This window comes from Capsicum annuum, chromosome 10, assembly GCF_002878395.1.
Source record: "Capsicum annuum cultivar UCD-10X-F1 chromosome 10, UCD10Xv1.1, whole genome shotgun sequence".
Lineage (NCBI taxonomy): Eukaryota > Viridiplantae > Streptophyta > Magnoliopsida > Solanales > Solanaceae > Capsicum > Capsicum annuum.
Window position 1 is genome coordinate 124,741,232 of NC_061120.1, and position 72,089 is coordinate 124,813,320.

At 32.7% G+C, this 72,089-nt stretch overlaps 1 pseudogene; it reads right to left on the bottom strand.

Moving 5' to 3' along the window:
- Positions 1 to 39,001: 39,001 nt before the first annotated feature.
- On the bottom strand, positions 39,002 to 39,934 carry LOC107844290 (annotated as a pseudogene).
- Positions 39,935 to 72,089: the final 32,155 nt, after the last annotated feature.

Consider the following 72,089-nt stretch of genomic DNA (forward strand, 5'->3'; position numbering starts at 1 on the left):
CCATTGCTTAAGCTTACTAGTTGGAATTTGGTGGGTGAAAACCCCAAATATCTAAATGGGTTTGATGGGTAAAAGCCCAACACTTTAGAAACCCTTTATCATTCTCAAAATAGGGATGAATATAAATATTAGGTAACCCATAACATCCTCAAAAGAGGGTTATAGGGGGCAAAGCAATGCTGGACAATTGAGCCTATGGTTTTGACCTTTTACAATCTTATAAATAAGTGTATTATGAGTGTAAATCATGTCAAGAGCATCATCCTAGAAATAGGGATGCTTGATTGAGGTCTTGGGTGATTATGAATATCTGTACTCTAGTTAGGTGCTCAAAAGAGCCAACGAGTAAAATCATTGTGGTTTTGTTGAAAGATTGACCCCAATGAACTTTTTCCTAGCCTATCCTTTAGTTAACAACTAAATTTTATGATGAACTAACATCAACCCATATGCATTACCTCTACGTAGACATAATCCCAAGATTTCCCTCAAATCTTGAATTCTATGTAAAAATTTTATTCACCAAGTACTTGTTAAAGTAGGTTGTGAAGAATCCCAAGAAAATCCCCCCATTTTATTTCACATGTTGTTTTTATTAGAATTTTGGGTAATCTCTTAGTAATTTGAGCATCTATAGTGTTTGAAGTCTATAGTTCATACCTCGAGATTGGACCCCAATTTAAATTGGGTTACTTGACAATAACTGCCACACCCCTAGTTATGCGAGTGAGTTGACCGCTATCAAAATAGCATCGTTGCTGGGGAAAAAGAGAAAAGTGAGAAAACCAAGAAAAAAGCAAAGGTAGGAAAAATAGTAAAGTAATAGAAGTGGCCCAATAAGTGATGCATAAAAAGAGTATGATGTAGAAGTTGAAAGAGTGTGTAGCCTTATTTTACCAAATAATATTCCACCCCAACCCTAAACGTACATAACAAGCTCAAAAAGACCTTTGTGAATTCCAACCAAGTGGGGTCATTGTAGTGGTGATTGAAAATAAGGGAAAGCCTTTGACATGGTTCTTGTTAACATGGAAAATTTCTTGAGAGAGTGAGTGGTTGCACTTAAAATTTCTTGGTGCGGGATTGGTTGCTAAGAGTGTAAATTTCTCCTTCTTATGAGGAGGCATGTGAACTAGTTGAGGTGGGTGATTTTCCCATCTTCCACACAATGAGACAAGTGGAAGTATAGAATGATTGTAGTCAACATGTGAGTCATTTTTAGAGTGTTAGTAATTGTTACATAGTTGCTCCTCGAAGTCTATTCCATCCTTCACTATTCCATTTGATGATGAGGAGAGTTTTTAAAATCTTATTTACATATGTGTAAAAAAAAACTTTTTGCGGTAGCAATCTAGTTTGAGTCTTCATGATCATTGAGTGATATAAAGAGGACATACATATCAAAATTGTCTCATAGTAAGTGGTAGTGTTTCTTGAGGACAAGCAAGATCTTAAGTTTAGGGTGTTAATGAGTGGTGAATTTACCACTTATTACACTCATAATTCATGCACATTTCATGAGATGAGATTGATGAAAGTATGACATGTTTATATTTCTTTCCATTCGTGAATAAGATTATGATGATTATATGCTTCATGAAATATCCCCAACTGTTATGGTATAAATCATTGATGCTGGTTATGTATTCAAGAAGCAATATGTCTTGTCGGTTTCCGTCTATCGAGTCCTAGGGGTACATGTACCCGAAAAATATAGTTGTGTGCCTATAACCAAGTCAGTCTCGAGATAATCTCAGTCATGTAATGAACAGTAGAGCACAGTCAATGACTGAACAGTAAGAAAAATCAGTAATCTCAGCATTCAATTTAACCGAGCTCAGTACTCAGTTCAGTTCAGTGCAAGTATTCAGTATTTAGTCTAATTAAGCTCAGTATTCAGTTCAGATTCTAATAAAGGTTAGTAAGTTACAGAACTCAGTCATATTCATACAGGAAGTAGAATTCAGAAGTATTCCGTCAGATACAGAACCAAGAAAACTCAGTCAAATCGGTCAAATGAGATAATCAGTAACAAGATTTGGCTTAGTCTAGTTCGGCTAAGAATCAGTTCAGAGTCTTTTAGTTGGGAGTAGGACTCAGCACCGAGTGAGCTTGAGGATGGAAACTCACCTACTAGTAGAGGATGTGATTCTTAGCAGCAATCCTTGCACTCCAAAACTATGTAGCTAGCGTAGGTTGAGACATTATACCTGATAGTTGAGGGTAGATGAGGTGGGTTGACCTGTTAGATGAGGGGTCCACTATTCTCGTTTGAGGACCTCATTGATAAGGGTCATGTAAAGTTGTCTTTACCCATGGCACGATAGTAACACCCTTCCAACTGGGGTTACAGGTTGGACCCCAAAGGAAGCTAAGGGGTATGTCAGTTAGATGACTACTTCCCACAATTGCAGTTTTAGGATCAGTCTCAATCTTCAGGAAAGAACTCAGTTCAGTGCTATAGAAGTCAAGGCTGATAGATGCAGGCCATCAAGTATGATTATTTGTAAATTTAGAGATCCACTGCTAGATAGGCCGATCTCAAATTTAGTTAATCAAGTATGATTATTTATAAATTTAGAGATCCGTTGCTAGATAGGCCGATCTCAGATTCAGTTAATCAAGTATTATCATATGTAAATTCGGAGATCCGCTGCTAGAGATGCTGATCTCAAATCTAGTTAACTAAGTATCATTACCAGTAGATTTGAAGATAACCTGTTAGAAAGGGTTGATATCAGTTTCAGTAACTTTAGATGCTCATAATCTTAATATGTTTAGAAATTCTAGATTTATAGAATATTCAGTATCAGTTATCAGAGTTAGTCCTAGTACGTTCAGTAATAGTATACGCAGTATGTTCAGTAGTTACAGATTCTCTATATATGCTAATCCAGCTCTTGCATATCATTTAATTAAGTTATGTTCATGCATAAGCCATTGCATTCAGCCTTACCCCATTTGTATACTCAGTACATTCAAATGTACTGACGCATTTGCACTATGGTGTATTTGTTTTATTTTATACTATAGGTTCAGAGGCACGAGATCCAGAGTATCATAGCAGATCATTTCCAGTCAGCAGTAGTAGACATAGCAGTGAGTCCTAATCATTCAAGGATGTTCATTATTTCTTTATTACATTCAATTTCAGCTTATTTTAGCAGATGGAGTAAGTTGGGGATATTTCCCATCAACTCTACAGTTCAGACAGTTAGATGCTTTTCTGATAGTCGTATAAGTATTCAGTTTGCAGAAGTATGTATTTTATATATTTTTAACCTTATGGCAAGTTTCCACCAGTTTTTCGCATGTATTTTATTATATTATGCAGTGATCTAGTATCCATACAAAGAGAAAGTCTCAATCCCTAAACAAAACACCAAACCCGCTCATACTTGATCGGTAAGATAGATGTCGTATGCCTAGCCAACTTATGAAATTGAGCCTTATACTCTACCAAAATCATGGATCCCTTCTATAATCTCTAGAATTAGTCTCTCAAATAATCTCTAAGGCTGCGAGGCATATACTTATCCTAGAAAGCCTCGGAGAACTGAGTTTATGTCAAAGAGGGAGATCCAGCTAGCCTGGAATCAAGATAACCTCTCCACCAATGTCGAATTACCAAATCCAACTAAAAGTTAGTGTAATACATACCAAGAGTTTTAACTAGGCCCAAATTACAGAGCTTATCTTTACAAGCAACCAAGAACTCATATGCATAATCACCCGGTGCCTCTAGAAAACCTCCGCGAAGTCAACCTCAAGAATATACCTAGCAAATTTTGCTTCTTAATAGACATACCAAGATGAGGGACTATCAACTGAGAACCTACCAGTGCTGGAGAAATCTCACTCTAGGAGCCGCATAAGCCCCTACCTTAGTACTACTCTGATCCATAGAATATACACCATCAAATGGTATACCACCAACTAATCCTAAGAGTTTATCCAATACATCTCTAATCAATAACCAAGAAATAAACCCCAATGGAGCTTGGTATGTCCCGTGGCCCACCACAGGCTGGGGTAGAGGAATCTCTCCTTATCCTATCTCTGACTGTTGCTAGATCTCTCGGTTGTCCTCGACCTCTAGGTTATCTATGTACTATTGTAGGATCCCTAGTCACGAACTCGTGGTCCTTATCTCCTGTAGCAGTAGCATGTATCCTAGCCATTTACGAAAGATTAAAACCAAATAAATCTTAGAAACTAACTCAGACTCTTACCACAAAATGAGTGAAGGAAGTAAAGATCTCTTATGAATGTCCTATAGCCTCCTAAAGATAGAAATGAACGTCATCATTTTGGTCTGTGGGACTCTACTAGACACTTGCTCTTGTACCAATAAGATTAGTGAACATAGCCCTAATATCAATTTGTTATGACCCAATTTATGAGTCATGATGGAACCTATTTTATCCCACCAGTAGGTAAGCTAAACTACAATATATAGTCATAAACAATGGGATAATTTGGTGGAAAATGGCATTAATGGTGGAAAATTTCAAGTAAAGGAATTACGAGCCACAAATAATAAGATAATAATATAATGAAAGAGAAATAACAACATCCCATGACCTAGTAATATCGATACAAGAGACTCTAATACATAAGAATACAAGTACTATCAAGTCAATAAACAATAGTCCTGAAAATGAAAAGACTAGAAAACACAGAAAAAGGAGAATGGGTCAACTACAGCTTCGAGATCTCACCCTATCTCTAAAATCAAACTAGCAAAAATCTTAGCATCATCAGCAATAGCTAGTACTCGAATCTTCACCAAAAACTACAGAAGTATAGTATGAGTACCAAAGCCATGGGTACTCAATAGGCATCATTGGCAGACTAAGCTATATCATAATATAAACATAATAACATGCAAGTTAAATAAGCAAAGTCAAGGAAAAAGGTCAAACCTGGAATAATGCTCCAAATGCTGAAAAAAAACAACCGTAATAATAATGATAAAAAAATCAAAACTATCTCTATATAATTGAACCCCATAAGTCAGAAGGTGCGAAGAAAGTAAATAACCCAATATGGACCCCCATAAGCCCGGAGGGTGAAATCAAGGAGAAATAATAATTAAAATTATACAAATTAACCATATCTACAAATTATAATCATGGAATCTCCATATCATGAAACATCAGACTCAAACCATTTCCATAACCATTATAATCACCAACTCATTACCGGACTTGAACAAAAACTTATATCATTATTTTTTGGACTTGAAGTTGAACTCATATCATCATTTGCCGAATTTAAACTAGTCTTAAGATCATAAATTACCGGACTCAAATTGGAACTAATATCATCTCCCAAGTACCTTACTAGAATAAAGTATCATGAATCTAAATCTCCTTGGTCTCAACAATATAATTAAAATAATGTGTAAGGCCTATAGGTCCTACAAAGAATTAGTAGCAATATTGTCCTAAGGTGGGCCAGAGGACCAACTCCTATCCCCAAAATCCATTTTAAGGAAAATTCTACCTCAAACTATGCTAAGGTATCAAATTTTACTACTAGATATTAAATAAGCCACAATTTAGTCCTAAGATAGTAAATCTCACTAAAGAATGAGTAATCAAATCAATTATGCCTAATTATGATTCCTTAATCGGCTAAAAGATCAAAATAGTACTAAATATACCTCCAAGACCTAGGACCCATCCTAAAACTATCATAATAACATATTCATACTATAATTAAGCTCAATCTAGGAGAAAGGTAAACCTAGCCTATCTGAACGCTGAACAAACTCAGTGAAATCTGCTAAATCAATGATTTCCCCTTCCAAGAAGCTTACACACGATGCCATATCATCAAAGGCAATTTACTCATAAATACGAGGAAAACAGTAACCATATTGCATTTTTGTGCTTTGGGTTCAAAATCACATAAAAATTTCATATAGGACCCCCTTGTAAAATCGCACTTTCAAAACCATCAACACATCTCTCTATGCTCAAGGAATATTTACCCTCAAGAATGGGTAAATTTTGAGCTCAAATTATACCTCAATCTTCTCAACAAGAATATAGGGATTTTGATAATAAATTGAAGAACTAACCAAGAATTTAACAGAAACTTACCAAAATTTTTATGAAAAAATGATTAATCTGAGCTCACAATTACCCCATAATCTCTTAATACTTATTCTCTTAATTTCCCACTCTCTAGGGTTTTAACTCCTGAGACTTATGAGAAAAATGGGAGAAAATTAGGTAAGAGGGGCATTTAATGGGCTACCAGGTGCCGCTTAAGTGGCCACTTGACCGCTTAAGCGGTCATTGCTAAAGCGGTTAAGTGTCGCTTACGCGGTACCCGGTGAGCCTGCCTTTTTGCTAAAGTGGAAAAGTAGCCACTTAAGTGGCCTCCACTTTAGCGGACTAGGCTCTTCTTTAGAGAACCGAGCTGGAAATCTTGGTCACTTAAGTCACCAGCTGGCTTCTTAAGTGTCCTCCACCAAGAGAACCCAAGTACCGTTTTAGCGGATGCACCAGTTGAGCAGTGCATCAGCTGGGACTTAGAAAATTCTAAGTCTCCACCGACCCATTGATATTCATCCAAAATTCCCATAATGCAAATGAACTATGTTACCCTATCTAATTCGACATACTAAATTTAGTGGTGCACTCAAAACTTTTATGCGGGGCCATTTTTCTGAAATATAGGCCCCACACTTAGGGGCTATTTTTATTAATTTTTGGCCAATAGCTCAAAATGAGTTTGAAAGCCTCGAGACCCAACCCAAAGGTTCCCTTAGCCTAAAATTGATGTTCCAAAGTTGATAGAACTATCAGAATAAGCATACGTGGTAATTTACCTAAAAAAATTTCTTGATATCCATTCTTATCAATGAAGACTTCAAAATAGAGAATTGACTTTGAAAAATAAATGAACTGCCCAGTAACTAAACTGTCAGCTCCAACAAGTTATAAATGACTTGGGGTAGCTACAAGAAAGCTCTAAATGGTTAAAATACATGTAAATATAGAAAATAACTTGGAGGGTCATTACAAAAGTACAACCTAAAGTAGTCAACCTAACCTCCAACCTTTGATCCTAACTAAGTAGGAAGCTAATGCAAGAATAGTCAGGGTCCCTAATCATAATTTGTAACCATGACATAACCATACATAATGTAATTTACCATATAAAGAAAAGGGGACCATATTCATACCTCCAACCTCAATACCATTCCATGATCAACCTTCTATGAACTAACCAATAATAACAATAATAAAGTAACTAACTAGTCTAGACAAACAGTATCTAATCGGGGCCCCATAAATTCAAAAGGTTCAACCAACACTCAAATATAAAGAAATCCTAGACTATACCTATAAAACCCTCATAAGGCTAATAGATATAAGCACTAAATAATATACTAGGATAGATAATTCATATGAATGAATGAATGTAAAGTAAATCTATTGTTCTATATCTAATCCAAATGTCATAACATACCCTGAGTATGGACCTCCTCCATCTCAACAGCTCCCAAAAGTTGGACCTATAGTGACCCCAATTCCCCGGAATGATGGCTCACAAACCAAGAGGCCCCTAGGGTATTTGGAAATATTTGATACACTAACCTAGTCCTAATCCAGGATTTCCAATAATCACCATAATTAATCCACTTTATCCAGTACCAAAGAGATGTGGACTCAAACTATGGATAAAAGAGTGTAAGTCTGTAAATCCATTACCCAAGGTTAGCTCTGGGACTAAATCAATAAAATATAGTAGAAAGGTTGGAATCTCTCATGGTTGAAGTGAAAAATAGTGGTAAAAGAGTGAATAAATCATGGACTAGAATCTATCTCGATCTAATTTCCAAATCTTCATCTTTAGTTTCGACAGATCATAAATTAGTAAGTACGCTGGTACGATCCCCTTTATAAATGACTCTATTTTACAAGTGAAGATTTGGAATTAATCCATTTTTATAAAGCAGTAGTAAAATCATGATTTTGGTTGGAATCATACTAATAAGTGAGCATGAATGTACCATAATCTATCCATGCCATCACCAGAATCTAAACAACACAATAACAATTGCTTGAGCATCCATATACTAGAGTCATGCACCTTTCTAAGGGTGAAATACACACATGGAGTCCAACTAATATCATAACCACGGCCTCGGGACCAACAGTATATGACCAATTTAATGATAATACTATAATTTGAGAAATTATGATAATCCACTAAGTTAAGTAGTAAACTTTATACTAAAGGATATTTAGCATAAACTATGATTAACATAATTATATCCAAGGGTGATATAATTCTATGGCCATAATAAGTGTTTCGTCTTAAGGGTCGGTTTACCTTTCTTTCCTAAATGCTCCTAAATTAGGCTAAGTCTTTGTATCCTACCCATAATCATATCTTATCATCCTCACCTAGAAAGTAATATGTATCATAAACTATCTCATGAAGAAAAGTAGAGCAAGATTTACCTCGATGCCGAACAGCAAGTCGTGAGTCATCCATAAATTGCTTGCCTTTACTACATGCTACCAAAATACTACCATGCTATGAAAATAGTAATATACACGTCATTAAGATTAAAATGAGACTCATAGTGCTATATAAAGGGTTGGATCATAATTTGGGTCAAGAACAAGCCCGCAGGGCCCACAAATAGAATCCAAATTTGAATTTGTCACAAGGTCCCTCAAAGGATAAGGAATATGTTCTCAAAAGTTTAGCACAAATGGTGCATAAATTGGAGGCCCAAATCAAACCCTAAGGTCTAAGGAGTTAAAGACCTAATTTCTATGAATTTACAATGAAATGGGATGGAAATTGATGGGGAAAATAATGGGAAATAACCAAGTGTGTTAGACTAACTTACCTTAGCTTAAATAGATTATTCTCCACTCTTTCCCTCTCTTCGAGCTCACAAAATGATGGAAAATAGAGGAGAAAAAAATGGAAAATTATATGAAGAAAAGGGATTTAACAATCTCAGGTACTGCTTAAGAGATTGTCGTTAAAGCAGTTCCTTGACCACTAAAGTGGTAGGGTATTGGGCCAGGGGCATCACTAAAGCGGTGCCTTGGCTGCTAAAGCATTGTTTGCTAAGATGGGCACTGATTGCTTAAGTGTTCCTTGGATAAATAGCTAAGAATGCTAAAGAGATACTAATGTTGATAAAGCGACTACCACTTAAGAGGTTGCACCAGCAACCTGAGGCATCAGATTTTCTAAGTCCAAATTAGGCTCTGAACAAATGCTCCGGATTTATTCGGAACCTCATGTACGTAAACAAACTATACTACTATACTAAATTTAATATTTTAGACTTAATGGAACTATCAAAACTTTCATCTGAGATTGTTTAGACTAAATAGGAGTTCTATATCTGTAATGCCCTGAGTCTGTACCTCGGACGCTATACGGTGCTCATAATCCTGAAAGACCACAAGATAACCCATGACTGATACCTTCTACAATAACTGAATAATAATATGGTAAATATGCGAAAAATAGGTGAAAAGCTAGCCATAAGGTTCAATACTATAAATAATACTAAATATGGTATCACAATACCAAAACTGAACATCAATACTAAAAACTGAACAACTGTCTGAAAAATCCTCTACACTATCTGAACTGTGGAGTTGATGGGACAAGTTCCCAACTAACTCTGACTACTGAAAATGAACTGAAATACTGAAATAAATAATCACATCCTCAAACTATGAGGATCCACCACTAACTCTGTATGCTGAGAATCTGAACTACTAAGGGTGTTTGGGAGCCCGTGTATCTGAACCTATGATATAAGACATCATAGTGCAAAAAAAAGCATCCATCAGTACTTTGAATGTACCGGTATGCTTAGTGAGGTAGGTTGAAATACATGGATTCATATGTATGAGCAATAATAACTGGATATCATGAGTATGATTGAATGAGAGTAAATGGATGAATATGTAAACTATGCTGATATTGTAATAACACTGAATACTGGATTACTGGTAACTGAATGACTGTATCTGACAGTCTTGATTTTATGGAACTATACTGAGTCCCTTACTGAGTTGAGTGACTATGTCTGACAGTTTTGAATCTGCAGAATTGAACTGAGTTCCATACTGAGATAGAATCTAAAACCGAGACTTAGGAAGTAATCATCTAACCGACATGCCCCTTCTCTAACTGATTTGGGGTATAACCTATAACCCTAGTTGGAGAGGTTTTAATACCATGCCACGGGTAAGGACAAGTGCTGAGTCACCCTCATCTGGTAGGTGCTCTGAATAAGAATGCTGGTACCCTCAAATAAAGGGTAGATCACCTCATCAACCCTCAATTGGCAGATTAATGTCCCAACCTATGTTGGCTACGTATTTTTGGAATGCAAGAACTACTTCTAAGGATTTCACCCTCTACTGGAAGGTGAGTCCCTATTGTTGGGTTCACTTGATGCTGAATCCTACTCCCAACTGAATAGACACTGGACTAAATTCTAAAATGTACTAGGCTAGACTGAACTGTTACTGATCGCACTATATAACTGAACTGAACTGATTTTACTGAACAGAACTGGACTGATTTTGAGTTCACTGAGTTTCCCTAAATTCTGTAGCTGACTGAATTCTACTAATCGTGACATGACTAATACTGCTCTATGACTGACCATGGCTCTATACAAGCAGCTAAATTGTTGGGTATTAAATACCCAGGGGACTCGATAGCATAAACTTAAAAGACATGGCATAATCTTGAGACATGGTAACTACTACTTACTCATCATTCATTCATTTGGTCATTCAAGCACGGGAAAAGTCATCGTTTCCACCCCAAACTATACAAGAAAAGTCGAAGCCACACCTAAACTATACTACTGACCTATTATACACCTAAACTATACAAAAGTGAAACTTTTTACACCCTGGAAAGCATTATACCACTTGCACGTGGTGTGGTTTGCACACGCACCTACCACATCAGTCCCACGTCAGCATGATACGAAAAAAATAATAAATTTATTATTTTCATAAATTTTTCTTTTTTTTTTTAATTTAAATTCTTTTTCTTTCTTCTTCAATATCTAAAACCTCTATTGTTAAGATTTTAATTTTTTTTCTTTTTCTTCAATATCCAATACCTCCATTGTTATGAGCTCAAATTTCTTTTTCTTCAATGTCCAATTATAATTTCCCTCACTAAAGGTAGTGAAATTATGCAATTTCAATTGTTCTCATTATTTTTTTCTTTTTAATTTAAATTCTTTTTCCTTCTTCTTCAATATACAAAACCTCCATTGTTATCCAAAACCTCCATTGTTATGAGTTCAATTTTTTTTTCTTCAATATCCAAAACATCCATTGTTATGAGCTCAAATTTCTTTTTCTTCAATGTCCAATTATAACTTCACTACCTTCAGTGCCACACAATGCAAAACCTCACTACCTCAATAGTACTATAATTTCCCCCAAAACAAAAATCGTCAAAACACCAACAACAACCTCAATCCTCAAACAACAACAATAATGGACAGTGTTGATTAATTTTACAAGTCTCATCAAAAAAAATTTTGATCAACTTTTTTTCTAATTTCAATGATTTTCAACAAGATGAATAAAGAATTTTGAAAGTACAAGTATCACCAAATTGAATTGAACTTCTTCTCCCATGAACAAATTAATTTAGAAGTACATCAACAAGATGAATTGAATTTAGAAAGCAATATTTCAACTGCATCCGGTGAACCTTCTTCTCACTTCAACATGCTGATTCAACTTCTCTTTTTCTCTATAAAAACTACTATGGAAAAATCATTTTCGTCAAAAAAAAAAAGAAGCAGTGGTTGTGAATTGAAAAAAATGAAGAAGAAAGAAGATTGAGAGAGAAATAGAAAAAAAATAAAAATGGGATTGAAGGAGAGAGCATCTGTGTGGGGCTGGGCGCTGGGGTGGGGGTTTTAAAGAATAATTTTGTCTTTAGAAGCACTTTTTTATTTTTAATTTAATTTTATTTCCACGTCAGATCTAGGGTGTAAATAGTTTCATTTTTGTATAGTTTAAGTGTGTAATAGGTCACTAGTATAGTTTAGGTGTGGCTTTGACTTTTCTTGTATAGTTTGGGGTGAAAACGATGCCTTTTTCCTTCAAGCACACTTCCATGACATGAACTTGCATGCTTGCTAACATGATATAATTTCAATATTCCACTCACATGGACAATTCATCAAAAACTTTTGGGGCATAATACATGCACATACTACTAAAACAACATGTAGGCATTGTGATTCAATTCCAATTACACAATTCCAAGAGTTTCAGCATGAATTCACATGATTAAGCACACATCAATTAAATCTACATGAATCTTGTAATACATCATAAAATAGAAACCCAATTAAGTAATAATCATGAATACACTTTAATTTGAATCATGGAAATCATGAAATCACTCTACATGAGCTTTAAAAGAGTTTCTTGGACTCCAAGGGTGGAAGAAACCCTTGGATGAACACTTCACATACCTTAGTTGTTAAATTTTGGAATATTAACTGTGGAATCTTGAACCTTGAACTTGAATTTAATTCACATATGTTTTTGTTCTTTAGCAATTTATGAAAGAATGATTATATTTTAATAAAAGAGGGCTAAATTTCGTGTTATGGGGGCTGAAGGGCGTAGGAAAAAGACTTAATTAAAGCCTGAGGATGCGGCCTTTTTAATGACTGTAAACTGAACCATCGATGTGCAGGCCGATACACCGCGTCATTGGCATCGATGCGATAGCCAATGTGCCGCGTTAGGTCTGCGTCGATTCACTAGAATTAGACGCTGGGAGCTGGTGAAAACATTTATCAATGTAATAGTCGATGCGACGTATCAAGATCGTGTTGATTCACTGGTATAGAATTCGAAAGGTGCTTCAAACGAAGTTCGAAAAATCCAAAACTTGCCCGGGAACACCTATTGACATTCCTAATCCTGAATTAACTCAAATATCAACATTTAATAGACGTAAAAGTTGCAAAGTAAGATTACCAATTTTTGAAGTCTAAAATAACACTAAGTCTAAATACTTAGCTATAATTTTCTAAGTCTGGGACCCCTTAACAAGCTTAAAGGACTGAATTAAGCTAAGAATTTTTGCAGGGTCTTATAACATCTATAGTTTCATTTTTATAGAATCCACCTAATAGCCCAAAATGAGTTCGGATATCTTGAGACTTGAACCAAGGGTTCTCCTAGCCTAAAATCAATGTTCTGGAGATGATGGCACTTTCAAAATTCTTATTTGAGGTTGTTTAATAGGAGTTTTGGTCCGTTACCAATTCCTTGAAAGCTCCAAAATAGGAAAATGAGTCAAAAACCTAAACAAATTGTTCGATAACCAAATCAGTAGTTTCGGCAAGTCAAAAATTACCCGTAGTAGCTGTAGGAAGGCTTAAAATTCCAGAAATGTATGTAAATCAAAAAATAACCTAAAGGGTCATTACATTGCCTAATATAATGAGAACTAAAAGAGGAATAATAAAATAACACAAGGACTAAAAATATTATTTTCCTTTGGAAATAAGAACAAATACTTTCAGAAAGTGTAAAAAGCAACATTGATAGTAGAAACTTTACTCCCTCAAATTCATTAACTTTACGAGGCACTATTTCTATATTAGTTTAGTTTGGAAGGAGACATATTTCTATATTAGAAATGATTTCACTTTAAACTTCTCACCAACCTTAATTTCATATAATATCAAGATATATTTCAGATTATAAATTGCAAAAGTTTTTAAAAATTTTCTTAATCTCTATATCTGATCAAACAGGTAAATTACTAGTAAGTACTTATCTAACAAATCAAGTTGTTAATAGTATGCTATACTACTTCCTCTTTTTATTTTTCCGTGTTTATTATACTAAAAATAGTTATCTAACCTTATTTGTATAGTTTGGAAAATCAATAGAGAATATATTATTTTATGTTTATTTTACCATTAACATCTACATGACTTATGATTAAAAGGATTGATATAATAAAATAGTCCTTTTTTATTATTTAAAATAATTTTGATTTAAACTTCTTGTTAAACTTAATGGTATACAATAGCATGATATGTTTAAGATCATAAACTATCTTGTGTGTCAACTACAAAGTAAAATATGGATAATTAAAGATGAACGAAAGAGTACTACTTTTAAGTAGTTTTACTTACTTGATGAAGTACTTAGAGATGGATCCGAAAAGAATGCACCTGAAAAATCCCCAAATGCTGGTGCGTTACACGAAAATAGACATATCTGTTGAAAAATAGTTTACACAGCGGAAGCACACCAAAATCGTACTGCTTACATGAATTATCGACAACAAACATAAATACATAGTTTACACAAGGTGTGCTTAAAATTAATCATTAAATACCTCCTGAAGCGTGAGAAGATATCTTGAAGCAAGTTCATCTCCGAATCTGTGATCTTCTATAGTGATCCCAAATTCTTAGTCGAACTCTCCTAATATTTTGGTGGGCAAGTACTGAATAGAAATCTGAATTTTTAGGCTAGGAAATCCTATTTATAGAGATACTCTCTCTGTTAAAAGAGGAAAGAAAAATACATGTTTGTTTGTACTTGAACAAGAAAAGGCGGTGACTTCTCTTTTTTTTCATAAAAAATAAAATTCTAAATTCAAGTTTAATATGAGCATTGTCGGAACCAGGGAATTAATTACTGAGGCTTCCTATTTTGTAAATAATTTAAAATACTAATTTGAATTATTCTTGCCATAAGAAATTACAAATCATTCCACTAAAAATTTGTAATTGCACTCCTTTATTTTTTTTTGGAAATTTCCTATTAAACACTTATGTAATTTCCAATGTTAAGATTACAGATACTAATTAATAAATTAAATTACTAACAAATTTAATATAATGATTAATTTTCTTAAGAGCAACACCTAACTTATTTCATAAGTCGGATTCATAAATCCATCCACCAGTCGGGTTTACACATATAAGCTTCTCATAAAAGGTGTATCATTAATAATCTCTATGTTGAAACTTATTATTTCAACAATATATATTATTATCATCCAATCTACTAGGAATATTGATCTATCTCAGAATCTCACTTTTTAATAAATCAAAATAATAATAATATATACAGATCATATTAGTTATATCAAGATTAAGAATATAAATAAATTTAATAGTTTAGAGAATATATTTTATCAGTCAGTCTAAAACAACTATCTCTACTCAATCTTGTTCAAAACATACAAAATGCACTGGTACGAGATGTTAGAACTAAACATTCTCATAATCAAGATAAATTATATTTAATCACATGCTACAATTATTCAGATGGTTTGACCAAATTCTCTTTTACGATTGTGAACTATAACTTTAACTTATAAGAATCGAGGATTTAATCTTCTGTGTATAAGTGTAAATTCTATACACCAAATCATCTACTATATAAGTTGAGGACATATATATGATAATGATCTATTTAATGTAAGATTTTATTGAATTCAATACATAAATAAATAAACAATCGTTCAATAAACAATATCATATCAAAACATATGATTTATAGTATATCCTAACAATCTCCCAATTAGACTCATAATCATGCACCCATAACTCAAACACCCAATTCCTCTACATGCCTATCAAAAGGCTTTTGTAAAAGAGTCTGCCAAGTTGTTTTCTAATGTAATCTTTGCAACCACCACATCTCCTCTCTGTACTATGTCTTAAATAAAATGATATTTATGCTCAATGTGTTTTGTGTTCTTATGGATCTATGGTTTCTTTAATAGTATAATTTCACCATTATTGTCATAATAAATTATAAGTGGTGATCCTATCGCAGGAATAACCACCAAGTCTATGAGAAAGTTTTTGAGCCATACTTCCTCGGAGGCTACTATATACTCAACTTAGTTTGCTTGATGCTCCTCCAAACAATGGTTTCACCTTCCAAAGTAAACACATTTTTAGAGGTCTACTTTTTAGAGTCCTTGTCAAACTGAAAATCTGAGTCTATGTATCAATAGGCACCAACTTATTCAAATAGTAAACTAGAATGTAATCCCTAGTCCTTTTTAGGTATTTTATTATATTCTTAACTATTGTCTAGTATGCTCTTTCAAGGTTAGACTAAAATCTGCTAACCATGCCTATGGTAAAACAAATAGCAGGTCTAGTGCACAACATCGCATAGATGAGGTTTCCCATAAATGATGCATAAGGAACTTTCTTCATGTTTTGTATCTCCTCATGTGCCTTAGGAGATCCGTAGAAAGAAAAAATCTATGTCTAAAAGGATGAAATTCTTTCTTGGAATCATGAATGATGAACCTAGTAAAAACTATATCAATACAAAGAGCTTGAGATAAGCTTAACATCCTTTTCCTGTGATCACATAGAACTTTGATCCCAATAATATGAGCAGCTTCTCCAAATCTTTCATATCAGAATTACTGGATAACCATTCCTTAACTAAATTTAGCGAGCGCACATTATTTCTTATGAGTAAGATATCACTACATGCAACACTAGAAACACTACTTTGACTCTGTTCCACTTTTTGTACACAAAAGACTCATGACATTGCTCAGAACTAAAAGTATTTTCACATTGTCAAAACAAGTGTTCCATGCCCTAGAATTTTGCTTTAACCCATTAATGGATCTCATAAACTTGCACAACATATTCTCTTTTCCTTTTTTTAATAAAATTATCTAGTTGCAACATAAAAATGCACTTATCAAGACTTTTATTAATGAAAGTTGTATTGACCTCCATTTTCCAAATCACATAATCATAATGAGCAGCAATGGAAAAGAAAATTCTAATAGACTTAAGCATGGCTACAAGCAAAAAGGTTTTCATATAATAAACCCTTTCTTTTTTAGTAAACCCTTTTGCAACAAGCCTAGCTTTGTAAGTTTGCAGTTTTCTATCTACTCCTCTCTTTTTCTTATAGATCTACTTACACTTAATGGTTTGAATCCCTCTGCAAGTGGTTCTACAAGATTCCAAACTTTATTGGAGTACAAGGACTCCATTTCTAATTTCACAGAAATAGTTTATTTGTCAGCATCTTTATCATGTAGTGTTTCATCGTAATTCATGGGCTTGGTATTCAACTCAACAAGAATTTGCTCAAAAGACTCTCCTAATAGTACATACTGAGATATTTTTCTTATATCTCTCCTACTATGATGAGGTACTTCAGTTGTAAGGGTCGATATAGAGCTAACTTATAGCACCCCACAAACTCCTAGATAAGTTTCTATCCATTCATAATATATTTAAAGGCCCAAAAGCAATTATTTTAAATTATAGATAAGTGTCATGATCATTCACCTAGTGTGTAAAGTGCTTTCTAGGTGAATTATGGTCATAGGAAGCATTTAGAGCAAAGTTAAGTTAAGCACATTTATTATCGATTGAGTTTTAGTATTAAATCCTACAAGGATTAACTTTAAACAAGTATAACTTATAGAATATATAAATTTTTGGATATCAATACCAACTAAATTAAAGGTATTTGAATTCTCTTTCCAATGCATCTGATTTAACCTTAATCATATATTGGAGTAGAAAGTTATGCTCATTTTATTTGAGGGTGTCTGTCTGCTAAAGATTGATGACCTGAGTTGACGACCCATCAACTAGTGGACGAGCCATTAACTAAAGTTGTCAACCTTAAATAGTATTACTCAAAATTATCTAAATATTGATGACATGAGTTGATGAGCCATCAATGGGTTGATGAGCCATCAATCAAGCCGTCAGACAAGAAGTTTTGGTAAATTGTTTTAGTTTTCTTAGGGATATTTTTGTCCTTTTCTTACCTCCAAACCCTTACCCATGACTTAAAACACTCTTGAAAATATTATTTACTCATCATTCATCAATTTTTAATCATTATTTCTCCTCTCCACTCTCAAGAGAAATAAAATTATGATTTTTTCTCAAAGTTCAACTTCCAAGGCTCCAAACTTAAGGTTTTTTTTTCAAGATAAATATAAGCTCAGGTATGTGGGGTTTGAATAAGAATTTTATTTCATCCTTTTACCCAAAAACTCAGTTTTCATATGAATTTATGGATTTAATGAATAGGGTTCATCTCCACTTTACATGATTTTGAAACTATGATGCTCTCTTATGAATTAAACAATAATGATTATAAAAACTCATGGCTTACTCATATTTTTACTTGTATGGTAGATCTCGTGAAGGAAACTTTAGTATTTTGGCATGAAAATTCCATCAGTTGGTAAATGTGTATAATTTAGCATAATTCATCCAGTCTACAAGAAGTTCAAGCCTACTAGTTTAAATTACAGACTACTACAACATGATTACAATCTCAGTTTTGATCTTAGATCTCAAACATGATATAAAATTCACATATTTACATATGAACATGATTTAGAAACAAAGTCATGATTTATTTTCAGACTTATAAATTTACATTCTTATTTATGGTAAATTGTATATATTATGAGCACTAGTATATTTTAGGAGTAGTATTTAGCGCTGAGGAAATGCGGGTTTAGCGTACCCAAATTTTCAAACTACATTCCATCTTAGGTTAAAGGGGTACTCTTTAGTTGAGAGGGTCTCCCTTTGAAGGAAGTCCTCCTTAACTGAGAGTGTTTTTCCTCTCAAGATTGAATTCACTCTAAGTAAGGTTCTTTACCCTGGCAAGGTATAGAACTGATGTCATCCAAAACTATATCTTCTTAGAATTATAAAGTGGTTGAAGTCATAATATAGTAACCCAAATAGGTTGGGATCGATCCATAGGAAATAGGTCAAAACTATCTCTCAAACTTACTGAAATAGTTGGGTAGTGCAGAAAATAAATGGAGGGATTTGCTATAATCAATAAATAGTGACAAAACTTAAATGATTTTGGTTGTAAACAATCTTAAATGAACACTAGGATTATGTTTCCCCTGGCTTCTAAAGCTATAGGTTTATCATGATCCGTTGAACTAACTCAATATCTTGCATGCAGAATTTGATAAGTTCTATATCACCAACCATCTTGTGAACACCTTTATTGAATTTCACTCTTTACCTTTTGAGTCTTAGAGTGTAGCTTTACTAACCCTTATCCTAGATCCCAGATTAACTATTACCTTTTGAGTGTCAAGTTAATTAGATGAAATGGCAGAATTATAAGGTGGAGGCTAATCTCAAATTATTATTGTGATCCTCTTTTCCTAATCTCTATCTCTTTTTTGAAGTAAGTAGTGAATACAGGTGGGTTATTGACATTGGCCACTGCTAATAAAACTATTAAACTAAAGGTGATCACAATATATGTAAGAATGTTAGTTTGGAACAACACTATACTTCCCCTACTTTGTTAATCCGCCAAGGTTCCCACAACCCTAGCTAAGGAATTTAGCTACTCATTGTTACAACACAATTCATGGAGTTCGATGACGAAAACATATAATTAATCTAACAGTAATAAATGGATAAAAGCCAAAGCATCAAATCAATAAATCAAACAAATACCAAGAACAAGAGAATCCCAAGATCAAAAGTCAGTCTTGGAATCAAAATATATTTTTGAATAGTATTAGTGCATAAAATTGCCTCCAAAGGCATATATCTAATCCAAAAACATTATGAGGATATTTAAAGATTACATGGAAACCGTAGAAATCAAATACTAAACAAAAGAGGAAAACTTGAGTCGAATCTACCTACGGTGCCACTTACGGGCTGTAGGTTGCCCCACGTAGGTGACAGGGTGTTCAAAACTTCTGCATGATCTCTGAACTTCAACTTTTGGCACTTATTCTAGAACCTACAAGTTGTGGGTGGTACATACGGGACGTAGGTGCCCAATTGTAGGTAACAGGGCCAAAATCTCAACTTCTGAATCTCTGAAACTCATTTTTCGGATGCATCTTCTGGCACCTACACCGTGTAGATAGTACCTATGAGTCATAGGTTCCTACATAGGTAGTCCAAAACTTCAGTTTTCACTTTTTTTCTCTTATTTAGCTCGCAAAACCTGGTTTTTTGCGAAACACAACACAAAATACATCATATCTAACAAAAATAACAAACACATCATATCTAATAAAATGACCTAAGTAACTGCATATTTTTATAGTTTTAAGCATTGAAAGTTCTATGAAACCATAGCACATCAAGAACACCCTCCTCAACATAGGTCAGATGTTAGACTCCATATATCTCACATGGTTTATGTCAGTTGTAGGAATCTCCCATGGAAATATTTATTTCAGAAACTAAGTGTAACGGCTCGTTGACTTTACTAGATTATGCTTTGCTACTTATGATTTATGATATTTCAGATCTTATTTTTATTCATGAACATGGTGAGTCTATCAACACTTAGCATACATATTTTAAGTTTATGATTTATATTTATTTTTTACTTATTGCATTCACTTTCATAAACTCAGTATATTTTAGAAGTACTAAACACATATACGTTTGTATGGCTATATTATTTCATAATGTAGGTATCATTTATAGCTTACAACATCATGATCAGGCAGTTCATAGCATTCAGCTAGTAGATGATGAGTTCTTTTTATTCATGGACTCAAGTTGGGTTGTAGATTTAGCATTTAATTTTATTCATTTGTATTGACTAGAAAAGTGATGAGTGGTGATTTTACCACTCATTATCACTCAACATTCATGAACATTGCCTTGATTTCAATGAATAAATGAGACATATTTGTGAGTAAATGCACTAATATCCACTCTTTCCAGGTATAGAGTTAAAAAAATAGAAAGTTGTGGATTGGAGCTTACAATGATCAAAAGGGAGAAGGAAAAGTGCAGCTGAAGACTTGCAATGGAAGGGTCTCAGGTACCGCATACACGGATGTAAACTGTGGTCGCGTAAACACGGTCGCAGCCAGACCTGTGGGATCACAGCTTAACAGGGGAGTTCAGACCAAGGGCAAAATCAGAAATACATATGGCTAATCTCAATTTTGATAAAAAGACTCAAAACCTATCCTCAATAAGGATATTTTATCTTTCCCATTTTTTAGGTTTTAGTTCTAGACTTCATTGCCTCCATTTTTGGAGAAGAAAATATTGTATAAATTTTGGGTGAAAAATACATTGAAGACTTTCTAAGTGGAAGATTTTCTCACTTCCATTGTTGATATTGTGGGAGATACAAGTATAAGTAACATTCGCTTAGATCTTCAACAATTTATTTAAATAGATATTATGGGTATACCTATGCTTATTTATCTTATGTGTAGCTAAATCTCCCTCTTAGGGTTATGTGTGAATAGGGGTTTAACTGTGTGTGGGTTGTTATTGTTAGAATTTATTTGGTAGTTCATGTTTATGGGTTTTATCATTTCTATGTTATTTCGGTTGGGATTTGATGGGTGAAAACCTCAAATACCCACATGGGTTTGATGAGTGAAAGCTCCAAGCTCTTGAAAGTTCAAGGCCATCTTCGAAAGAAGGGTTTTGGGTGAACTTTAGGATTCCATATCATCCTCGAAACAGAGATGCAAAGACCAAAGAAATGATATACAATTATGTGTGTAGTTTGCTGAATTTTCACTATCTTAGACATAAGGGTGAATGTGAGGTTGACTATGCCATAGGTATCATCCTAGAAATAGGGATGCCTAGATTGAGGTTGTAGTTACCAATTGTTGAACACACCTATTAGGTATTTAAAATAATCAATGGGTAAAAGTTTGGCGTTTTGTTGAAAGACTAGCATCAAAATCTATAACCAAGCCTACTTATATTTGATTTACTAAATTGATGTTGATGAAAGAATCAATAGGTGAAAGTTTGGTGTTTTGTTGAAAGACAAGCATCAAAATCTATAACCAATCCTACTCATATTTGATTTACTAAATTGATATTGATGATTAACACCCACTTGTCACTCCATTAGTAGTGCATAATCCCAAGATTCTTGCCTAATTATTAAAACTCTAATTATTTGTAGTCCCAAATTTATACTAGAAAAACCCAAAAAGAAATACTAGTGTAGGATCCTATCTCCCCCATTTTATCTGTTTGTACCATTGGTTTGAATTTAACTTGTATCTATCATTTCAAATTAATTTGATCGCTACTCACATTGTTCCTCGTGAATTCGACCCCGACTCCAAAGTTGGATAAATATATTAATGACGACCATCTTACACTTAAATTAACATGTAAGTTGAGAATTATCAAATAGCTAGGGGTCATGTTCGGCTACGTATAGTCAGTACTAGTGGTGGATTCATAGACAGTTAGACAGAGTTAATGTATTTAGTTTGAGTTCCCTTTTGTACAATCCAGAGATGTAAATGTTTTTAAATAGTATTATATTGAACAAGTTAAGCTAATGACATTGATTTTACTTAGTATTTCCATTTTTATGTATTTGTAATCATATTCTCTTAATATGTCAGTACCATGGGTTAGCTTAGGATCACATTTGGTTCTAAGAACCATGTGACATTTGGGGGATAGTCTCAGAGCATTACAAACTTGGTATCAGAGAACAGGGGACGTTTGTACTTTTTTAGAGAGGCTACAGGGCATTTAGTAAATATTATTCTTCTTTCATACTCCAATTTATGTAGTAAAGTTGTCCTCTTAGAAACTTATGTCGATTCATGTGTTACTCTAAATTCCTCCAACTATGACTTATCTTTGAGTTAATATAAGCAGTAAATTTCAATTCCTCCTAATATGATGCTCCTAGATTAACTATCAAAAGCTTTATAAATTGAGAAAAGGGATTGAGAAAAGCCCGTTAGTGTTTATTAAGTCCTTTAATTTGAAAGCTTATGTCCTCATCCATATAAGGTGTACTGTTAAGACATAATATGATATGTATTCAAATTCCTCTTTAACTCTTTATTACATATAGCACCTATGAGAGGAGAGAGTATGTATCTACATTATTGAATAGAGTTTTTATTCAAGGGATAGTGTAACTTAGTGTGTTATGATCCATACGTAGTAGAGCAACCTCCGAGTTGGGAGTATGGATTTTAAGTATAGTGACAAAATAGGTGGTGATAGCAATGGGTTACGAGTATATTGATGGATCTATGTATGTTTAAGTTATGATTGAGATGATATATCTTTGGGTATTAACTAAGGGGTAGCAAGTGTTGTTTAGATTTCATGGTGGAAGGTAGAGAAGGAGTTATTAGTTAAGGTGACTTGGGTTATGCTTGGAGTAGGAAAGAAGTTCTTGATGGTGTTTCATTGTTTCAGAATAACATAGGTCATTAGTGAAAGTATTAGTTGTTATGGATTGATAATCTAGACTTTTTTTAATGACTATGCAAAGGAAATTTATTGATGCTTATAATGCTATGAATATAAATTAGACGTTTGGATATATAAGTAGTGGGATGTGTGAAAGGAGGATATGCCCATGGATTATAATCAAATACACTGTAAGAGTAGGATCAAATATTATTATCATGAGGTCCTAATGGACTAGTATTTCTTGATGTTTTTTATATAGCTGCCAAGAAAAAATAGTATGTGATGTTATGTTATTAATCATGTCTAGTATTAGACACTAAATTTGAACAGTGGATGATCATCAAGGTAGAAGTAATGATTGTTTGTGATAGTGATGCCAGTTATATGGAAGTGAGCTAGAAGGTTTGAAATAATGTATGCAAGAATTTACGTTCATTCATAATTAAGTATGATAGTGTAGGTATAATGTAGAGGTATACCCAATGTAACATGTGGGTGCATGATTTTTTAAGATTGTTAAGTGTTGTATTTTCTTACACAGTACCCTTGAGTTGATAAGAGTGAACAAGGCTAGCTATTTAGTATATAGTGTTCTTTATAGCCAAATTAAGGAGTTATGTATAAATGAAGTTGAGTCTTTTGGTATAATTTTAATTCTCATGGTTTTGGAAGAAAGTATAAATCTAGAGGTGTGATATTAGCAAACTATGAAGAGAATGGCAGATTATGTATATATGGAAGAAAGTATGTGTACCAAGAAGAGTGTAAGTATATGATGATGATTATCGAAGTTAGAGAAAGTTAAGGATGGTATATATGAACAGAGTGTCAAGAATGAAGCTAGTATTTTCCAAATATTGTTTATCCAGGTGACTTTATCATTCATATGTAGACCGTTAGAATAAATAAATTACGACTCAGTCTTGAGGATATGGACTAGGACCATAGGCTAAGAATGTCAAATTTAATTTAAGAGGGAGATGATAGGGTGCAGAACCGAATCAAGTATTGTGAATTAGATTGTGATGCATGTCAATAAGATTTATAATGAGCTAGTGATTCATTCTTACTCTGGCATATTCTTCGAATTTCAATCATTATAAAGCTCTACCCATGTCTGGCATGATAAAGCCATACCCATGAACTATACTTATACACTTCATACATAGTCATGTTCATTCTCAGATCTTAGTAAAAGAAATAATAGCTTAACTCCGTGATCCTAGTCATCCCCCATGAATCTATAAATTCCAGTCCTATGTTAAGTAACTTATGATATTTATAAATTCAAGGCTCAGGCTAATGAAGATACTACTCTAGTCTTTCCAGTGGATCCTTCCCTATGAATGGAACGAACCAAGTATTAGTGAGGAATAAGTTCATACCATCCATACATAGTGTTTTAACCCCTGAACTCATGATATACCCTTAATGGAAAGTGAAATTCACATTTGCCATGTATGTCCTAAGTTTAGATATCTTTACTAATCCATGCCGTTGAGACTCTATTCCTCAAGCCTCAATTAAGAGTTAAAGTTATGTGTAATATTCTTTCATGATTTAGTTCCTTATGTTCTTGTAACGACCCGAACCATGGCCTGGACATGATGGGCATCCCAAAATCACCGAGGACTAGGGACCACCCCCTTTGCCTGACCATACAGAACATGCATAACCACATGATAGCGGATAAGTTCCAAACATATAACAAGACAGAGTAAATATTAACTCAAAATTCTATGAATGTCAACAACCAAAACCCGTCCACGGTAACCCACAAAACCACTATACCATAAAAATAACCTACGTCGGGACATGCCCTCAACTCTGATAATGACAATGACAATGATAATCTTAACGTGAAATTTTTTATTCTAAGTCATGAAAGAAAACTAATGAAATAATCAATTCTTCCAAATAATGGGATCTCACCATTTCACCGCAAATGACCGACGAACCGAGTCGATCCACCTACACTATGCAGGAAAAGTAAGATTGCCTACAACCCTATATCACATGGGGATACAGCGTTCGGAGATGGTTAGTGGGTTGAGCACTAGGATGTAATTCAAGAGTAAAGGGTAAGATAATGTCATGATCAACAGTTCAAAATCAGTCAAAATCGAATGCATATAACTATATGCAAATACATATATATCGCATGCTGGGGTAGGGAACAAGGTTTAGCATAAATTGTAAAACCTTAGCTTGAGTTATGTAGCTTAACCATCATAAATCATCCCACGGGCTATATGGGTCTAGTGTCTCCCCCTAGTCGGTCCCCAATGCATGTTAGCCACACGAATTAAGAATATTATATAAGGTCAGGGAATCCTTGTACCCTATGCCAGCCATGATACAAATATATATATATATAGTATGTGTGTGTGTGTGTGTGGCATAAGCACACAGTCATCAAGACCAACCCTCATGTCAACAAATATGAGTTTCTAGTATCAATTCTTTGGGACTCACGCCTTCACGGCTAGCTATCACAACCCCCTTTAAGCCCAATTAAAATATTTAGCACATAACCTATCCATTAGTTCAAGGAGTCAATCATTAAAGCATTATTAAAGGGTGTTGTCATATCGACTATAGCTTACAAGAGAATGTTATTAAGCCAACACTTTGGGGAAACCTCGTACCCCAAACTCCATTATTAAAATCAACTGGGGGATTCCTTGTATCCCACAAGGTTTTGAAGATCATTATTATCCACTTGAGGGAATCCTTCTACCCCATAAAGTTTTCAAAGCCATCCTTTAATATTTTTCCATTTATGCCATGCATTAGTTATAAGGAAATAAGTCAATCAAATTGATAAATCACATTCCAAAACCAATTATGCAAGTGGGTTGGGATTATTATCAATTTCAATACAAAAATTCAATTATCTCGAGAATCCTTGTACCCCGAATTACATTGTTCACAAGTTTAGGAAATCCTTGTACCCCTAAGTTTATTCACCATTCCCATGTACTCCAATGAGTGTACAAAGCAACAATTTAATGCTTAATAAACCAATAGTAATCATGGGAAAAACATTCAAACAATTTATATCCAAACCCTCAACCCATCATTCAAAACCCAACATCAAACCATGTGAGTAATAAACCAATTTCATGCCATTAAGAAAATACCAGTGTAGGGAAAAAGATATGTTCCTTAATCACCAAGGAATTTGAAGAAGAAACCACCCTTAGAGCCCTAGATGACCACTTCTCTTTAAACCCTAACCTTGTCTTTAATGTGGAATTTAAGAGAGTAAAGAGAGTGTTTGATATGTTAAACTATTAAAAGTAAACCCTCTTTGGTGCTTTATGGATGTGGGGTCTAAGTGAGGAAGGAGGGAAATTACAAAGAGACCCTTACTAAAAGCTAAGAACTTTACCGTCCAGTCATTACGAGTCACCCTACGACTCGTAACGACTAGCTATGAGTCATTACCTTGACTCATAGTCAAGACAGTTTCCCAAGGCATCCAAATTGTTAACCCTATGACTCCACTATATGACTCGTAAGTGACCCTAAAATTCGTAGGGTCATAGTCATAACCCAGACAGAAGCATTTGGGGTACACACTGGTCACCCTACGATTTGGACACCACGAATTGTAATAAGTCTTTACGAATCATAACCTTTAGTCGTAGTCACAATAGAAAAACCTGGCTAGCACACTCATCTGATTGTGATTGGGGCTTTAATACCCATAATGACACCCTATGACTTGTAGGGAGAGTAGTAGTCAAGGTAATGAGTTCAAGCACCCAGAAATTTTTAGGGACCAAAATCCCAAGGTGTTAAATTTTCCCCCTTAGGATCATTCGTCCTCGAATGATGAGCCAAGGCATTCGTTAGAATGATTTAACACAAAACACAACCATACTTACCTTTAACAAAGACAGAAAATAATGATGTTAAGGAACACATACCTTAAGCATGATTATCCAGAACGAGGAACAAGAATCGATATTTGGACTTTATGTCCTCTTCGGCTTCCCAAGTAGCTTCTTCAACCTTATGGTTCCGCCATAGAACCTTCACTGAAGCCACATCTTTTATCTGCAACCGATGGACTTGGCGATCTAAAATCTCAATCGATACTTTTTCGTAAGATAAGAAATCTAAAATACCTACACTCTCCAAGGGAACTACCAAGGAAGGATCGCCCACGCACTTCTTCAACATCAAGACATGGAAGAACGAATGAATGGAACTCAAACTAAAAGGCAAATCCAATTCATAAGCCACATTACCCACTTTTCTCAAAACCAAATACGGACCCACATAACGGGGACTGATTTTTTCCTTTTTTCTAAACCGCATCCCTCCTTTCGTGGGAGACACCTTTAAGAACACCAAATCACCCACATAAAACACTAAATCTCTTCACCTTACGCCCTCATTAGACTTTTGGAAACTTTGGGCAGTCTTAAGCTTTTCCTTTATTACTTTCACCTTCTCCATGGCCTGATGAACCAAGTCAGTACCAAACAACCCAGCCTCACCAACCTCAAACCACTCAATAGGAGAATGACACCTTCTACAATACAAGGCCTAGAAAGGAGCCATCTCGATACTAGAGTGATAACTATTATTATAAGCAAACTCGATGAGAGGAAAATGGCTAACCCAAATACCACCAAAGTCAATCATACATTCCCCTAGCATATCTTCCAAAATTTGTATAGTCCTTTCCACTTGTCCATCCATCTAAGGGTGGAAAACGGTGCTAAGGTTCACCTTAGTCCCCAAACCTTTCTGAAATGACCTCCAAAAGTGCGATGAGAATTGAGTACCTTGATCAGATAGGATAGAAATAGGCGCACCATGCAACTTGATGATTTCCTGAATGAACATCTTTGCATAGTCCTCGGCAGAAAAATTAATCCCCCAAGCAAAAAGTGAGCAGACTTAGTCATCCTATCCACAACGACCCAAATGGAAAAAAAAATAATGGTGAGACTGCGGAAGACCAGTAACAAAGTTTGTATTAATCACTTCCCACTTCCACACAAGCAACTCGATCTCTTGAAACAACCCACTGAACCTCAAGTGATCCACCTTCATTTGTTGGCACACCATGCCCTTAGCCACAAAATTGGCCATATCTCTCTTTATGTTGTTCCACCAATAAATTTCCTTCAAATTATGGTACATATTTTTCAAACCAGCATGAACTGTATACCTCATCTCATGAGCCTCAGTCAAGATCCTTTCTTCCAGAACATCAATATTAGGAAAACACAACCTACCTTAGAACCTCAAGGTACCATCACCATCAATCTCAAAAACTATTACTTTCTGTTGGCCCACATCATCCTTGATTTGCATCAAGACAGGATCCAAAACCTGCTTCTCTTTTACCTCAGCACCAAGAGATGATTTTACCGCCTCTTGAACAAATATCCCTCCATCTTTAAAATCTAAAATACAAATTCTAAAGTAAGCCAAACGGTGAATATCCTTCTCTAATCTACACTTTTTCTTATCCACGTGAGATAGACTCCCCATAGATAACCTGCTAAGAGCATCAGCCACTACATTAGCTTTACCTGGATGATAATGGAGCATATCATAGTCCTTGAGCAACTCAAGCCATTTTCTTTGCCTGAGATTTAAATCTTTCTGGGTGAATACATACTTCAAACTCTTATGATCTGAATATAGGACAACATGAAATCCATACAAATAATGACGCCATATATTTAGAGACTTTTAACCACAGTTAATAACTCCAAATCATGAGTCGGATAGTTCTTCCCAAGCTCCTTAAACTGCCTAGAATCATATTTAACTACCTTGCTATGTTGCATTAATACAGAATCTAGTCCCACACGAGATGCATTACAATAAACAACAAAACCATCAGTACCCTCGGGTAGGGTCAAAATTGAAACAAAAGTCAACTTATACTTTAACTTCTCAAAGCTTCCCTCACAAGCATCTGACCACAAAAACTCTATCTTCTTTCTAGTTAACTTCATCAATGGAGCATCAATCAAAGAGAAGATCTCCACAAACCTCCTATAATACCCCCACAAAAACCAAAAAGCTCCAAATATCAATTGGATTCATGGGCCTAAGCCACTTCTTAACCATCGTAATATTTTGTAGATCCATCATGATCTCCTCACTAGAAATAACATGACCCAAAAAAGTAACAACATTCAACCAGAACTAACACATCAAAAACTTAGCATACAAACGTTGATCCTTGAGTGTTTGCAACACTATACGAAGGTGATCGGCATGATCCACCTCAATCTTAAAATACAATAGGATGTCATCAATAAATACAATGATTAATAAGTCCAAAAACTGATGGAAAACCCGATTCATAAGATCCATAAACACCACTGGTGCATTATTCAAATCGAAGGACATCACCAAACACTTGAAATAACCATACCAAAAAATAGTCTTAGGGATATTTGCCATCTTAATCTTCAACTGATGATAACCCGACCGAAGGCTAATATTAGAAAAGTATTTAGCACCCTGAAGCTAGTCAAATGGGTCATCAATCCTAGGAAGAGGATACTTATTCTTCATTGTCACCATATTTAATTGTCGTAATCTATACACATTCAAAGGAATCCATCTTTCTTAAGCATGAAGAGAACTAGAGTATCGGACAGAGAAATACTAGGGCGAATAAAACCCTTATCAAAGAGATCTTTCAACTGCTTCTTAAGATTCCTCAACTCATGTGGAGCCATTCTATAGGAAGGGATAGATATAGGATGAGTATCCGGGAGAAGATTGATTCTAAAATCAATCTCCCTATCTAGAGAGACACTAGGAAGATCACCGAGAAGACCTTAGGAGATTCATTAACCATATGAATGGATTGTAAAGATGGACCCTCCATTAGAATCTTTAACCCAGACTAAATGATAAAGACACCCTTTGGAAATTAACTTTCGGGCTCTAAGATAAAATATGAACCTTTTCTTAGGCACTAGGAAACTCCTTTCCCACTTAATAACTGGCTCATTAGGGAATTTTAAAATGACTTTATGGGTCTGACAGTCTAAAGAGGAATAACACAAATGGAGCCAATCCATCCCTAAGATAACATCAAAATCCACCATATCCAACTCTACCATATCTACCAAAGTTTCCCTACCACTGGGGTAGATATAGGAAAAGGGTCAAAAATAAACTCGACCCTAAAACCAAAATAATTGGCCACATATGGGGTCATATAAGAAAGAGTAGACCTCGGATCAAGAAGACAATACACATCATAGGAAAAGAGTTATAACATACCAATGACAATATCTGGAGATACCTCAAAATCCTGAGGGTAGCAATAGCATACAGATAATTTTGACCAGTGTCAGTACTAGAAGTGGCACCCTTTGGTGCAGGAGATGATGAAGTATAAATAAGAACCTTATTGGATCCTTAAGCAACCTTACCCATAGGGCAATTTCTCTGTATATGTCCAGGTTGACCATAATTGAAAATTAATTCCTTCTCTCACCACAAAAACCATGATACAACTAAATACAAAGTCATCATGGAGGATAAAATAGAGTTGACTGGACCTCAGTGGCCTGAAATTGGGCACCTAGTTCCCTAGGACCATCACTACTCTAAAAATGATGATCATCGAATGGCTTTAGATAAGTATCACAACCCATCATATAGGAACCAAAATTTCCCCACTTCTTCTTAGACTATTTTTCACCATCTCTACCACTCTGTTGCTGGCCTTCGCCCTAATTTGAATACTAAAACTTTTTACTCTATCTCTCCCACATCTTTGTTTGCTTTTTTTTCCTCTTGAACTTGTTGCACATACACCACAAGTCTAGAGATGTCCATGTTCTTGTTAAATAAGGTAGCCTTGCTCTCCAAAATTAAATATTGGGATAACCTAGAAATAAATTTACCCATTCTATCCCTCATGCTGGACACTAACTCGAGAAAATATTGGGATAACTAATGGAATTTCAAGGAATACTCTTTCACGGTTATTTTTCCTTGCTTCAAATTCATGAACTCCTGAGTTTTTGCCTCCTTCAACTCTTGAGGAAAGAAGTGATGAAGAAAAGTACTTGAAAATTTATCTCACAAAGCTGACTCAACATTATCACCCCTAAGCTATTCCAATTCTTCATACCACTGATATGCTACATCCTTTAACTGATAAGAAGTGAATTCCACACCTTCTACATCAATATCATGCATAACTCAAAAGATATTCTCCATCTTATCTGTGAAACTTTAAGGATCCTCCTCAAACTTAGAGCCAGTAAAGGTTGGAGGATTGAGACTCATAAATTTCCCGACTTGAGTAACCTCAGAAGAACTCATAACAGTACCAATGGGACTAGACTGACATGATTGAGATATCACTAACTAGGTCAACAGATGAATAAAATGATGAAACTTGGCATCGATAATATCTCTTTGAGGTGACTGAGCGTAAGCGGTAGTATCTAGAAAAAGATCAGTAGAGACCGGTAGAACTCTATAGGATAAATCAAAAACAATGACTCTCAACCGAGTCTATACCCTAGAGGTAGGATGAGTTTCATCCATATTGTCCTCAGGCGGGACAGATGAGTTTTTATGAGTATCAGATCTTCTTGGAGGCATAATGTAAAAGGCAAACAAATGGGTATTAGAGAAAATTCAAGACCTTAGACTCTATAGCTCAAAAATAGGATGATAAGAAAGAGAAACATTCCTAAATGTCTCATAGCCTCTCCCTTATAAGTGTGGCACGCTACACACCCATAAAGAGACTCTACTTGACATGGATTTATGGATACCCAATGACACTAACCTAGGCTCTGATACTATTTTTATTATAACTCAAACTAGGGTCTGGCTGTGATGGCCATCCCAAATCCACCGAAGACTAAGGACTACCCTTTTTTCCTGACCATATAGAACACACATAACCACAAGACAGCGGATGTGTTCAAAACATATAAAAAGATAGAATAAATAGTGACTTAAAAGTCTATGAAAGTAAATAACCAAAACCCATCCACAGTAATCCACAAAGCCTCTATACTAGAAAAACAACCTATATTGGGATATGACCTTGACTCTAACAATGATAATGTTAATGTGAAGTCTTTAATTCTAATTCATGAAAGGAAACTGATGAACTGATCAGGTCTTCTAGAGAATAAAGCTCACCACCTCACCACAACTGATCGATAAACTGAGGTGACCCACCTAATATTGTACAGAAAAGTAGGATTGCCTATGGAACCTGTATCACATAGGGATAAAGCATCCAAAAAAGGTTAGTGGGTTGAGAACTAGCATGTAACTAATGATTAAAGGGTAAAATAATGTCACGATCAATCATTCAAAATAGGTCAAAATTGAATGCACATAATCGTATGCAAATACATATATATCACATGTTGGGGTAGGGAACAAGGCTTAGTATGAAATATAAAATCTTAGCCTGGGTTGTGTAGCTTAAACTTCATAAACTATCCCATAGGCTATATAAGTCCAGTGTCTCCCCATGGTCGGGCCCCAAGCGTGTTAGCCGCACAATTTAGGGATATCATAGAAGGTCAGGAATCTTTGTACCCTATGCCAACCATGATACAAATATATATATAGTATGACATAAATACATGGTCATCAAGACTAACCTTTATGTCGGAAAATATGAGTTTCCAATATCAGTTCTTCGGGACTCACACCTTTACAACTTGCTAACATAACCCTCTTTAAGAACAGCTAAATATTTAGCATATAACCTATCCATTAGTTCAAGAAGTAAATCATTAAGGCATCATTAAGTGGTATTACCATACTGACTATATCTTGCAAGTGAATGTCATTAACCCAACACTTTGGGGAATCCTCGACCAATCATTCAAAACCCAACATCAAACCATGTGAGTAATAAACTAATTTTATGCCATTAAGAAAATACTAGTGTAGGGAGAGAGATACATGCCTTAATCTCCAAGAAATTTAAAGAAAAAACCACCCTTAGAGCCTAGATGACCACTTCCCTTAAAACCCTAACCTTGTCTTGAATGGGGAATTTGAGAGAGTAAAGAGAGTATTTGATATGTTAAAGTATTGACAATAACCCCTATTTGGTGCTTTATGGACCTATGGTCTAAGTGGGAAAGAAGGGAAATTACCAAGATGCCCTTACTAAAAATTGAGTATTTTATCGCCTAGTCATTATGAGTCACCCTACGACTCATAACAACTGGCTACAAGTCATTACCTTGACTCGTAGTCAAGACAGTGTCCCAAGGCACCCAAAATATTAACCCTACAACTCTATTATACAACTCGTCAAGTGACTCTACAATTCGTAAGGTCCGAGTCATAACCCAGACAGAAGCATTTGGGGTACACACTAATCACCCTATGATTTGGATAAAAAATTTGTAATGATTCTTTATGACTTATAACCCTTAGTTGTAGTCACAATAAAAACATTTGTCTATCATACTGATCTGACTACGATTGGGTCTTTAAGACCTATAATGACACCCTACGACTCATAGGGAGAGTCGTAGTCAGGGCAGTGATTTCAAAAACCCAAAAATTTTCAGGGACCATAATCCCAGGGTGTTATAACTCTAGCCCTTTAGTGACCTTTCTTATGTTAAGATAATGGTAATGAAAATGATTAAACACTAGTTTAGATGAGAGAGAATAGATGTTCTTTATTAAGGTAAATTATTGTGTACTTGTTTTATCTAAGGTTATAAATATAGAGAAATATCAAAGAAAAAATATAGTATATGTAATAGTTAGTTGAGAATTTTTAGTGTGACTTTTTGGAGATAATTCATAAAATTGTTATTAAGAGAGATGTTAGAAAATATGAGAAAAAAATATTCCTAGATAGGTTGGTTGCCTAGAAGTTTATATGTGGTTATAATGATAGCCTTAAATATTGTGTTGGGATACAAGTGGATGAATGAATTGTGCACTAGTTAATTCCAAATTAGAGCTCCAAGCTAGTGTTGAAGTGGTAAGGAGTACTTTAGATGAGGGCTCTAAAAATACAAAGGATATTTAATCCCATAGTTTAAACTAGTATTATTGTGTCATGTGCAGTACCTTGTGACTGAATTAGGATTGAACATGGTGAGAGTATGTAGTTCTACTCAGACTTTGGTTGGGGTAGTCACATGTACCCATGTGAGAATTATAAGTTGCATCAAATGAAGTTTAGTATTTAAGAGGAAAAGTAAAGTTGAGAAGAGTGGTTGAGAAGTATAGTTAAACTTGAAAGTTAACAATTGCATCGCCTACGGCATAGTAATCCTACTCTTGTTTTTTCCTTATATGCCTGTATTCCATGATATATAATTTTAGACAAAGGATGTCTCATGATTAAGTTTATACTATCTCTACTATATGAACCTATATCAATGAATTTGACTAGTTAAACTATGTTGTGATTCTTTATTCGAATTCCATACTTAGTTTATGCCCTAATTTTTTTCCCTCGATTGTTATTAGAAATTATGATAAGGTGAGTTTAAGGAAACTCATATTCCCTTCTTAGTAACTCTTGTAGATTTTAGCACATTAGCTATCACATCGCAGTTCTATATGTACGATTGTGTTATGAATGCTTCAATTGAGTTCTAATTTCTCAGCATGAATTAGCTTCTTATGGTCAATCAAGTTAGCTCAAAAATTAGTTTCATGTTATGGGTTTCATCTTTTCAATTTAGCAATATTCTTCATTTGCAGACATGATGGCCAAGTACCCTTATTTGTTCAATCCTGGCAATGATCCAATATGAGTAATAAATTTCCCTTCTAGTATAGAGATTTTCTAAATTTAGGTCTATATTATTCCATAAGGTTCCTATGTATGTGTTTATGTCCCATACATATCAACTGAGTCAATACTTAATTAAAAGGTGATTCTAGTTATGAAATATGATCAATTTTAGATATTCAGTTTCAAGTTAATAACTATATTCTTTTCACCCCAATATCAGTCTTCATTAGAGGACCAATAATCTCAAAGAGGAGATATTGTAACACTCCACAAACTTCTAGCTAAGTTCCTAACCATATGTCATATATTTAAAGACTTACAAGCAATTATTTTAAACCATAGATAAGTGTCATGATCATTGACCTAGTGTGTAAAGTGCTTTCGATATGAATCATGGTCATAGGAAGCATTTAGAGCAAAGTTCAGTTAAGAGCATTTGTTATAGATTGAGTTTTAGTATTAGATCCTACAAGGTTCAACTTTAAATGAGTATAACTTCTATAATATATAAAGTTTTGGAGTTCAAGACCCACCAAATGAAAGGTACTTGAATCCTTTTTCCAACGCATTGGATTTTACCTTAATCCAATATTGGAGTAGAAAGTTATGCTTATTTTATCTGAAGGTGTCTATCTGTCAAAGATGATGACCTGAGTTGACGAGCCATCAATTGAAGTCATCAACCTTAACCAGTAAAGCTCAAAATTAGCCAAAGATTGATAACCTTAGTTGACGAGCCATTAATAGGTTGATGGGCCGTCAACCATGTCATCAAACGAGAAGTTTTTGTAATTATTTTGTTTTCTTAGGGATAGTTTGGTCCTTTTCTTACCTCAAAACCCTTCCCTACTACTTAAATTACTTTATAAACATTATTTACTCAGTATTTATTGAGTTTTCATCACTCTTTCTCCTCTCCACTCTCAAGAGAAATAAATTAGGACTTCATCTCGAAGTTCAACTTTCAAGACTTCAAACTCAAGTTTTCCTTCAAGATATATATAAGTTTAGGTTTGTGAGGTTTTAACAAGAATTTTCTTTTTTCCTTATTCCCGAGAACTCAGTTTTCATATGAATTTACACATTTAATGATTAGGTTTCATACTCACTTTTTATGATTTTGAATCTATAATGCTCTCTTATGAATTAAATTGTAATTATTATGAAAATCCATGGATTTCTCATGTTTTTACTTACATGGTTGATCTTATGAAGTGAATTTTAGTATTTTGATATGAAAATTTCATAAGTTGGTAAATGTAAAGAATTTAACATAATTTATTGAGTTTATAAGAAGTTCAAAATTACCAGGTCAGATTATATGCTATTACAGTATGATTACAATCTTAGCTTTAATCTTATGATCTCAAACATTATATGAAATTCAGATATTTACTTATGAACATGATTTATAAATAGAAGCATAATTGGTTTTCAGACTTATAAATCTATATGCTTATTTTATGGTGAATTTCACACATTATAAGCACTTGTATGTTTTGAGAGTAGTATTTAGCACCGAGTGAATACAGGTTTAGCATATCCAAATTTTCAAACTACGTGCCACCATAGGTTAAAGGGGTCCTCATTAGTTTAGGGTGTCTCCCTTCAAAGGAAATCCTCATTATTGAAAGTGTCTTTATTCTTAAGAGTGAATTTACACCAAGCAAGATTCTTTACCTTGTCAAGGTATAAAACACACTCCTTAACATGGGTCAGACATTGGACTCCATGTTGCTCACATGTTTTATATCGGTTGTACGAATCTCCCACAGAAATATTGGTTTTCGAAAATAAGTGTAACACTGACTTTACTAGATTATTCTTTACTACTTATGTTTTATGATATTTCATATTTTAATTTTATTCATGAACATGGTGAGTCTATCTACACTTAGCATGCATGTTTTAAGCTTATGATTTATATCAGTTTTTACTTATTCCATTCACCCCATGTACTCAGTATATTCTAGAAGTAATGACCACATATATGTCTACGTGGATACATTATTTTAGTACAGGTATCAGTTGTAACTCACAACATCATGATCATGCAGGTTGCAGTTTTTAGCCAACAGATGATGAGTTCTCTTTATTTAAGGATTCAAGTCAGTTTGTAGATTTAGTATTTTATTTTATTCATTTATATTGGTTGGGATTAGTTGGGGGTCATGTCCCAGTTACCTATAGTCAGTATTAGTAGAGGCTTCATAGACAGTCAGTCAGAGTTGATATATTCAAATTTTCTTTTCTTTTGTACAATCAAGTGATGTAAATATTTTTAAACAGTATTCTATTGAGCAAGTTCAGCCAATGACATTGCTTCCGCTTTGTATTTCCATTTTATATATTTTTATTCAGTTGCTCATAAATTATGTCAGTACTATAGGTTAGGTTGGTATCACTTATGATTCTGAGCACCGTGTGGCATCTAGGGATAGTCTCGGGGCATTACACAACTACATTATTATGATCATGTGGTTGAACCACATCATTTGCTGGATATTAACTCTCTATATTATATAGCGTTGGGACATCAATGAATTATCCTTATCACCTTGTGGTGTTGGGACATCAATTACTTATTCCTCTAGTACACGCTCATAAGTTTGATGCAATAGATTTTCAGGAACTTGTACTTGTGGAACTGTATGTGTATTAATATCTCTCCCACTTATAAAGTGCAATAATATGTTAACTCTGACATCTGGAGTTTGGATTCGGTTTTCATTGTCATTATTAAGTTGATTCATTACCTCATTGTTTAATTTTCATAAAATTAGTTTACTTCTGGAATATAATTTGTTAAAAATCTTCGTCTATAAACTTGGCATTGGTACTTACAACAACCTTCTTGTCTTTATAATTGTAAAATAGTACACATTTCATTCCTTTAGGGTACCCAATAAAAACATATATTTTTTATCTTGGTTATAATTTTTCTACTATTTCTTTCAGCACATGTGCTGGACATCCCCAAATTTGAACATATTTCAGACTAGGTTTACGTCTAGTCCACAATTCTATGGGTGTCATGGGTACTGAATTGGAAGAAACTAAGTTCAAAATATAATTTACAGTTTCTAGTGCATAACCCCAAAACGAAGAAGGCAAATTAAAGTAACTCATTATAGATCTAACCATTTTTAAAAGAGTCTTATTTTTTCTTTTCTGCTACACCATTCTTTTGTAGAGTACTAGGTGCAGACATTGGAGATGTAATTCATTGTTATGATAAGTACCAATGAACTCATTGGTTGTGTATTCTCCACTACGATCAAATCGTAGTGACTTGATATATTTCTTATATCATTTTTTTGTTTTTGTCTTAAACTCTTTGAATTTCTCAAAGCACTCAGACTTGTGGCACAACAAATAAATATTCATATTTTGAGTAATCATCAATGAGGTCACGAAATACTCTTAACCACCTCTCGCTTGAATGTTCATTGGACCACACAAATCAGAATGAGTTAACTTTGATTTATTATTTATTCTATTACCTTTTGAGGGAAAAGGTTTCTTAGTCATTTTTCCTTCTAAATAGGATTCACATATTGACAATGCCTCCACTTTTAATGAATCTAAAGGCCCATCCTAAATCAATACCGAAATCCTGTCTAGATTTATGCGACATGGATGGAAATGCCATAAATAAGTCTCCTTAAATTTAAAAGAACATTTTATTTCACTTGAAAGACTAATATTATTCAGTTCAATAGTTTATTGTAGTTCAGCAAAGATATTAATAATAAAAAAAATCATCAATCAATGTACCAGCAAAGATAAAATATTTATTATAGCTAATAACATATTCCTTATCAAAAAAATTAACATCATAACCATCTCAAAAAACTTTAGAAATTGAAATTAAATTTCTTTGAACAACATGTGCATATAATGTGTCTTTTAAATTAAAGCTAGAGTTAGATTTGTTGAACCATCTACTTGAAATATGCTAACTTCATCTCTAATCAGTTTGCGCATTTTTGAAACCCCTCCAAAGTAGTGTTGATATGCTCAATGGCTCCTGAATCTACACACCATGAAGTCATAGAAACAGTCGCTACAAATATTTCAACGACAAGAGAAAGTGAGTTACCTATCATTCTTCTTTTTGTGTAAAAATACTGGACAACCTTCTTTCCAATGACCTAGCATCTTACAATGAAAACACTTACCTTTAGGTTTTTTCACGCCTCCGGTTGGAGCTATAGTTGTTTTAGCATTGTGAGTCTTTTTGTTCTTTTATCCACCTTTTGATTTAGAAGTAGAACCTTTCTCAACATTTAGTGTTACAGCTAGTGCCTGTTGTTTTATGATAGTTTCTACCGTCTGCAGCTGATTCAACGGTGACACCAAAGATAGACTCATCTTATTCATATTATAGTTCAGGCGAAACTGTTGAAAACTGTCCGACAAAGATTGCAATATCATCTTAATCGATGAGTCATTGTCAATTTCAACCCCCAAGACCTCCAATTCATTCAAAAGACTCATCATCTTCAGAAAATGGTCTCTAGTAAGAGTGCCTTCAACTATCTTAGTGTTCATAAGAGCTCTCATGGCGGTCTGCTTAGTTGTAGGACCTTAGTTACCAAATATTTGTTTGAGACTCTCTAGAATCTCAAAAACATAATGCATATTCTGATATTGATGCTGCAGCTTTGACATTGAGTCATAATGTAACACCACATCATCTCATCAATTTTATGCCATTTTTGGTAAGCTAACTTATCATCATCACAAGGCTGGTCATCTGTTTTCAAGGGGCATTCTTCATAGAGTACAAATTTATAATCTTCAGCAGTTAACACAATGTCAAGACTTCTCCTCCAGTCGACATAGTTATGACCCTCAAGTTTGTTTTGACCCAAAATAGTTCTAAGGGAGTTAAACAGAGGCATATTGAATCTGAGATTGAAAAATGTTACAATAGATCAACAAAATAGTTATATAAACGTTGAATGATTAAATTCAAACTCTAGATACATATATATTCACGCATCTCAAATAGTCAATCAATGGGATTGGAGAACTGCTCATGCAACACACATATATAATGACTGATTATTCACTCCATAAACTTTTACAGACCTAACTAGGATGGAGAGTATACTATTTGTTTAAGTGAAAACCTAACTACAGTGACATTGATCCAAGCATATGTTACTCGATTTAGAAGAGTTAATACAGATTATCAAATTAGCAATTGAATACATAATGACTTGTATCGAATTCATCCAATATGGAGAAAGGTCTAAGCCAGCACATAAACTTAATAATTCACTACTATTTAATCTAGATAATCATGGGGATAAACTCTTATCACCAAATAAATAAATTTTCTCAATTTTTATGCTAAAATTTTCCAGAAAAATATCACCAGCATCCAGTTAAATAAACCATCTCATACATATAAAATTATATCCGTATGAAAAAAACACATAATGAACAAAATCTTGCAATTAGCCCTTAAGACAATCTGTACAGTAACTCATCCAAATAATGCAAAAGGTTTTAAACTTGATTTCTCCCAGAAAGATTCCAAAAATAAGGACCACTTGTTTTCTTTAATTTTAAAACCAAAGAATTCCTTTTATAAAAGGATTCAATGGCAGTTGGAAAATTCAAGAAACAATTGGGCAATTGTTAATACCTTTTAGTTTTCTTAATCTTTAAAATAAAGAACACCTCTTGATAAAAAAAAAAAAATCAATATATATATAGACAGACTCTTAGCCCATCTATGTAGCATGCCTTAGAAGCCTCCAATGCTATTTATCTTTTTTATAAATTTTTTGCTATTTTTTAATTTTAAAAGATTAAAAATTCACCTTAACATTATACATAACATTAAAGATAGTCATATTAAATTATTTTCATCATCAATGTTATTGAAATTTTCTCATTTATGTGCTATGTAAAAAAAATAATTCAAAAAATCACTCCTTAAACTTTCTTAATCGTCTTAAATATGCAATAAAAAAATAAAAATTATTTGTGAAAACTCAAAAATCAATACAAACTAATACTCCACTTTTGTTTTCTAATCCGAAAAATAAATTTCAAGAATATAAAATGTGTGTTTCTTACAAAAAGATAAAAAAAAAAATTGATTATAGGATATAATTATCATAATATGCTCTTCAATAGTTACTTTTATCTTTTTTATTTGTTTTCTAATTTTCACTTCCATAACTCATTAACTATTAAATTTATACTCTTAATAATATCATTAACTTCAAGATTTTTAAGTTTTCATATTAATAACCTCTAATTATTTAATTATAAAATTTAAGATACCTTATGATATTCCTCCATTCTCATCTATATAAAGTCAATTTTTTGTTTCATGACTCATGCTCAAGAGTATCTTTTTTGTTTTATATTTAAAATAGTGTTCTTTATATTACTATTTATCAAATTCAAGCCTATGAAGAAGGCTTTTGGAGGTTGATCGTTTGCCAGAGGGGCTATCGAACAAGAGCTTTAAAAATTGTACACTGATTCTGTAATTATTTTTTCATCTATTTTCTTGTCATTAACGTGTAAAAAAGTTGTGTGTGAGTGTACATGGTTATGTTATTTATATTTAACTTCTATAATTTAAATGTTCATGATTTTTTAATTGTTGTAGATTTTATTTTCGTAAGCAATAGCTATTGTAATTTTACTGATGCTAATTACTAACCAAGCATCAAACAATAGTATTGATGGTTTAAAATAAATATTTATTAATTAATGAAATACAATATTCTTTATGTATTTCTTTATGATGTGAAAAATAATTTATGTTTTCTTTAACAATTTGCCTATTCTTTTACTTTTAGAATAATAGCAAAAAAATTGATAGTAATAAGTATAAATACTTGGATTAATCATATTTATTTTAATAAATTAAACTAGAATACATTTATAAGAGTATCTACAATATCTTCACGTAATTCTTGATTACAGTTGAGATCATGAAGCAATTATAATCTACCATTATCATGTCATGAGATCTAAAGGCACAATTAAAAAATAATATTAAATATTTTTTATTAAAATATCAATATAATGTGTGAAAATATAAGATGCTTTCTTTTGCTTTTTCTACTTATTTGTCTCTCTCTCTCCCTTTCTCTCTTAAAATGTATTTTTTTATTTGTAAAATGATGCAAATATTAAAACAACAATAATTTTGGACATATTAGAAAGTTAGAAATAAAAAATAAAGATTCATAAACTTATATTTTTTTAAAGTAAAGGTAGGATATACGGAGAAAGAAAAACAAGTAATAAAGGAATAGAAACAAATACTATAATAGAAGATAGTGACAAAATTAGCAATAGAAAATTATTTAGATGATGATGAAAAGTTTAAAAAGAAAAAGATAAACATGAACTATGAAAGGCTAAAATGTCAAAAAAGATATAGAATTGAAAAAGAGTTATCCAAATAAAAGTTTACCATTTAATGAAACTAAGAAGAAAATTAAATCATTAAATATATATATTTGAATTGTATTAAATTAAAAAAATTGTCTATTAATCTCTTGATATATGAAACTTTTTCTTAATAATTTTTTTTCCTAAAAATTATAAAATTTAAGGACTAATAATAAATTAGATCAAGAGATTTTTAGAATATTGAGTGCTTAATATTTTTAAAAATTATTTATTTAATAGATATTTTGTGATTGCGCGAAGCGCGGTCAAGTTCTCTGTAATTTTTTTAATGTTCTAATAATCAATGACTCTATAATTAATACTCCGCATATTAATGAAATTGTTTTATTGTTCCAACCACTAATATTCCTTATTTATGGAGAAAAAAATTGAAAAAGTCTTTTAGCAATTAGAAAATAAAATCATAAAAGATATATATATATATATATATATATACTCTTTTTTATTTAGTGACTTTAATAAAAATAACTACGCATAACTCTTCAATTTATACTCCTAATAATATTCATAACTCCCACTTTTAATTTTCATATGGTTAATTTCATGTGAAGAACCATGGTTGAAAAAGTCGTATAAAGAATTTATGAATAGGAATATTTCTTTTAATTTTCTAGATTATATTTCTCTCATTTTAATTTATACAATATTTCTTTAGAGCTAATTTTCTTACTATTTTTTGAAACTAAATTGCATTAGATGAACTCAAGATCAACCAAATCAAAATGCTAAATAATCAATCATGTTACGAATTCTTAAGTGGTAAGAATATTCTTTTAATTTCTTTATTTTAATTTTGATCACTTAAAAGTTACAAATTCTAATTTTAGGTAGTTAAGATTGAAAAAATTTATTAAATTATTTTAGAGTAACCAACAATATCGTATAAGTATATTCTTAATTTGTTCTTGTAGGAATGAAGAAGAAAGATGAACAAGATAAAAAAAAAGTTGAGAAAAATGAGAAGCTAATAAAGTTATGGTGGTTATAGAGACAAAATAATGCAATCCTATTATTATCTTCGAGAAAAATGCAATAGCATCACCAACGACAAAAGAATGCTCCTTAAAATTTTCATGTTGATCTTGGCCCGTGTTTTCACAAACATATATAAATATTATTCCACGAAACCAATTTTAGTTTTTCCTACTTTATTAATAAATTGATATAAGTTTTTTTTAGCCGAAATGAGATTTATTTTATTATAATATCCTTTGTGGCTAGAATTAATTAAGTTCAAGAATATTATTTACAGAGACTTATGATTATTTGTTCTTATTATGAAATATTTCTATTATTATAAGATCTTTTGTTCTTATTATGAAATATTTCTATTATTATAAGATCTTCTTTTCAATTGAATTTTATATATTTTGAGACATATCATAATTAAATATATGACTTTTTAAAAGTTAAATTATATGCATGATTGAATAAAAAATTAGTGTGTAAACTCTTACGATATGTCTACCTGATTTAAGAAAATAAATTCAAAGCATTAAATTTAATTTAGTTATATTTGATTTTAAAAAAAAAAAAACACATTCTTTATATTTGAATATCAAAAAAAATTCATATTTAATAAAAAAAAATTATTACCTTCGCGCCGCTCATTTCACTAGTTCAATCATAATTGGGCGAAGTGTTGGTTGATCACGTGAAACAAAAACACACCACCCAACACAAGATTGTTCTTTCACAGTAAATAACCTTTAAAACACTTTGACAAATAACATGGGAAAGTACAGAATCATCACTTCAAATTAAACTATTTTCATGAGAATGGTCATAAAATTTAAATTTTACTTTCTAGCCTTTTTAGTTTACTGATTTATTTTATACTGTTTTTACACACCTTCTATGTAGTTTCCATACATATCTTATACATATAAATATTCTATACAAAAATTATACAATTTTGATATACAATTTATACAATAACTGTACATTTTTTTTACACATTGTAAACAACAATTATATAATTTTCATACACTTTTTATATATTTTATATTTATATTTTATATATATACATATTTGATAGAATTATATAATTTCTATACATATATCTTATATAGATACATATTCTAATTAACAATTATATCGTTTTTATATAATTTAATTATTATTTCTAAGCAATAAAAAAAAACATAATATTTGATCAGTTAAAAAATTTATAGCAAAAAAAATTGAAATATTTTTAAAAGGGTTGAATTGCCCAAGTTGAATATTGTATCAGTATTGTATATACACTGTATCAGTATTGTATATGAACTGTATATAGACTACATAAATCAAAATGACCCAAATTAGGAAAAGATTATAAAACGAAAATAGTATATTTGACTGACCACTTTTTAAAAAGTTTTCATATTTGTTCTATTTATTTTAAAAAGTGATATAGAGTGTCCTACTTAGTAGACGCCAATAGGATCCTCCGTTTTCTTTTTCTATTTTATTCTACCAATCAATGATCACATATTCAATGACTAGATGTTGAGGGATCGTGCTAGCATATGTCCAATATATTTATTATACACAAATAAATAGATAATCTATTATATTTTGTATATTTTTAGATATCCAATATATTTTATCTGAATTTATTATACACAAATAAATAGAGAATCTATTATATTTTGTATATTTTTAGATATTTTAAGCTATTAAAAACTATAATTTATAATATTTTTAAATAATATATGTTACTCTCTTTGTTCAAATTTTTGAGGCATTAATAGTTAATTATATTTTTAAAATAATTTAAAATGTTAGTTATTGAGATTTATAATACTTTTTCTTCTATTCCAATTTAAGCGATACTGATATAATTTCGACAGTCAATCAAATATATTTTATTTTTTAAATTATTTAACTTATTAAATATTGTGATTTATAGTATTTTTTACATATTTTTTTGAAATATATGACAGATTAATTTATTTTTGACATTTTAAGTTGTTAACTATTATAATTTATAATACTTTTTATGTAATTCTTATTTAATATATGTTATTCTCCTTGTCGAAATTTTTGTGGCATTGATAGTCAATTATATTTTAAAAATAATTTAAGTTTTTAGCTATTGTGATTTATAATATTTTTTCTTATATTTTAATTTAAGTGGTATTGATATAATTTTGAGAATCTGTCAAATATTTTATATCTTTTAAATCCTTATTGTTAATTGTTGTAATTTATAGTATCTTTTATGTATTTTTTTAACTCAATTTATGTGACAAAATTAAAAATTTAGATAATCTATTATATTGTTAATATATTTTTAAATATTTTAAGTTGTTAGTTGTTGTAATTTATAATATTTTCTTTTGACACTGTAATTTACTATTTTAAACCGTTAGCTACTGTAATTTATAATACTCTCTCCTTCTCCAAATTTTGTGGCATTGATAGTTAATTATATTTTAAAAATAATTTAAATTTTTAATTATTGTGATATATTACTTTTTAAATTTAAAACATCAAGAGTTTATTTATCATTTTATGTCTATTTTACCCTTTTTATTAAATATTATTAATTTTTTAATACTTAAACGAGTTATAATAATTAATTAGGAGTGATATAGTTAAACTACGGTTGAAGTAGCTGAAGCGAACATGTCATAAATGTCCATTTTCTTATTAAATATTATTAATTTTCTAATACAAAAATGATATTTAATAATTAATTAGGGGTGATATAGTAAAACTACGGTTAAAGAAGTTGAAGCGAACATGTCATAAATGTTTATTTTCTTATTAGATATTATTAATTTTTTAATACATAAATGACATATAATAATTAATTAGGGGTGATATAGTAAAATCACAAAGCAAGCAGGTGCTTGCTAAGTAGACATATCGATGAAGTGGAGTCTGCTTGAGCAGCACTCCAACTTCTTATATAGGACTAGTTGTCTACGTCGTGCGAGCCCAATGTTGATACTTAAAAATTCTACATTATCTATAATTTTATTATTGAATTAAAACTTCATTTGTTTAGTTGATAAATTTTTAGTTAGTCATATATTATTATATTTAGATTAATAAATTTGTATAAGAATATTTTAAGTTATTAATATGACACCCATATAATTTCGAGAATCAATGAAATATTTTATATTTTTTTAAGTTGTTAATTATTGTGATTAATATATTTTTTATGTATGTTTTTTTAAATATATAACAAATGAATTATTTTTTAGATATTTTAAGTTGTTAACTATTGTAATTTATAATAATTTTTATGTAATTTTTAAATAATATATTTTTTAAAATATATAGCAGATTAATTATTTTTTTTAGATATTTTAAGTTGGCAGCTATTATAATTTATAATATTTTTATATAATTTTTAAATAATATATGTTAATCTTCTTGTCCAAATTTTTGTGGCATTGATTATGTCTATTTGATCTTTTTTATTAAATATTATTAATTTATTAATGCTTAGTTGTTTTATAATAATTAATTAGGAGTGATATAGTAAAATTACGGTTGAAGCATTTGAAACAGACATGTCATAAATGTCTATTTTACTTTTTTTTATTACATATTATTAATTTTTTTCTAGTACATAAATGACATATAATTATTAATTAGGGGTGATGTAGTAAAATCACAGAACAAGTATGTGAAAGATCTTCAAGCAGTGATGTATAAATGTCTATTTTACCTTTTTACTAAATATTATTAATTTTTCTAATACGTAAATGACATATAATAATTAATTAGGGTAATATAATAAAATTACGCAGAGCAGACGACAAGCAGGGATGTCGACAGAGTGGAGTCTGCTTCAGCAGCTCCACTCCCACTTCTTATATAGGATGATAAAATATATAACAAATTAATTATTTTTTTTTAAATATTTTAAGATGTTAACTATTATATTTTATAATACTTTTTATATAATTTTTAAATAATATATTTTTTGAAATATACAAAAGATTAATTATTTTTTTTAGACATTTTAAGTTGTCAACTATTGTAATTTATAATACTTTTTATGTAATTTTTAAATACTATATGTTATTCTTCTTGTCCAAACTTTTGTGGCATTGATTATGTCAATTTGAAATTTTTTTTTTATTAAATATTATTAACTTATTAATACATAGATAACTTATATTAATTAATTAGGAGCGATATAGTAAAATTATAATTGAAGCAACTGAAACAGAAATATCATAAATGTTTAATTTACTTTTTTATTATTTATTATTAATTTTTTTTCTAATACGTAAATGACATATAATTATTAATTAGGGGTGATATAGTAAAATCACAGAGCAAGCAGTTGAAAGATCGACAAGCAGGAAAATATACATGTCTACTTAATATTTTTTATTGAATATTATTATTTTTTTAATACGTAAATGACATAATAATAAATTAAGGCAATATAGTAAAATTACGGAATAAGCCAGTGACAAGCAGGGATGTCGATGGAGTAGAGTCTGCTTCAGCAGCTCCACTCGCACTTCTTATATAGGATAATAAAACTATAAAATTGTTCCGTCATCAAATCCACCGACAACAATTCATAAAAAATTCAAGTATCCTATGATTTTCTCATGATTAAACTACAAGTTATTTATAAAGATGTAAGAAGACTTTGATACCAATTTTTTGAAAATAGTATATACAACGGAAGCATACCATATCATACTGCTTACATGGATTATAGATAACAAACATAATCACATAATTCATGTTAAGCGTGCTTAAAATCAACCAAGAAATACCTCTTAAAGCGTGGGTTGATATTTTGAAGTAAGTCCATTTTCAAATATACGATTTTCTACAGTGATTCCAAATTCATAATCGAAATCTCTCAATACTTTGGTGGGCAAGTACCGAATAAAAAACTAAATTTTTAGGCTAGAAAATTCTTATTTATGCAGATACTTTGCCAGTTCAAGAAGGACAGAAAAACTCATGACGGTTTTTACTTGAACAAGGAAGAGATGGTGACTTCTCTTTTTTTTTTTCATAGAAAAATAAAATTTCGAGTTCTAATTTAATATGGACATAGTAGGCACCACAAAATTAATTATTTAGTACTAATTTAAATTATTTTAACCATTAAAAATTACAAATCATTCTACTAAAAATTGGTAATTGCACTTCTTTATTTTTATTTTAAAATTTCTAATTAAACACTTATATAATTTCCCATGTTAAGATTGCAGATACTAATCAATAAATTAAATTACTGACAAATTTTATATAATGATTAATTTTCTTTAGAGAAATGCTTAACTTATTTCATATGCTGGTTTCATAAATTCACCGGTCGGATTTACACATGAAAACTAATAAGCTTCTCATAAAAGACGTATCATCAATCTCTATATCGAGACGTGGATACTATCAATTAACTTATTATTTTACAGATATATATTATTATCATCCAATCTACTAAGAATATTAGCTCATCTCAAAATCTCAGCTTTAAATAAATTAAAACGATAAATAATATATACAAATTATAATAGTTATATCAAGATTGAGAGTATAAGTACATTTAATAGCTTATAGAATATGTTTTATCAGTCAATCTAAAACAACTATTTCTACTCGATTACGTTCAATACATACAAAATGCACTAGCACGAGAAGTTAGAACTATATCATTCTCGTAATCAAGATAAATTATATTTAATCTCATGCTATAATTATTTTAATGATTTGTCCAAATTTTCATTTAGATCGTGAACTATAACTTTAACTTCTAAAAATCAATGATTTAATCTTCTATGTATAAATTTAAAATCTATACACCGAATAATCTATTATATAAATTGAAAACACATATATAACAATGATCTATTTAATATAATAATTTATTAAATTAAATAAATAAATAAATATTCAATAAGTAATATCATATCAAAAACACATGATTTATAGTAGAGTATATCCTAACAGCATCCACATATCCCATGGCCAACCCCATTTGCCCCAAGTTCTTCATCACAGCCAAACCTGTCCCAACTCCACAAAGGAAAGACACAAATAATATCCAAAAATCCACAATCCTCATTGCCTCAAACATCGTATGGTCTTTTCCAATCACCGACACCCTCGTCATTTCCTCCTTTTACTCCACATTTTGTTGGGCTAGAAGTGGCTTAGTTGCAATATTGTTACCTTCAAAGTCTAAATTACTGAATCAGAATGGATTAAATTCTCCGTCATTAAGTGCAAGGGAATGAACAAAGGCGACGCCAATAGGATCAGAAGCATAACAGCAAATACTTGCGAAAAAACAGCTTATTGTTGGATTTTAAGTATTTTCTTCATTTATTTTTACTTGTTCGATATAATAAAAATTAATATTTAATAATACTTGTTTAGTTTAACAAATTCATAGATAGTTTTTTATTATGTATCTATTTTATTTTTACTATTAAATACTATTTATTATCTAATGCACTTTTTAAAGCATTAAATTTTAGTACATTTAAAGAGTGATATAGAAAAATTATTCATATATTTTTTTTTGTTTCTTAAAGTATGTATCAAGTTAATAGTGGAAAAGTAAAAACGGACAGATAGAATAGTTATTTAATAATAAAAATAAAAAAATAAAATATAATAAAATTCTCCTATTTTTATGAAGAAGACACATAAATTTAAATAATTATTTTTTATATGGGAGGCAAAGTAATATGAAACAAAGGGAGTGTCACTTTAATCGTTTAATTTGTCCCCATTTTTGTGTTTAAAAACTAAGGACTTTTAAAATTTAACAGTTTTTGGGATATAATAATGTGAGTTGTCCCATTTTGTTCATATTAGTTATGATATTGAAACAGCTCAATCGGACTGTAAATTTCTTGATAATATGTCTATGCTGGTTTAAATCCACGTCGGCTCAACAATTCATCAATCCTCCATGAGATGATAATAATCCCTTTGTACTTCAGAAATACAAAATCGAGAAATCGAACTAAATCAATTAAATAAATTAATTTTATTTGATTTGATTTGGTTTGATATTTTAAAAACAACTAATATTTAGTTTGATTTTGATTTTATTCAAAAAGTCTGAAGAAATAACTGAATCGAACGGAAAATTAATACTTTGAAGTTGTGTTAGATGCATAGGATTTTGGGTGGTTGTCTTCTGTGATGGAAAGGTTTAAACGACCAACCCAAGAAGAACTATGTTAAGCCTAATGCTAGTGTGGTTTTGCCTGATTCTTCTTCATGCAAAGTCACAGGTATCATTTGGTCCATAAATATACCAAATTCATCTATAAATTTACAAATTGTTTCGACATGGTTATTCTTTCATTAAATCTATTCATTCTGTTTGATTTGCTCTATAGTAAAATAGATTGTGGCATCAATTGAGAAGTCGTCTGTATTGATGTCTACATTAATGTGACAATTAAGGGATTAAATTAATCTACATGTTTATGAAATATTGGTATTCATTTCTTTTGGAGAACCTCTTATTTACTACAAGCTGGCTGATAAGTATATGTGTGCGCGCTCACTGCTTCAAGCTGTGTGTTGTCATTTGTAATGTAATTCATTTGTTGATGTTGTAGTCTTGTTCTTGTTTTTTTTTTTTTTTTTTTTAAAATTTTTGTGTATGATTAATTACCGAATAATCAATCCAAATCGAATCGAAATCGGTAACAACAACACCAATAAATATATAGTTTAGTTGATTTGGTTTGGTTATAATAATTTTAAAACTGAATAATTCGGTTTGGTATTACTCTTGATCAATAATCGATTCAAACCGACCCATAAACACCCCTAACTACTATCATATTCCTTCCCTGCAGCCAAGCAGTTGCTAACAACTTGTCACATTATGGATAATAGTTATAAGGACTCATTTGGTACGAGGGATAGTAAAATTAATTAATCTGAGATTGTAGTATTTTTTTTTAATTCTACACTGAAAATGGAATAACAATCCTAGGATAAATAATTCGTGGATAACTTGTTTGCCAACCGAATAAGCCCTAAATGGCAAATGTGTGAGTTGATGAACCCTAAATGGCAAATGTGTAAGTTAATAAGCCCTAACTGGCAAATGTGTGAGTTTTGAATTTTGGACGGATTGTGAATTTAAATAAAGATCTTAAACTATTTAAAAATTAATAATTTCTTTTTACAATGTTTATTCTTCTAGCTGTTTGTGACACAAGGTTCTGATTTTTTCTAATAATTCGTATTCAATTTATCATATAACTAACTGATTGGGTTTGGGGTGGGGGGTCGGGTGGGGCATTTGGTAGAATCCATTTAGAAAAAATAATGTATATATTAGTTTTGTATATTATTAATATTTTGTTTGATACATTTTTTCTTTCTATGTATAATTAGTGCATTTTACTTGGTATTGAGGTGTGCATTACTAATACATCAACATGGTTAAAGACACAATTATACCTCATAATCTTTTCTACATCTTTATCACCATATTTATGGAGAGTATTTTTAACAATTATTTTTCTTTTAGAAATTATGTAGGTTGTTTTTAATACATCAAATCAAATACTGCATAAGAAGAAGGGGAAAAGATAGAAACGACACTTCAAATTAAACTATTTCCATTAAAATGGTCATGGAATTTAAATTCTACTTTCTAGCCATTTCAATTTACTGGCTTGTTCTATACTCTTTCTACACACCTTCTATACAGTTTCTATAAATATCTTATACATATAAATATTCTGTATGAAAATTATACAGTTTTAATACACAATTTATACAATTACTGTACATTTTTTTTTACACATTTTATACAACAATTATATAATTTTCATACACTTTCTATATTTTTTTTCTATATATTTTATACATATACATATTGGATAGAACTATACAATTTCTCTACATATATTTTATATAGATACATATTCTATTTAACAATTATATCTTTTTGATATAATTTAATTATTATTTCTAAACAATAAAAAAAAGCAGAATATTTGATCAGTTAAAAAATTTATAGCAAAACAAAAAATTTGAAATATCTTTAAAAGGGCCTAATTTCCCAAGTTGAATACTATATCAGTATTGTATATGGACTGTATATGGACTACGTAGGTCAAAATGACCCAAATTAGAAATGGCTATAAAACGGAAATAGTATATCCGACTGGCCACTTTTTGAAAAGTTCTCAAACTTGGGCTCTTTGTTTTAAAAAGTGCTATAGAGTGTCCTTTTCCCTAAGAATCCCAGCACAACTAATGCAAGCATAACTAACGCAAATATTATTAATACACTATAGTTTATACTATTCTTATACACCCTACCAAACGAGCTTTAAATATTTCCCGACACAATACTTTAAACATTCCAAATTTTCTAATAATTCTTTCTCTTATATGAATTATTTTTTTTTTCAAATAGTACTCAATATTCTTTTAAAGGAAAAAAAAAACTCTAAAGTCTATTATTATTTTTAGAAAAAAAAAGCCCCCGTTAAGTTTGGATTCCGAAAGGCATCTGTCTTTTTTTTTTTTGGACAAACTACATACATATTAACTTGCCATTATTATCTAAAATCCCAAACCCTTAATAATTATAAAAATTTAAGATTCTACTTAATCTCTTCAAATCGTCAGATACATTACATCTACCCCGAAATTTCAAATTCAATTTATACTTTTTTTGTCCATAAATTAATAATAATTCTGACGGAGTAAAAATTCAAAAAATTTCAAAACTCCTGAATAAATCTCCCCCCTCTCTGTCTTTATTCGCATAGTAACGTTTCTAATTTTCCCATTTTCTTCTCTCCCTCTCCCCTCTTCTCTCTATCGTAGTTCTCAAGTCCCAATAAATACTCAATACAAGCAAAAAAAAAAAACAAAAAACAGTGAGTAAATTCAAAGTAAACACAAAAAAGCAAAAATAATTACTATATCTCACAGATCTCTTAATTTATTTGTTTATACAGAGTAAATTAAGTTGGAGATGATTTCGATGGTTGTTGCAGTTGTTGTTGTTAATGGAGGATCTCGATGGATGGGGTATTTTTTTATGGTGTTATTGATGGCTGGAAGGTGCAAATGAAGTAGGTGAATAATGGAGCGGTGAAGACATGAAGATACATTAAGGGAGCGGCTAAAAAAGTATAAATGCTATGTATCTGTAATACCCCTTAAGTTGGAGATGATTTCGATGGTTGTTGCAGTTGTTGTTGTTAATGGAGGATCTCGATGGATGGGGTATTTTTTTATGGTGTTATTGATGGCTGGAAGGTGCAAATGAAGTAGGTGAATAATGGAGCGGTGAAGACATGAAGATACATTAAGGGAGCGGCTAAAAAAGTATAAATGCTATGTATCTGTAATACCCCATAAGATTCTAGAGGAGTTGGAAGGCTATTCATCACATGTTTAGAAGTTCCAAAGCAATTATTTCACACTAAGTACAAGTGACTTACGTATTTTAAGCCCTCAAGATTTTGACCATTTTATTTTTAGCCTTCCCGATTTCAAAACGTTGATTTATGAGTTGAAACCTGTTTAGGGATTTTAAAAGAGTCATTCAAGAGAGTTTTAGAATTTTCAGAAAGGGGTTCGCGGTATTTTTGAACCACAGAGGTAGAATGCCTCCGTGTTTTGGGCGTGTCACGGAGATAGGCATTTTGCGATACACGACATGTCACGGAGGTTAGTCTCCATGACACATACTGTGTCACGGAGGCTAGTCTCCATGATAGCCTCCATGCCACAGAGTCTACGAAATCCCGCAGCATCATTTTAAGGTTCAAGGGGCATTTTGGTCTTTTCCCCTTCACTCTAAATGCCCAATTCATGATTTAACACCCAAAAAGAGGCATTATTTGCCCCATTCTCCATCAGTTAATAATACTAAAAAACCATCCCAACCTCAAGAACACAAAAGTCAAAGCTTTTCACAAGAATCCACCATTCAAGGTCCCAACTTCAAGTTTCCTTCAAGGATTCAAGTAACTCAGGTATGTGGGATATTCATTAATGAGATTCTTTCCACCCATTGAGTCCCAAGAGCCTTTATTTTTCAAGTATAAATCTATTTTCCCTATTTCATAAAATTTCTATGTTAAGTATGAAATTACTCAAATTATTCTTAATAGTTTTGAATAAAAACCATGACTTTGTGTTTCCCCATGAGAATTACACTCTACATGCTTTATAATCGCAGTCACCTTCATCATATTTAGTTGATTACATGTCAATTTCTTAAGTTATGATATAAACCATCTGCTTATATTGTTAACATATTCCCGTACTTATAATCATGAATTTTATCAGTCTAGTGAAATATACTTTGTTTTGGGGTTTATGAATATCAAATTCCCTTGCAGTGTTTTAAGTGATATTATTGTATTTAAAGTATTGTTTAGTGTTGGAGGGATATGAATACCCGATTCCTATATGTTTACACATTTTTCATATTTACAAATTTTAAGTCAATTAGATCATGATTTTATCATCATATTAAGATTATCATATTCATTTTGAGCACTTATCAGTTATGAATCCAGTTAACTTAAATCAGTACTAGTGTTAGTTCAGTTAGGAGTAGGATTTAGCATCGAGCAAATCTAGGGATGAAGGCTCACCCATCAGTAGAGGACTAAGAGCTTTAGTAGCTATCCCTAAGTTCCAGAACTATATAGCCAGCGTAGGATATGAGATGTCACCGCTAGTAGAGGACTGACACTCTTATAGGGGGTCACTAGCCAGTAGAGGATTGAAATCTTAGTCCTTTGGGACAAAAGTTATCAGTTTAGTGGATCCACATAACCAATGTTAGTACCCGCGGTAAGGTACTAACACCCTTCCAACTAGGATTATAGGTTAGACCCCGATTAGCTAAGATTGAGGCATGTTAATTACATGATACCTTCCACAGTCTCAGTTTAGTATTGAGAGTATGTCAACTCAAATTTGCATGACCAAGTGTAGAGACATTAGTTGTTCAGTTATTCAGTTTATCAGTTATTCACCTATTCAGATGTCAGTTATACAGATCATTTCAGTACATGTTATGTTTGGTCTTGCATTTATTTTACATGTTCATGCACTCATGCTTAGTACTTATATGTATTCTAGTTAGTCCCTATCTCTCATACTAGTACATTCAAAGTACTGAACGTATACTCTCTTTTGAGCTATGTTGTTTTATAAGATAGGTTTGGACGCTCAGTTCCCCGATCACCCTTAGTCAGCTCAGTACCAGTCAACAACAGTTTTAGTGAGTCCTCATCCATCAAGGACAAGTATTTATAGTTATTTTCTGTATTTTCTTCATTTCAGTCAGTAGGAGTTAGTTGGGAGTTTGTCCTATCAACTCCTTATGTCTTAGAGGCTTTCAAATATTTAGAGAGTTAGACTTGGTTTTAGTTTTATTAGTAGTTTAAGACATGTTAAGTATTGTTCCAGTAGTATATCTTAACAACAGATGATCAGTTTAACTTCTCCATACGATGTTCTAGTATTATTTTATTTAGTGCTTATTGTAGATACCAACTCATTGGGTAGTTTGGGATCACTTATGGCCTTAAGCACTGTGTTATGACAAGGGGGTAGTCTCGGGTTGTGACATACTTGGTAGCAGAGTCTCGTGTTTTAAAGTGTCCTAGGGTTTCTAAAATTCGTGTTAAGTTGTGTCTTGTGCATGGGTGTGAAGCTCGCCACACTTATGGGCAAGAGGCTATGAGACGTTTTAAGAAAGTTTGCCTTTTTAAGTATTCATGTTGTGTGAAAGAGTGTGAGCTCTATTGAATTCCTTTTTCTAACTCATCCTTCTTCTGTTTACAAAAAATGCCTCTAAGAAGAAATAAAGAAAGAAGGAACAACGATCAGCCCACACCTTCTGTTCAGGAAGACCCGAAAGAACGAACATGTTTCCCATGCTAAATTCAGGACCACTTTCACTATTTTGGCCCAGAATGTTGTTGCTTAGAATAACCAGCAAACTGTTTCTCCAGCAAATCTAGTAGTGGCCACGGCTATAGCTCAGATTTGAGACTTTATTCAGATGAATCCTCAATTATTTTTTGAATCCAAGTTTAAGAATGATTCGCAGGAGTTTTTTGATAGTGTGCTGAAAGTGACATACATCATAGGGGTTTACTTTTAGTGAGAGCGCTGATTTAGCTTCCTACCAATTATAAGGAGTGGCTTATACTTAGTTTAAGTAGTGAAAGGAGGGTAGAGGTGTTGAGGCAACACCCATAGAGTGGGAAGAATTTGCTACGGCTTTCGTAGGCAGATTCTTTCCACTCGAGTTGAGGAAGGCCAAGGTGCAGGAGTTTATAAATCTGAAGCAGGGTAATATGAGTGTGAAGGAGTACTCACTCAAGTTTACCTAGTTGGCAAGGGATGCTTCAACTATGGTGGCTAATTCTAGGGCCATAATGAGTAAGTTTGTGTTTGGGGATTCAAAGGATACAATTAAGGAGTACAGACAACTATGTTGGTTAAGGAGATGGACCTTTCTATATTAATGGTCCATTCTTAGTAGATTGAAGAGTAGAAGCTCAAAGAAAAGAAAAGGGAGAATAAGAGAGCCAGAATCGATAGCTTTCACTTCTCACAACATAGGCCTGATGGTGGGAATCATTCTCAGTTTTGCTAGAAATTATCAGCTCAGCCCCATCTTCAGCCAGTGTGCCAATGCCTAAGTTCAGGTAGGACAATTAAGATAGGGTGCCAGGCTCTCAAACTCAAGGTAGCATAAACAGTATTCACACCAATCTGCTTTGTAGGAGATGTGGTAGGAACCATCAAAAAGAGTGCAGGGTAGGCAGTAATAGGTATTTTGGATGTGGAAATCCAAGCCACAAAATTAGGGATTGCTCAGTGGTTACCCAAAAGGGAAAGGATTTTGTCAGCAGGGTCAGTCCAACTTTTCATCAGCTCTAGTAGGTCGCCCGACTCAGTAGGGTACCACCTCTAGTGCCACCAGTAGGAAGTTTCAGAATAAACTTTATGCTCTCTAAACTCGACATGATCAGGAGAATTCTCCTGATGTGGTTATGGGTAATTTACAAGTTCCATCTTTATTTCTAAGCATTGTTATACCCTAGAGCTTCACTTTTTTTTGAGACTCCCTATATAGCAGTAGACTTTGATGTTAGTCCCAAAATCTTAGCAGAACCCTTCTTAGTGTCTACCCTAGTGGGTAGTTCTATAAAAGCTAGACGGGTGTATAGAAATTACCTGATCATAGTGTCTCAGAAAATCACTTCAATTTATTAGTAGAGTTAGAGATGACTGATTTTGATATCATTTTTGATATGGATTGGCTACACTCATGCTATGCCTTATTTGATTATAGAGACAGGATAGTGTAATTCCAGTTTCCTAATAAGTCCATCATAGAATGGAGAGGTAGTACTTCAGTGCCTATAGGTCGATTTGTCTTCTATCTTAAGGCAAGAAAGATAATATCCAAGGGTTGTATCTACCATCTCATTCGAATCAAGGACTTAAATTCTGAAACTCCGAGTCTTGAGTCAGTTTTAGTAGTGAATGAGTTCCCAGAAGTTTTCCCTAAAGATCTTCTTGGAGTTTCTCCTGAGAGGGAAATTGACTTCAAAATAAATCTCCTCCAAGATACCCCAACCTATCTCAATTCCACCCTACAGAATGGCTTCAGCTAAGCTTAAAGAATTGAAAGAATAGTTGAAAGATCTCTTAGATAATGATTTTATCAGGCTTATTATTTCTCTGTGGGGTGCTCCAGTTCTCTTCATGCTTAAGAAACATGGTTCCCTCAAAATGTATATCGATTACCGTCAGTTGAACAAAGTCATAATCAAGAATAAGTATCCTCTCCACAGGATTAATAACTTGTTCGACCAACTTTAGGGTGCAAGTTATTTGTCTAAGGTAGACCTTAGATTCGGCTATCATCAGCTAAGAGTCAGAGAATGTGACATTTTAAAGACAGTCTTCAGGACTCGGTATGGTCACTTTGAATTTCTAGTTATGTCTTTGGACTAACAAATACAGTTGCATCTTTTATGGACTTTATGAACAGGGTTTTCAAGAAGTACTTAGACATGTTCTTCATAGTTTTCATAGATGACATCTTTATTTATTCCCGTAGTGAGAGCGATCATGCAGACTATTTGAGGGTTGTATTGCAGAACCTTAAGGACCGACTACTAATTATTCACTAAGTTTAGCAAGTGCCAATTCTAGTTGAGATCAGTAGCTTTTCTTGGTCACATCATTTTCGATGGTGGCATTCGAGTTAATTCTTAAAAGACCAAAGTAGTGAAAAACTGGACTAGATCCATCTCTCCATCAAATTTCAGGAGTTTCCTGGGTTTAGATGGTTACTATAGATGGTTTGCAGAAGGATCTCTTTTATTGATTCTCCCATGTCTAGAATAACTCAGAAAAAAGTCAAATTTTAGTGGTTTGATTCCTGCAAGAAGAGTTTTCAGGAGTTGAAGACTTAATTCTGCTCTAGTATTAACTCTACAAGAGGGTTCAAATAGGTTTGTATTTTATTGTGATGCTTCTAGAGTTGGTTTTGGTTGTGTATTAATATAGCAAGGTAAGGTCATAGACTATGCCTCTAGATAGCTTAAACCCTATGAGAAGAATTACCCGCCCATGATCTTGAGTTGGCAACAGTTGTCTTTGCTTTATAGATTTGAAGGCATTTACTTTACGGGGTTTATGTTGATATATTTATGAATCATAAAAGCTTACAGTATGTGTTCACGCAAAAATACTGAATCTTCATCAGAGAAGGTGGCTTAAATTATTGAAATATTATGATATAAGTGTGTTGTATCACCTGGGTAAGGCTAATGTAGTGGACGATGCCCTTAGTAGATTATCTATGGGAAGTGTTGCACATATTGAGGAGGATAAAAAGGAGTTAGTCCGTGAGGTTCATCAGCTTACTAGATTAGGTGTTCGGTTGGTTGATTTGGTCGAAGGTAGTATATGGGTTCAGAATCTTCATTGGTTGCCGAAGTGAAAGAAAAGTAGGACAGAGATCCTGTTTGGTCAAGTTGAAGGAGGCAGTTGGGATTAGAAAGTTGAGGTTTTCTCCCAAGGAAGAGATGGTGTGCTTTGTTCCCAGGGCAAATTATGTGTTTCGAGTATGGATGGTTTGAGATAATAAATGTTAGTAGAAGCGCATGGTGCGTAGTATTCCATTCATCCAGGAGCCACTAAGATGTACTGCGATTTGCAGGAAATCTATTAGAGGAATGGTATGAAGAAAGATATTGCTGAATTCGTGGGTAAGAGTTCGAATTGTAAGCAGGTTAAGGTTGAACACCAAAGGCCTAGTGGTATACTTTAGGAGTTCAGCATCCCTACTTGGAAGTGGAAAGTGGTGAACATGGACTTTGTTATAGGTTTACCTCGTAAGCGTCATCAACATGATTTAATTTAGGTTATTGTAGATAGAATGACCAAGTCAACCCATTTTTTGCTAGTTCATACTTTGTATTCATTCGAGGATTATGCTAGACTCTATCTCAGGGAGTTGGTAAAGTTGCATGGGGTCCTATTGACCATCATTTCAGATAGAGGTACTTGGTTTACCTTCTATTTTTGGAAAGCTTTCCAAAAAGGTCTTGGTAACCAAGTGCACCTCAGTACAACTTTTCATCCCCAGAAAGATGGTTAGGCAAAAAAAACCATCCATACATTAGAGGATATGTTGAGGGCTTTTGTTATCGACTTCAAGGGTAGTTGGGATGACTACTTACCTTTGATTAAGTTTTCCTAAAGTAATAACTACCACTCAAGTACTTAGATGGCTCCTTCTCTATAGAAGGAGGTGTAGATCTCCTATTGGTTGGTTTAAAGTAGGTGAGGCTGCTTTGATAGGGCCAGATTCAGTGTATAAGGCTATGGAGAAAGTTTAGTTGATTTAAGAAAAGCTGAAGACAGCCTAAAGCCAATAGAAATCCTATGTTGATGTGAGGAGAAAAGATCTTGAGTTTGATGTTAGTGACTTGGTTTATTTGAAAATTTCACCCATGAATAGGGAAAAGAGATTTGGTAAAAAAGGAAAGCTCAGTCCCCGCTTTGTTGGCCCATATAATATCTTGGGAAGGTAGCTTATTGATGACGTCCAAGCAACACCTCCTTTTAGATGATGATACGGTCACTGTCAAGATATAGTAACCCAACAAAGGTTGGGGTCGAATCCCATGGGAACACTTGGCTTTATAGACAATGGGCAGAACAAGAAAAGTAAATGGGGGGATTGTTTGTAGTAATCTCGAGCAAAGAACTATATTAAATTAGTTATAATCAGTCATATGTGAACACTACGATTGTGTTTCCCCTGGCTTCTCAACTCTATAGGCTTATCGTGCATTATTGAACAAAACTAATACATTGCATGCAGAATCGATAAGTTATGTACCTTTTACAGTCTTTTGGATGAGTAGAAGGATTATACCTTTTACCTTTTGAGTCTCAGGGTGTCACACTACTAAACCTTATCTTGATCCTATTTAACTATTACCTTTTGAGTTTCTAGTTATTAGATAAAACCTAACCATCTTGCTAAGATATGATGTAGAAGCGTGGATCGATAGTTAAACTCCAAATTACCGTTGTCTTTATCTTTTCCTTATCACTACTCTTTTTTTAGAGAAAGTATCAATATCTAGGTAGGATCCTAATATGTACACCCATTAAGAAATCTATTATAATAAAGATAAAACAATGCATGCCATGGGTATTGGTTCAGTTCAATAATCGCACTTCCCCTACTTGTTAATTTGCCAGGGTTTGCACAACCTTAGCTATGGGGTTTAGCTGCTCATGATTGTGAAGAAATTAATTATATTCATAAGATAAAGCATAGATTAAATCACAATGATAATAAGTGTAAAAACCCACAAAAATAATTGAATAATTCAACTAAAGTTAATACAAGAGAATCCCCAGATCAAAATCGTATATTGGAATAAGCATCAAAAGTGTGTAACTCCTAATAAAAAGTACATAAGGGGTATTTATAGTACAAGAGGAAACCCTAAAAATAAAGCCAGAATGAAATATAAGAAAACTAGTTTGGTGGCCATATGTGGTCTGTACTTGTGGTCTGGCCTGGGTGCAGGTACTACCTGTAGTCCAGACGCTGGGTGTAGGTACAAATCGCAAGTACCAGGAGTAAAAATCTTGCAAGTTCAGCTCTTAGGATTTTGGTCTTCTGGTACTTGCTTTGCCTATATGTGGCCCGTAGGTCCTACTTGCGGCCACATATTGACTTGGTAAGTGTCGAGAGTCATCTTTTCAGCTCTTCTTTAATTCCTGACATGCTTTGATCACGAACAAGCTGGAAAACATCCCAAATACCCATAATTGCTAAAAAAAAAGTAGCCAAAGATACCTTTTTCACCTTTTTCATGAACTTAGCATCCAAAACATAGTTTCCTGTAAAGCATACCCAAAATATATCATATCTAAAAAAATAACCTCAGAAACCTGCATATTTTTCTTATTTTAAGCATCGAAAGTGTTATATTTATAAAGCACATCACTTATGAGTTAGAGTTGCCAGCAAAATTAACGTCAGTGCATCTCATATTCCATGTCCCTTTACCAAAGAAATATATTGACGACCCAACTTCAATTGTGCCATTAGTGAGTGTGGATATAAAAGATAGACTTTTCTATGAAGAAGTCCCAGTTGATATCTTGATTGTCAGCTTTGTAGGTTGAGGAATAAAGAAGTTCCTTTGGTTAAGGTTCTATGGAGAAATTAGTCTGATGAGGGAGCTACTTGGGAAGCAATGTTTCTACCAAGCGCACATGGAAGTATATGTGGTCTCACCAAGTAATATAGTGGCCTTTTCACAAGCCAAGTATCAATCCCACAGGGACTAGTGTTAAGCAACTATCAAATTCTAGTTCACTATTAAGATTAACTTAGTGCAAGCGTAACCAAAAGAGTTTTGAAATTGATAAACTAAAAGTAAAGTAAATAGTGCATAAAGTAAAGACTTGAGACAATCAATAGATTAAAGCCCATTGCAACTCCAAGCTCTTTGTAGCTACTTGCTGGATCTTCATATCTACTGCCAATTATACTTGGGTAGCCATGATTTGCTTAAAATTCTCTTCCACATTCCTGTTCTAAGTTGTGGCCTGATTATTCTGAACTTGTTGCTGCTGAAATTGCTGTTGTTGGGCGTTCCATGGGGTATTTAGTGGATGAGTCTACGACTTTTGATTTTAGGTGTTTCCATAGTTCAGCCTCTGAGCATTACCCATAAATATTATGGACTCAAGATTTATAGCACACATCACCACTGAATGCCCACTATCAGTCTATTGGATTGCATTAACTATGCCTGCAGGCTATGCAACCCCCAACTTCATATTGCTTATTTGATTCTATAGAGTAGCGTGCTGAGTGGATAAGGCGGTAAAATGGTACATCTCTAATATACCAACAACCTTTTTTGTAGCACTCCTTGAGTTAGAATGCCATTCCGGATTACCTTGTGCAATTCAGTTCAACAAGGTATATAACTCATAATACGTCATCTTTAAATTTTGACCACCTGCAGCTGAATCTAGCAAAATTTTTGTGTTATGGTCAAGTGCCTTAATAAAAGTGTGAGCTAATACCTCATTGGACTGCTAATGGTGTGGACAATCTTGAAGAAGAGCTTCAAACCGCTCCTAAGCATGATATAAATTCTCATATAGCTTCTGTTTTAAGCACACAATCTCACTATGAAATCTTGCAGTCTTTATAGAAGGAAAGAATTAAATGAGTAATATCCGAGCTAAGTCATCCTGGTTAGTGATTGAGTTTGCTGCTCAATATTTAACCAGTTCTTGTATTCCCCTAATAGTGAAAAGGGGAATAGCGTCAGCCTCACTTAGTCAGTTGACACACCCGTAAGGATAAATGGTCATTGATCTATAAAAATTTCTGCAACTGGACTTGTGGATCTTCATGAGAAAGTGCAGTAAACTATCCGTTGCTGATCAGAAGCTGCACAATATTCTGCTTCAGCTCAAAATTACCTCCAACAACCGGTTTCTGAAAAAGGGAGGTCAAAGTTATCGGAAGTGGGATTTCCACTTCTCTAATTGTCCTGCAGGCTGGTTGTTCTTCATCCATAAGAGCAGGATTGTCTTGGCCTTCTTCAATTTGTGGAATATGGGAGAGAAGGATTGCTTCTCTCCTTTGTTGATGGAAGCGTTGCTCGGGTTTGGGGCTTGGTTCAACTAAATCCCTATTCCTTGCCAATATACTATCTTGAGAACCTGTTTCCTGCAAATAAAAAACCAAGACCAAGCGTAAATCACCAAAGAAATCTAAAAAGTGAAACTAAAAATAAAATAGTTTCCAAATTGCAAGTCCCCAGTAACGGCACCAAAAACTTGTTGCTCCCAAGCGCACACGTAAGTGTACTGGTCTTACCAAGTAATATAATGGCTCTTTTACAAGCTAAGTATAGATCCCATAGGGACTAGTGTTAATAAAATATCAAATACTAGTTCACTATTAAAATTAACTTAGTGCAAGTGTAACCAAAAGAGTTTTGAAATTGATTAGCTAAAAGTAAAGTAAACAGTGCATAAAGTAAGGACTTGAGAGAATCAATGGATTAAATCCTAGGGTGAAGGCACTTTGAACAACCATACTATGCTATTGAACTTCATTTGCTAGATTTCTTATCTTGGTTATTGATTTGTAGGGTTCATCGCATGATCATGGTCTCCCGACCTTTAATCGTCTCCCTAACTTGGACATTACAATTACATTATTGAGTAAAGATGTAATAATCCAATTAAGTGCTTAAATCTATCATCATGCATGTGAACCAAGCAAGAAATATAGTACATCCCTGTCCTAGATTCTAATTCAAATTCCTTATTTTATAAAAGAATAAGAACCGTACTCTATTTATCCCACGTTCTATCTTCCTATTCCCCCTCCCGAGATCACAAGGTTGATAATATCTATATCATAATGGTTGTGAATACTCAAAATAGTTAAAACAAGGATGAAAAAACAACCACATATGATAATAAATTCAAATAAATTCAATTCATAACTACAGTAACATGTTCTTGGCCTTAACCCCGGAAAGGGGGCGTTTAGCCTCTAACGACATAATCATAATTTAAATACTTGAATACATGATTAAATATATTAAAGAGATAAAGTTAAAGAATATAAAACCTAAAACATGTGTGTATCAGCCTCCTCAAGCTCCCAAAGACATCCAAAAGAGAATAGAATAAGTGCAACAAGTCCTATTTATAAGAGACCAATTTGGCTGTGTATGGGAAGTGGTCTGCATCGTGTTGGTGGCTGCCTATGGGCTAAGCCACATGACACCTTGAATATATCATGGAATAATCCATGAATATCACTGTAAATCTCATAGAGGGAGTGGCGTGTTGGATCCCAAACACGTAGGCTCACTGGAAATTGCTTCTTGACGCGTATATTCTTCTAAATGTTTCTCCTTCCATCCCTTTCCTTTTGGTGTTGTTTTCCTTCAGTTTTTAGCTTGTATTTCATAAATATATCACCATAATCAAATCACCATGCATCCTTAATGATAAAAATTCAAATATTAGAGCTCAAAACAACACAACATTCACAATGATTAACTAAAAACATTAGCTAAGACTAGGCTTGTCCACATTGATCTATAACTTATGTTTTGACTCTTGGCTTATTTCAATTGAACTTTGCACATTGTAAGAAGCTTTTTCCACATATAATTACACATTCAAACCATTAGGAACTCATTCAAAAAAATAGAATCTATCATGATAGACTAGAGCAACATCTAGCTCAAGCTAGTAAAACTAGTTTTCTCAACTAGACTCTAAGTGATCCTTTTAAATCCAAGCTTATTTAAAAACACCTTTAAAAATTATAATCACATAATTGGACACTTATATTCTTATTTATATCATTATTAACATATAAATCACTCAATAATTCCTCAAAATAAGGCTAAGTGAGCTAGGAAAGCAACACTAAAGTGCATAAATACACCCATCAAGCAGAAGCAGATATGCGAATTAAGTGTCCCCATATTTTCATTACAAATTCAGCTTGAGGTAATGGTTTTCCTTAAATTTATCCTTTATTTTTATATCTCAGCAACCCAACTATCCTCATGTCATAACATACACTCATGAATTTAGTTCAGTCCATGCATCATGTTTCATATTCAGATACTTAATCATGATTCAACCCATAAGTATTCAGTACATGATCTCAATTTTCCTAGTATCTCAGCCCAGATAGTATCATTCGGGAATGAATGATCCCAAGGGGGAGATATTATAATATTCCATAAGATTCTAGATGAGTTTTCAGGTATTCGTTACATGTTTAGTGTTTTGCGGAAATATGAATTTTAGAGTCGCCATTTAATTTATTTAGAAAAATCAAGAAAACCTTTATAAATTTCTTAAATGATTCATAATAGGAAAATCATTTAAGTTTTGAAATTTTAGGTAAGCAGTTCTCATTAACATTTTAGGAAGGTTTGTAAGGCACCTAAAATATTTGCTAACTTGCTGTTATGCGGACTATTTAAAAATAATTGTTTTGACTAACTTTGAAAAGGAGAAGTTGATTTTGAGTTAAGAAACATTTTTTGAGGTTCATACAAAATCAATTTTTTAACGACTTAGTAGGGAATTTGACTAGTCCTTAAGAAACAATTAGAAAATAAATATAAGAAAAAAGAGGTAAAGGGAAGAGATAGAGAGATTTCGACCCCTTTGGGCCCAAATCTATGAAACCCGTCCTAAACTAATCGTTTGGGCTTTTGGATCATCTGCACCTGTCCTAATCTATATATTGGGATTTTCGGTCCATAACCTGTCCTAAGCTAGTTTTCAGACCTCGAAGTTTCAAGAATTCGCTTGACCTGTATTAATTTACAACTTTGGCTTCGAGGCCCCAAATGAAAAAATAAATAAATAAATGAAATATAAAAACAAGACAAATAAAATTGAGACTTTTGAGTCTCTTAGCAACTTTGTCAGTGGGTTTCGACCTATTTCTTCTTTTTTTTCTTCTCTCTTATCGTGCACCATCTAACCGACTTTAGACTTTAGCTCTTTGGGATTGTCTTGAAATTAAATAGGCCTCAATGACACATAACGAATATGCAAAGGGAGAAGAGTCCACGTTGGACTCGAACGTATCCACAGGCAAAAAAAATAAAGTAATTGATATATGTCCTAACATTAGTATTCAAGAGAATGCTAAAAAACATCACACATTTTATTTAACAGTAGTCAAAGTGTCATGCTAATTTAGAAAAAAGTTAATTCACATTCAGTAATACACTTTTGGGAAATTTCAATTTTTGTAAGACACGGGAATAATACAAGTATCTAAACCCACAAGTGTACGAATACAAAGGTGATTTGAATTCAACGTCACATAGATGAAAGGTATAAGAACAACTATAATTGCCAAACATAATCTACAAACTAGTGAATGGAAACCCATAAAACATAATTCAACCAAAGGATAACAGATTTCTATAATTCTTGGTAAACCACATATTACCCAAACAAAAGGTTAACCTTTCCAGATGGTCTCTTATTTATCTACGATGCCCATTTGTAATACTCTTAGTTCAACTAGGATTTCCAAAAAACTAGGCAGGAAGAATTTAGGCAGAGAAAGAACGGTGATCGTAAAACAAGATAAAAATTATTTAAGAGCAAAAAGGTCACGACTTTATCAATAGTTCAACACTTCAAAACTTTATTACTATCTAATGAAAATAAAATAACAACTATGCACTAGATATCACAAACTCTTCATATTTAAGACAATGCACATGAAATTGCAAAAATTCATAAATTCAAATGAAGCTAAATTCTAACACCCCCAAAATGGCAACTTTGACTGCAACCTAAACCAAAATATTTAATCCGACAACATTTGAACATTAATAGTTCAACTTATTTATAGTCTGTCAATTATTTTAAACTTTTAGGCGAAGAAAGACGCAACAAAAATAATCCAACGGGACTAAACATAGGCATGATTCAAACATCTTTTATGAAATGTAGGGACAACATAAAATCTTTTACACATACAAAGTCTATTGTTCGTAAATATTGAAAATTCTAACACATAGAAAACATAAGAAACAAAACATAAAGCAGTATGCATATAAACTAATAAACTAACATTGCTAACTAAAACAAGGAACAATTAGCTGGTTCTAGGTAATACACAACATTCAACTCTAAAAATAGGTAACCCCTGCAGCAAATATTATGAAGTTACAGAGGTTGCATAAAATAGGTGAAAAGCCTATGCTGTATGATATCTTATGCAGACTTTGCGATGCAACATGCTAACCAGATAAAACTAAATAGTTGTTTGACCACATAAACATACAAGTAAGTCCTGTAGTTGTGGATTTTACGTTTATGTCTTATTTATTCAGCCAAGAAATAAAATGGTTCATCCTTGATCCTAAAAAATAAGAAGAAAATCTTCCACAAAACCATCAATAACATGGAAAATAAGAAAGTTCCCAGCTAAAAATACTAATACTACCAGCTATGCTACGCTACTAATTGAATAATATACATTACTATGAAAACATGCCTAAACTAAACGAGATGAAACATTACCTATTTTGGAGCATCAAAGTAGGACTTCGAGCCTTTGTCAGAATCTCTACCACCATTGGAAAGCTCCTCTGCTACTCCAAAAATTTAGATGACTTTTAACGAGAATATTTTTACTAAAAAAAATTCACTTTTTGCTCGAAAGTGTCTCTCAGAACTTCAAGACTTAGCCTCTTTTTTCTCTATAGTGAACCATATATATAAAGAAAAAGATTGGGGAAGATTTCAGCTAATGGCGATGTAGGACAAATGCAAATCAAAGGGCAATTTGAGAAATTTTTAAGGGAGATATTTTGAATTTTGAATCTGGAATGCTTCTACAGCTTGTCCATTGTACCAATTGGTGAAGTCGAATCAATAAATAGAGTAAGACAAATTTTTGGGAAAATCAAAATTCTTCTTAATCTAATCAAATATACCCACGTATGTACTAGCACCCTATGAAATTTGCAAAATTGCAAGGTGGATATAACCGTTTCATAGATATGTCGCCAATTTTGTAATCTTTTAGAACTCAAACAGTTTGGCAAATATGAGTAAAGGCACGGTATTGGAGATTTATGTAGGAAGAAGAGAAAAATGGACTGAATATCAAGCTTTGTCAGGCTGAGTAGCTGAGTTTCAGGTCAGTTTTGCATTAAAATTGATATTGTCATTGTTTTTGGTTTCTTGACTGTTCTCTGTTGACTGTGTTTGGGAGAAGAGTATATTGGATAAGTGTTGGGTTGTGTCAAGGGGAGATTGTTAGGCCGACTGGGCAGTGTGGCATTTGGTCGTGGTCCTAAATTAAGATTGGACTATTTTTTGGGCTATTTAATATGTTAATTGGACTGCTATTGTGGGTTAAAAATGAATGGGTTGTTGGGATTTTGACTATCTTTTTTTGATTAGCCTATTCTATTTAAATTTTGATCAAATTAAAAATTAATTGGCCAATTGCATTGCAATTATGGTCAAATTTAATGTATGGACTAAATTAAATTAAAATTCGATACAAATTAATACCCCATTTTATCCCGAGCTTCTTGATTTAACAAAATCAAATAAATAGTTCTCCAAATAAATTATTTTCAAGAACCAATTATTTTTAAATCAAGATCTTAATCATTTGAATTTATTTTCAAGATAAACTTTGATTAAAATCCGATATTCCGTAAAATAAATATTTAAGTAACAACATTATATAATTTCATATAATTAAATACGATAATATATAATCTTTACTTAAAATGATAGAATTACCCAGATAAATACTTTGAAAAGCTTTTTATTTGGATAAAATAAATGTTGTAATTTTATTTAAAAATTAAAGAAACTCAGAATTAAACTTAGTTGTGGAGGAAAAAGTTAGGTGTCAAATCTGCCTCCTCTGGGTAGGGTGGATGTAAGTAACCCTGGGCAAAGGGAGTTTGACATTCCTAATTTTTATTCAACCATAAATTCATTTTTGAAAGAGGTTGGTTTTCACATGGGTTTTGGAGTTATGGCTGGACCTCGGTGTTAGGTTTTCTAGATATCCTGAGTTTCATGATAATTCAAGTCATTTGTTGTTCATAAATCTTAATTTAAAGCATGATATTCAAAAATTCATGACCTTTCTTAGTTTAAGAGATTTTGATAACATTGAAAAGCTGGAGAATAAAGGGATTTGGGGGGAGTTTGGAATGCAGTCGGGTTTTCTATATTGAGCCCAGCCTACATATCCCTAAGACTCAAGAAATCAGACTGCTTGTCGTTCGATTCAATCGATAGAAAAGATAGCCTTTTATTTCAGATAATCTTTGGCTCGGGATGAGTGAGTTGCGGAAAAGTGTCTTGTAACCTCTTAACCATAAATGTGGAGCTCTTCACATCCATAGGTAAGGCCTCGATATAATTTCCAAAACTCTAGGTGTCTTATCACTCGAATTTAGAAATATGATGAAGGTGAAGTTGAAACCAAAATATTTCAAAGTACCCACATGCCTTAATAGGGGTGTGGTTTGATGGTGGTGGCGATCATTCTTTAGTTCGCATCCAAAGAGTTTGACGTCCCTCTCTAGACTATCTCATTTTGCTGCTAAGAAAGAGTTCCATGTTATGCTGCGTCGTATTTGGAGTCGTCCGTACTGTGGTTTTGATTTGATATTTTCACCCTCTCTGATGCTCTCGAAGATGTCTCAAAAATTATTAGTGCTAAACATAATTCACGAAAGGGATATATAGTCTTTTACCATATCTCCACATGAGTTATTTCCTAAAAAGCGAAGTCATCCTCTCATGTACCTATTTGGAAGGAAATAACTTACAATAACAAACACAACAACCCTCTTGGTTGTTGTATAATTATCTCATTTTTCGATTGAATATGTCTTCAAAGTGGGGTGGCCCTTTTGGACACTAAGATACTTTATGTAGAATGGTCCCTGCAACCGTGTAATCTTATACTGATGCGGTAACCCCTTAGGTCACCTATAATGCTTGTTGTATATGGAATGATAACTTCTTCAGCTATTGACAATGATTTTTTTGCATGTGACCTCGGGTAAGTCTTAAGCGTCTTTTGTATTGATACGACTTATAGATTTCCCTTGAGAATTGGCAATCTTTTGATAATCTAGCGCATTATTTGATGTTGGATACGAGGTGACTTATAGGTATCCTTTGAATTTTAGATTTTAGGTAATCCTTCATATTATCCAACCTTGAATATGAGATAGATTACAAATATCCCTCCAATCGGTAGTTCTCAGGTATTCTCGCACATCATCTGACCTTGGATACAATATGACTTATAAATATCTCTCAAATTTCTAGTCTTTGGGTAATACTGCACATAATCTATCTTGGATATGCCATGGCTTATAGAGAACACTTGGACATATCAATTTGATAATCTCGCATATTCTCTGGTAAGGATTTAGTTGCGACTTATGGATAACCTTCAAACTATCAATCTTTGGGTAAGCTTGTACACTATCTGATTAGGATGTTGTTGCGGCTTATGGATGGACTGTGGACTATCAAATCATAGGTAATGTTGCACACTATCCTATTTTAAATTATATAACTTATAGATGATCCTCAAATTATCAATTTCTAGGTAGTCTCATATTTCGTTTGCTTTGAGATAGCGACTTAAAGACGTCCCTTAGAATCATGTGTTTATGATGCATTCAGATTCTAATTCATAAAATGATGAGATATCCTCGACACCAGCGTATTCTATCTCACGTGTCAATAGATATTAGATACTAATGATATCCTCAACGCCAGCGTATGCTATCTCGCGTGTTAACAAATATTAAATGCTGATGATATCTTTGATGTCAGTGTATGCTATCTTACATGTCAACAGATATTAAATGCTGATGATATCCTTAACACCAACGTATGCTATCTCGCGTGTCAACATATATTAAATGTTGATGATATCCTCGACGCCAACGTATGCTATCTTACGTGTCAACAAATATTAAATGCTGATGATATCCTTGATGCCATCGTATGCTATCTCGCGTAACAAGATGTAATGGCTCTCTTGGAAATGGAAAGAGATAAAATGGCCCACTTGGCAATTAAAACAGTTTCACCTAAGTTCATTTGTCTATGTTTTTTGCTTTCTACATGCACCTGTACTCAATGTAGACAGTTAGTAGACATAATTCCGTTTTGACAGATATAAATGAATGGGTAAAATCTCTTTTTGGGGTCACTCAAATACCGTTCTTTTCATTTCTTGTGAATTTTGAGGAAAAATTTCCGCTCTTCCTCCTATTGAGTGATCCTTTTTATTGCTGTATTTATGTGCTAACTCCTTTAAATGCACCTACACTCAAAGTAAATATTTAGTAGACACAAAGTCGCTTATGCTAGCGACTGCTTTTAAATAAAAAATTCGAAATAAAGTATTTATAAAGAGGATAAGGTGCCTTTGTTGTTATTCACAATATCTTGAAATGAGATAGATAATTCATAAGGTCCTTGTTGAATGGGTATCAAACTTGTCCGTAG